Source organism: Tetrao urogallus (assembly GCF_951394365.1).
Source record: "Tetrao urogallus genome assembly, chromosome: 7".
Classification (NCBI taxonomy): domain Eukaryota; kingdom Metazoa; phylum Chordata; class Aves; order Galliformes; family Phasianidae; genus Tetrao; species Tetrao urogallus.
The window spans coordinates 14,202,250-14,274,338 of NC_136820.1; positions in this window are offsets into that span (position 1 = coordinate 14,202,250).

Sequence of the window (72,089 nt, forward strand, 5' to 3'; positions counted from 1 at the left end):
TCTTCCCCTGCCTTTGAATTTTCAAAGGTGACGGCAGCAAAATGACCCTGTTTATATGTTCAGTTTTGGCATCCTCATGTTGCTAAAAGTAAAGAAATGACAACTTTGCAAGCAGGAGGCATAACCCACTCTGTTAGGTAAACTGTGTCAGTAAATTTTTGTTTGATTTGTTGAGAACTTACATTCATCTTAATGTCTTCTTCATGATGTGTGAGGTAATGGTTCAGGACTTCTTGATTGTGAGGAAGAGGAAACAGGACACAACAGGTGCCCCAGGGAGACCACTGTCCCGAAATACTGAAAGAGAGGAAGAGTTTGCATGTTTATGATGAAAGAGAGTGACTGATCCTGACACAGGGAAGTCAGGGATACCTGCAGGCTTGCATCATGAGGATCTGCTGTTGTAAAATGTCCTGAAAATGGGGTCAGAGAAGCATGTCTTATCAGCCTGAGGGGCTAGGAAGGAGTCTGATGGCTGCAGGGGCAACAAGATTCTCTGAGATCTGTTTGTATAAGGTGCTTGCTTACTTCCTAGCAGTTCAGCTCTCTGTGCACAATTCTGCATAGTCACCACTGGCCACATTAGCGAGGGACCACGTGTTGTATACACAAGCACAGGCATGCAGCAGTGCAAGCTAGGCAGTCTTGCCATTTTTCCATACAGCTACTGTTACAGGCTCCCAAAACACATTAGTTATTTGCTCATTATTGGCTGCCCAGTCCCAGGCATGGTGCTTTCCAAATAACAAATCCAAAAACAAATCCCTCCCTGTAGAACATACAATCCAAAACAGGAAAGATCTAGTTGGAACAGTGCTAAAGGATACCAAATATAAGCAAAGGCATCAAGGCAGTTAGCAATGATCACTCCCTTAAAACATTTTTGCTACTCTTGTCATGACACATCAAGTTTCCATTCTCCCATAGCTTTCATATCACATAACCATTTAGTTCATCTATTCTAACCTCCATCTACTGGAAATCCTAACTACAGTTTTCCAAACAGCTCAGACAGTGCTTTTATTTTTTATTCATTTAAACAGAAAAATCCTACTCTGATGACAAGGTTGGTTCTTTTTTCCAGCTCATGTGTAATATCAACTGGATGAGAATTCAGGAATTCTGTACAAGGCAGTCATCTTAATTGTTTATGTGGCAAGGGACTATCTAAAAGAACAGAAAATACTTCATGTTTGGTTGAACCTCTTTTTTATGAATTAGCCTCTTCTTTCTACCCATCAGGAGTTGCTACATAGCTGTAGCATTAGCAGGTGCCATCTCTCACTGGGCAATGAGTGAGCTGACTGGCCATGGTTAACGTGTCCAGCAGAGAATTGCCTCTGTTTGAAAAAAGTTAATTGGCCTCCCTGTCTGAAATACAATCACTTTCTCAGCTCTGGTGGAAAAATGTGCTGAAAAAAAATATCTCAGTAAGCAGAATGACCTATTCTCCTGGGCAAGATGCTGAGAAAGTAGGTTAAACTGTGGCTTGTCAGATGTGTTAATAGATGAGCTGTGCTCTCAGTGCTGATCCTAAGAAGAATATGCAGAGCAGATGTCACTTTTACAGCCACTAATTGAACATGACTATAGCTGATAGCATTTTCTTACCTCCTCTGCCTACCCTCAATGACTCTGTTCTGATTGTTTATTGGAAATAATTGTGCTTCCGCAAAGATTCAGCAGGGACTGCATCTCTCTGTCAACAGAACCTTTTATGTGGAGCTATTACTCTGCATTTGTCTCTCATACTTGCCTGATGCAGCCAAAGAGAGTCATCATCTCCATGCAGAATCTCTCTTAGCAGAGGATGGAGTGCAAATCATGCCATCCTCTGCATTTGGTTATGCAACTCCCCAGGGTCATCAAAGCAGCAAGATGGAGGTCTACATTTATCTCAGAATATCTGACCCTATGTAACTTTTACTGTGTATATAGGTCACTCCAAAAGTAATGCCTCCTATTTATTTCCATGGAAATTATGACATACACAGAGAGCACAATAACACTATTTGATAGAGAAAATTATCACCTACAAAACATTATTTTTCAACACAGTCACCACCATTGGCTATACATTTTTGCAAGCAATGAACAAAAGCCTGCATGGTGTGCTCATCAAAATTTACACCAGTGCAGGCGACCCCCTGTTTCATAGAGTTTCACCACTGTCAACAGTTTACAGGCTGGTTTGGCCCAGTTCCATGTGTAGCGGGGTGGAGGGATTTCACAAAATCCACACCTCCGGAAAAGGGAACAGGGGACCCCAGAATAATTAATAACAGCGGCAACGATCTGAGGAGAAATGAACTAATTTACTAAGTATGGTATCGGAATGCAAGATAACACACCATAATACAATCTAATTAGAATTGAAGCTAATAAATTAAATATAATGAGAGAGAGAGAATCTCAGAAAGGCAGGTATCTCACCATAACACTGAGGTGAGATGCGCAGTCCAGTTGAGCAGCAGGGAGATGGGAAGAGAGGAGAAGAGCCGATGAAGAAGAGCTGATGAAAAAGAGCGCATCAGGTGACTTTGCCAGGAGTTCTGTCTCCTCTCTGTGACAGCAAAGTCCCCTGGGGAATGTAGTTCTTCTCTTCCGGGCAGGTACCCAGAACTTGAGCATTAATCAGCTAAACTCTCAGTGCCCCACATGATGTTATAATGTGGAATACCGATAACCAAAAATCACAAAACCATGACAACCACCTGCCTTTTCACTGTGCTTACATCCACTCTTTGATGTCCATAAACATACCCCAGCATCCACCTCTGATGTCACAGGCCTACACAATAAAATAGGAGGCATTACTTTCAGTGCAACCCTTACATATGCTTTCAGAGTAACAAACAAATTGCTGAGCAATTAGTGTTCATAAGAAGATGGACAGTGAGAAAAAGACATCAAGAAAAGTAGCATGGGTTGAAGTGAGACATGCTGGGAAAACATCCCTTCACAAGGCATCATGCCCTGCCCTGAGATGATGACCTGTGACAACCACATGGGTTACAACCACTGGGTCTAGGCAGGTGCATATTTTTATACATGGACCTGGCTAGATCCAGTTCATGTTCCAAAACACCACTTGGCTCTCACCCATTAGCGATAGCCACCAGCATAACAGAAGTTCATCCCAACAGAAGTCTTGATGAAATTTAACAATCCAGTTTGTCTGTAACTCCAGAAGCAAAAGATAAAGTTTGCTTCTAACTGCAGACTGCACTTTTCTACCCTGCTGGAAAATGACTGACAATTCTTCCCATGAGATTTCCATTCTGTGGGTAGTCCCAGAAATACCACATTTCAGCAAGATGGCTGCCACCAGCAATATATCTATAATGCCAACAGCAATTAAAACCTTGAAAAATAGCATGCAGTATCTTGCCTTTTATGAATAATGATGAGTACCTTGTTTCTCATAGACTCCTGAGTTGAACACGAACCTCAGGTAATTTTTCATCACCTTCCTATCCTCTGCATCCTCAAATCAATCACATTTCTGTTATGGACTTCTAAAAAGGCAAAGCAAGATATCTCAGGACATTGAAAGGCTCTCATGCTCTGCATACACAACAAGGAAAGAACAGCTCACATTGGAGCTGAAGCACTAGCATAAAGCAACATAACCTATTTCAGCCCAGCTAAAATGCACCCATTGTGGAATGATTTATTACAAAGTATTCTCAGCGGTACTGTTGAAAGACATTAATTCTGGAAAGTAAGACAAATTAAAGAAGCAGTTTTCCTGTTAAAAAAATAACTGAAAACTATACTTCTTTCCTCTTTCTTTAAAAAATAAAAGAAGAGGAAGTCAGCTGGGAAGGACTGGTTTCCTTGCAATCAAACTTTCCTTTACACACAATCAAAGTCAGCCATGGCCTTGCACGAATTCAGGAGCTATGAAGCGGCCAGGGAAAAATGGACATTGCACACTATCATGGTTTTGGCTGGGATAAAGTTCATTTTCATCAAAGAGGCTAACTTGATGCCATGTTTTGGATTTTTGATGAAAACAGTCATGGTAACAGAGGGATGTTTAGTTGGGAGGGGACACAGCCAGGACTAAAGAAACAGGAAGAAGGGATGTTCAGAATGGTGGTGTCTGTCTTCCCAAGTAACCATTACATGTGAGGAGCCCTGCTTTCCTAGAAGCAGCTGAAGTCCTGTCTGCCAATGGTCTGTAGCAAATTTATTTCGTTGTTTTGTTTTGCTTGTGTGTATGGCCTTTTCTTTACCTAGTAAACAGCCACGACCTCTTGTACTTTCCAATTCTCTCCTACTTAGCACCTGGGGAGAGTGAGCAAATGGTTGCACGGTGCTAAGCTGCTGCTGGGGCTAAACCACAACATACATGTCCAGATCCTTTTCCCAGCTGGTAGCTGAGACACCTGTGGCTTCTATACGGAACAATACAAGGCTTCAAGTCCAGTGCTCCTGGCATCTGACTTGGATCCATACAAATGAACAATCAATCACTTCTCAAGAACAAACAAATGTGAACTATAAATACGTTTTAGCTCTATTTCTTGTTAAAAAAAAAAAAAAAAAAGGAGTAGGAGGGAGAAAGGAAGTTTTAATACTTGCATCCATATCACAAACATCTGCCTCCAACTTTGTGGACCAACATAATATAGGAGATATTTCTTTTGGAGCAGCCCTCGCATACATCAGGTAGAACAAGCGGGTCTCCAAGTCTCCTCTTTCTGAGACCACCACTGGGACCAGTAACAGTTACAGAGAGTAGAACTGAAATGCAGAATATATTTGTGTACTAAAAAGCCATTAGATTAGTGGCTTTTGAGGTACAGTTTAACAGAAATCTCAATTTAAGGGACAGTTTTGAGGTTTATAAATAGAACAAAGGTCTGGGATCAGTTCTTTAAAGAAATAACATCCCTCAGGGCATCTCCTGCTTCAGAAACCCATCGGAGACCACAGGATGAACAACAGGTATAACTTCTGCTTTGGGTCTCTGGCTAGAAGAAGGAGATGTACCTGCATATTCTTCGGGAAAGGCCAAAGAAAAATGGAAGAGCAGACAGGAGTCATAGTTTTTTCTGCAGCTGAATCACCAGGGTTTTGAGATTTTGTCAAATAATGAGGGCTGCCTTTAAGGATGAAGAGGGTGACTGTGCCCTCAACATCACTCTAGTCTATTACAGGCTGAACTGAAGCCACTAATTCATTTCACATGGCCAATACAACACAGACATCAGTTTGGTTATACCAATAACATGATGGCCAACAGGAACTTAGAGATAAAATGTTTAGTGACATTTTATTTTCTCTTGGAGTTCCTGGAAAAATAAAATGGAACTAGAAAGCAAACATCTGAATGAAAGAAATCCAAGTGGCATTTATGGATTATATATCTTTTTGCTAGACAAGTGCCACTAGTACAAGATACTCTCAAATACGTGATACACTTTACTCCCCCAAGAATACTGATGTATTCCTCTGTGTGTTTACCTTGTTAAAACCACCCAGTGGTGTGTCATATTATGGAAAATTTATGCCTATGTGAAGAATTCAGCTCTGACTCATTATCTGCACCTAAGTGCAGGATCATGAGCTTAGAAGCAAAGAACAACTCTCACATCAGCTCAAGTAGCATATGGCATTCTTTCCCTTACTTATTTTATCATGGAGCATATTATTTTATTTAATTTTTCATCACAAACATGGTTACTGTAAACACTCTGAAGTAACAGTTCTACTACACACTTCTGTACAGAATTCATGAATGACTGAGAGTGCATGGATGACAGACGAAGGCTTTCTGGCAACAGCCCAGTTAAACAGCTGCCAAGTTGCTTTGCTTAGGGTGAGGAACAGCAGCACAAAACCATCTAATGCTGTCTCCACCACGATGCATCAGGAGGCATCTGCAGCACTGTTGCTAGGAGCCCTGCTTGCAAAGTGCAAAATGGATGAATAAAGTAGGTCAAGAAAATTACCATTACAAGCCTTCTTGCTTTTTCCTAGCTTACCCCTCACCTGGCCCTGTGTTGCCATGGGATCTTCCTCACAGCTTGGTCTTGCTGTGACTCCCAGGCACGTTGTGTACCTTCCTGCACATTGACCCACCTGCACAGAATAAGGGAAAAAGGAAAAATCTTTGTTTCAACACAACTAGGGCTGTTTGGTCTTTTTTTTATTAAAAAAAAAAAAAAAAGGAGCTGCTGGGTAGAAGCCTATAGGACAAGGAGCAGCCAAACTTCCCAAGTGACTCCTGCAGTCACTGCTGCCTCTTCCCCTTCTATCAGATGTGCTCTCTGGTAAAGATTCAAAAGTAAAAGGATGGATTTATTTCACGTGAAACCCTGATGTAGAAGCCCGTTCAGACATACATTTGTTGCACTGTTTTTCTTTGGCTGACCAAAAATCTTCATTTCTTGGGAGCATTCAGTATTCTCTGTGAAAGAGTCAGATCTCGTTACACGAGAAAGGCAGACCCATATTTCTGTGAGAAAATATACTTCTAATGAGTTAACATCCAGTATTTAATCTAGGAGGCCCCAGGTGTCCCCTTCTGCCCTAAACATCCCTTTGCTGCAAAATTTATAACATCAGTCAATTCACTTAGGGATAGCCTCATGAACCAGGCAGGGTTCAGGACCATGACAGCATATCCAAACAACACTAACATAGAAAAGCTTCTGAAAGGCCCTGTTAAGTAGGAATATGGCAGTTTCTTTTCCACTCATTCCTATCCTACATAAATCATCACTGTGCTGTGCTTCATTAATCCAGAGCAAAACAGGTACTTGAAGAACAAAGGATAGAAAGTGGCACTAAGGTTTAACTCATTTCTGCTCTTCCCACTTTGAGAACAAAGATATGGGTTTTTTTCTCCTCCAGTATCACTATTTAAGAAGACTGAGATGGAGTTGTTCTGCCCATTTCATAACCTAGCCTTTGACCAGCCAAACCTGAACTTTGCTGAGCATCTGGCCTAGTCCATGACAGTAAGATAGAAACTGTTCCCATCTCCATGCAGTCACTAAAATGAAAACACTAATTGTTATTTATTTAATTATTATGATTTCGATTATATTTGTACAGCACCTACTTAATAAGAAGAGCTAAAGGTTTGAAAAATGTTAAATTGGAAAATAGTATGTAAATTATCTCCTATGAAAACAATAAGCCTTTTATGATTATACAAGGATGTTTTATTCTTTAGCAGTGTTGCTGTTGTTGAGCTTTTCCATTCCTGTCATAAATGCCAAGAATCTGACGAGAAGGCTATTTAATATGGGTGTTTTGGTACACAGCCTTTATCTTCATCTCTGAAAGGTCTTGGCAGGAGGGAAAAATAGTCATATGCTCTCTGTAATAGCAAAGCACGAAGTGAAGAATATAATTACACATGTATTTTGCCATCATTTGCCCTATGAAGGCATAGACAGTATTTTGGATCTAGCTCTCCTGTTCTTATAACAAAGAGGAACAGACAAGTCAAGTACTTTCTTTGGTGCCCTCCTAGCTGTTTACAAAGTCTGCACAGGCAGTCTTATTGCCACAAAAGCAGCAGAAGCAAAGTAGCATCAGTCTCTGGCTCAGAGATCCCTAAAAGTCTGCCTTCCCAAAGGGGTTTGTGCTAAATATTGCTACTTCCATTTCCTGTGGCAGATTCTTGCTGTTTTGTTTTCTACATCTTTTCTGTCTTTCTCCTCATACAACCATTCTGGAGAACAATTCCCAAACAGCTACCTTCACTACCAGTCTCAGGGAACTCCCCTCAGATCTGCAGCTCTGTAGCTGTCAAGAGGGCAGAGGAGCAGTCATTTCATGACACCTCCTAACATGGTATAGAAGTCTACTTAACTGCTCCATCTGATTAACTCAAAACCCCATGTGTACAGCTGTTCCCTATAAGCAGGTATGCAAGTGTAACCAAAGGCTTGGGGACCGCATTATGAGATTTCAGTGTAAAACTGAGAACTCCAGGAAATAAGAAAAAGGCTGAGAGTTTCAAAGTACAAAGTTTATACCTATAACAAGACTCAGCCTATGTCTGTTGTGCCCTGTGACTTTGTCATCTTGTTTTATCTCACTGTGGTAGTTATGGTGCTTTGATTCTGACAGGCTATTGCACTTTTTTTCCTCAGGAATTCTATTTGAATTCACTGGACCAGATTTATTTATGTAAAAGTGTTCCTTTGGTCCTGCTGTTATGTGTTTCTTGCCTAGATTTTTAAGTACCTGGCAAGAGAACTCCAGGTGCTGCTAACAGCCCTTTAGATTTCTCTTTGACAGAAATGCCAGTTTCAATCAGACCAAATAACCCAACAGAAATCAATCTCATACACAGTCCCCATTTCAACCTGTCCTGTGCTTCACTCCTTGTGAAGTATGCCTTGTGGCCATCTCCCGAGGATGATTCTAATTTCTTTAAGACCTGCAGGAAAGCAGCACTGGACTCGCACTTTTCTGTTTCAAAACACTCCACCACAGGCAGTGCTGCTGCTGTGATGGTAGGACAGCAGGAGAATATAAAGGGTGCAGTTGTAATGTATAATTTATTTTGGCACCCCATGCTTTCCTGCTATTCTTTTCAAAGCCAGGGCATTTAACAGAACTCATCGACTTTGTGCAATGCTGGTAAGAAATGTCTGTTTTCAGCAGTCATTTCTAGTCATCATTTCTGATCCACCTGCTGGCAGAAGCTTTTGGGTGCAGAGGAGTGAGGTCCTGTTTTAATAAGGGATTTTAGGAAAGAAATCAAACTACAAAAACTGCATACTGTACTAACGATAGGAAGTAGCACTCCATCACAACTGCCACTGCAAATAATCTTTAGAAATGTTAGAAGATGTGGGGATTTAAGGAGACACAATACCTAAAGCCCCATGGCTGACAAATCCAGACACAGACAGGACATGGGGTAGCCCTTTGCTGATGTATTTCCAGAGAAACAAGATGAAAATAATGAATGAAGTTCAAACCAGCCTTGAATGGCGTTTACATAAAAACCTTCCTAGTGTTAGCTAGGGCATGAATAAGACCAATATCCATAAAAGAGTAGAAGCTCTGCTGGGTCCAAACCCTACTGATTGCTTCTGGTGTTTCTTCTGAGAAACACATCTAACCTACCAACTCTAAACTCACAACATATAAGGGTTGCCATAAGGATATGCTGAGATTGCACCATTCTAGTGTTTTTCTTCCAGATTCCTCAGTATAGTGACAATGTAGGCTTCTAGGCAATAAATACGCATGTAAAAGTATTAACTTACAATCCAACCCATCAAGCAACTTCAAAGCTGTGATATACTCCACCCTGGCAAACTTGAATATTGGGTGTTATTTGCACAGTCGTTGTGGGAGCATTCACTGTCCCCAAAATCCTCTCTGCTATAAATGCAAAAAGAAAAAAAATATATTTTGGTGAGTAGCTTAGAAACTTAGGTCCCTTTCACAATGGGTTAGGACAGGGAGGGAGGGAGCTGTGAAATGTTTAGGAAAAGGTTCTGATCATCTGTAAATCTCAACCTATTCTTTACTTGTAATTTTGTCTGTAATGAGATGACAGAACTGATACAAAGAACAATAACCTAAGCACTCTGCTGGGCAGGTGGGAAGAAAGGAAGGCAAAATTACCTAGAACTGCTGCAGTTTCTCAGCATTCAGCCTTTTTCTCACCAAGACTTAACTGGTAGTGAACCTACTGGGAAACAACAACAAACCAACAGGAGAGCAATGTGTGGAAAGAGAAAGGGAAGGGGAGAAAGGTGGCAAGGAGGCAGAGAAAAGGGAGAAGCATGCTGCAGCTATCAGTAGCTGATGCAGCCTGGGATCCATGTCCTGTGACAGAGATGTGAGTGTGGCAGCCTTCCCCAGGCACCATTCTGCTGCTAAATCTGACTGCCGGAACTTAAGCTGTAAAGAATAGAGGAATCTCTTGGGAAAAGCTAATAGCATTGCTGAGTTAGTGACATTTCTCTAGGGATTTTCTAAGGGAAAATTGTGCCTAACAAGGATGTTACAGCTTGGCGAAAAAGGGCCTGTGTTGATCCTCGAACCCAGAAATTGAGGGTATGTCTGCACAGCATGACATAGAGTTACTATAAGCTCAAATCCTCACTGTTGCTTTCAGTGTCCTGCAAGTGCCCTTCAGCACAAAATCTTGTATTCTCTGTGCTATCTTTGCCATGAAGTATGGATGGCAGCACCTTGAGAACATCTCTGAATTGAAACCTCCTCCCACTGTGGTCCAGTGCCCTCTGACCTGCAGAGAATCTGGAGATGCACACTGGGGCACTTCTACTGGTAGTAGAAGTGGTGGTTGGATGGTATTAGAATACAAAGTGTTCTTGTTAAATTGAAGGTTTCTGGGAAAAATATGATGGTTGTCCACAGAGATGTATTCCCTGTGTTCAGATATTCCAGTATTCAGATAGACCCAGTCAGTTAGGAAAAAAATTATACACCAAGATGGACAGCAAGCTCTGAGTCGGTGCTATTGGGAAGGGAAAACATCACCCTGTGCTACCAAAAAAGAAAAAGGGAGTAAATACTGAAAGACATTCTACTGGTAAAACCTCCCAGCTGGAGTAGTATGTCCACTTTAGGACAGAACAGTTCAAGAATGATCTAGAACAGCTGGAGAGTATGGAAATGCACACCAGAATATCAGAAACTAGGGAAGATCACCAGTGAACAGTGACTGAGCTAATCTGTAGTTAGTCCAAAGGAAGCCTTAAAATATACATAAGGAAACTGCAAAGGGGAAAGGAGCAACTTGTTATTGTCTGTGTAGATAAGACATAGAAGTACTAAATTGTGACAGAGATTCAGAGGCAAAATTAGGAAATATTTTTGTCACTAAGAATAACAAGGCATAGCAATAGATATGACAGATCTCCATCACTGGAGCCTTTCACTGGGAATAATGTAGTCTTTCAGAAGGTGAGAAGGGAGAATGCGTAAACAGATCTGATATGCTTCTTAAGCCTAGATAACACTCACCAGTGTATTTTATTGAGCCACAACTCTCTCTGTAAGGTTGTTCATTTTGTTTTTATGTAGGAACATGACAAATAAAAATGAAGAAATCAGGAAATCAAGAAGTTTTCAGATCAAGTGTAGGTCTGTGCCTATAGGTGTTGTATATGAGTATATGATGACAAGTATACGATGACAAAAAAAGAGCAATTACTGCAAGCTGAGACTTGGCACTCTCTAGGGAAACAATGTAAGAGTGCAATTACAGCAAGAAGTGAAATACCAGCATGATCTGAACAGGCTCACTATCAATGAAATCTCAAAATGGCAACGTTCATTAATAAAATGCACTGTGCATTCTGAAATTCTAGCATGAATTTGTGCTAGGTAGGGGGTGAAAGAGTAAGTGACTAGACTTCTTTGTTTCAATTTATCCAAGAAGCCGTATAATCTTTTGACATATGAGAAAGGCAGAGCACTATTTTTTTACGTCTTCCATGTGTGGTGTGTTTCTTAAGAGACTGGGTGGTTCAGGTAATAAGTGATTAAACAGGTGAAGTTATTTGAAAGCAAATCTCATATCAATCTGAATTAAACACCTATGTATGACATCCGTGATTAAGTTGGATGAGAAGGTAGCCTGGTAAGACTCTGAGAATATACAATGGCATTGGCTGGATCTGAAACTACCATAACCCACCCTTGAAAGCCAGCTCTGAGATAAACCAAGCTGCTGTAAATCAATTCTTATTCCTTCTTTTTGACACAATATGCAATTTAATACTCAGAGGAAGAGATTTATTTAAAAAAAATAAATCCAAAATCAACTCCGGTCACTGAAAACAAAATTTCAATTTGCAGTTCTAAGCCACCTATTAATGAGTAGTGCTCAGAGAAGGAAAAGCATGTAGCTTTCTGCAATGACTCCAGAATTCAAACTTCAGGTAAGCTAGCCAAATGTATCCTAATTGGGTGATCAGATCAAAGCCAGTAATTTGGGAACAGCATCCTACAAATATTATTTGTGCAATCAGATGAACACTGTAGGCAGAGAACAAGAGATTTGCTTTTCAGTTTGTGCAATATAGAAACACAAATAAATAAATAAATTTTGTGATACATTTGTAAAACATTGTGGCTTTTTTAAAAATAGAAAATATATATTTTTTTCTATCAGAAAGACGATTTCACTGAAATTGCCATGCAGAAGCTTTGTAATCCACAGCAGCAATGTTACTTCATATGAGTCCTTTAGGAAAAAATTCTTGTGTGTCCTAGATGTATACAATATATTTTTTGAAGCCATTTATACCCTTGGGAATTGGCTGCCTAAAAGCCTGTAAGGATTTGGGATTTAAAACCAGATTTTCAAAGCTGCAGAGCTTAAGTCACATTTTTAAAGGAAAAACTCCAACACTGTTCATTGAAATAATGTTTAAATTCTGCACTTGATTTTCTAAATCATTCCTTCCCCCTTCTGCACAGTACTGATACTCATGTTATGAGTAGGGACATTACTTCCAGGTAATCATTAAAGGAGTAGTTTTGTCCTGCAGACAGTGTGCCCTCACCACAGGAGCTGGCACCATGGACAGTTGGCCATTGCCTCTTGTCCCAGTACCTAGCAGGGAGAACAGAGGGGCCCCAGAGCCATATCAGAGCCCTGGGAAGCTGTGTTGTGGCTCTCCTGAATTGTAATTCAGTTCCATCCACTGACCATGAGTGCATTTTTTCAAGTGGCATATACAGACTTTCAATCAGATACTTAAATCAAAAACTTGATCGTGTCTCTCCATCAATCTTTGATAAGTCCTGTCTAACCAGAGAGAAATACCCTTTGCTTCACAATCATGTCTTCACCACATCATCACTTTCTGGCAGTACATACATTTGTGAACAAATGTTTTCAAGGATGAAGCAAAGGAAGAGTAACATTTTTTCAAAAATCTCTTACAAACTCCTTGAGAGCTCACTGAGAATTGCAGCCACTGCCATCGAATCAGACTGATGTATTAGTTTCACAGAAATAAGGTCAAATATTCCGATAGTTTTATGCTTTTGTTCTCTCTTTTTTATGTTTTAATTAAAAAAATGTATCAGACAACAAAATAGGTTTTGTTGCTTATACACATGAAGTATATTATATATTTTACGTGTGGCCCAAGACAATTCTTTTCATTCAGTGGAGACCAGGTATACAAAAAGTGGACACCTATGGACTAGAAGGAAGTGTTAGATGACAGAACCAAGAGCCCATCCTTACAGCAAGTCCCTTTGGCACAAAGACCAATCTTGAGATGTGTTATTTTGTGTTTAGTGGAAAAAAAAAAAACAACAAACAAATCAAGTCTACAGTCACTGTTGAAAATGAAATTACATCTGAAAAAGTAATAAAATGTGGACTGCCCTGTTGGACACGGGGTATTTGCTTTATCTGGATTGTCCATTTTTGCAAGGAAGGACTGTTTTGTCATTTAGTTTCACAGAATTTGTCCTTTTCAATTTTGTTATGAATATTAAGAGAACCAGCACCCAAAGTCCTGAGGCTGAGGCAGACAGAGATTCATTTGTTCATCAGCTTTTGATGGACGCTGAGCAGCCCTGTTTTCACACTGCAGTGACAGCACTACAGCCAGCATTCTCACCAGGAGAGCAGATTGGCAGGCATTTGAAATGAAGGATTATCTTGTGGTTGAGCAGAGGAGTAGGGCTCCAGAGACCTTGATTTCTGTTCTTTGATCAGTCACACAAACCCTGCAGGACACCAGGCAAGCCAATTAATAGCGGTGTCACAGTTCTTCAGCAAAAATTGTAGGGAGGGCTGTTTCCTTCCTTTTACTTCTGCTTTCTTTTCTTCTCACAGATAGCCAGCTCTGCAAATTGTTTCTTATTGATTGGAACTGTAAGGACCTGGTTTGCACTATGCCTCACAACGTTGTCACACTCTTAGGATCTGTTTTTACATGAATACTGAACAGTGACCAAGTACCATTTTTATAAATTTCACTTAGGGATTTCATCATTATTTTTTCACTATTATAATTTGCTTATGCATACCTAACAATGACTGTAAGCCCTGGGGGAAAAAAAAGGGAGGGAAAAATAATTTTACAAACATGATCTATACAAACTACACCTATGGATGAGAGACAGATTAAAAAATAGCATTATCTTTACTGCACCCAGAGGAGTCCAAGACTATACACAAAGCAAGTGTTCTAGAGAGGCATATCATTCCTAGACCATCCATGTGAACTAGACAGCACAGGGAGGCTACCAAATAAACAAACCCTCATTCAAGTAACTTCAGGCACACACAGTTCTCAGGATGGGAATCTAGAAGTATCTATTGAAAATTGAGAAGTCAAGCCATCTGCCCTCCTGCTCTCATCTCCTACTACAAAAAGCACCAGTACCTGTGCTGAAGTACCAGCAAGCGGGTAGATACCAACCTCCTTCAAACACTGCATCTGTGCACATGACATTAATATATGAGTAGCTATTACAGCAGTAGGGGGGAAGAGTTCATTCTCATTTTCTCATCCCCACACCAGAGCTGACAGCTCCTCACTTGAGCTGCAGTGATGGACGGTGATTGTGCCATGCTTTCCTTTCACCTTTGCTTACACAAGATGCTGATTATTTGGACAGTTCAGCATCAGAGAGGAATAATGTACTGCTCTGCTCCTCAATCCTACTGTATCAACCCTCATTTCACTGCAGCTTACCCTACTGAAAAGAAAACATATTCTAATTTTCTACATGTTTACAGGAGAGAATCATTGTTGCAGTTATGATTTAATAAACACTGCCTTGGGCTTGGGCCAGGATAATAGATGGGTGCCAGGCTTAGCCACAGGAGAAGCATAAGAACTTCTATTTTTCAGGTTTAGAAAAAGCTTAATGCAGCAGGACATCAAACAACGTGTTCCCTTGTTCCTCATTTGCTTCTAATGAGACAACCTCAGAACAGATTTTCATCTGGAATCATACAGGTGCTCAGCTTATCCTACCTGCCATTGTGCTCCTGGCCCCTGCCAGAAGGAGACATCACAGCCTATTTGCTGTTCTTTCCAACAGTATTTCAGAGGACAAAGCCATCTGCAGAGAGTTGTACTAATGGAAAAGAAACCAAGGTATTTCTAATTGGTGGGGAGACATAGCCACTGTTCATGTCTAGATTTGAGGCTAACTTGACAATGACCTTTTGTTTAATGTTGTTAATTTTGCTTCTGGCAGTTTTTCATTAAAGGAGGATAATGAAGATACAAGCCCGTAGATGTAAATCATTAAGGGCTCTAACTAGCAGTGCAATCGCAAAAGGTAGATCCTTCCCTGCCTATTTTTTTCTTGTTCATATTTAAATATGTGCACAGTTTTGATAGTGGAAGACTCTGTGTCTTAAGAAAATAAACACATCACAAGACACCACACAATAGTTCGTAAGAAGCCACTGTTCTATTGTGTTCTATTGCCAGTGGTGAAATTCAGATTAGTCTGCAGCTGAAATACTTTTGAATGAAAACCTCGTGCACAAGCAGAACGGCACTGTCCAGAAAGCCAATGCTGTCATTCAGGACTGAACCACATCAGCAGTGTTGGACACATACAAGAGTTTTTACCACTAGAAGGCTCTAAGATGATTGTTACTATCAACTTCCTGACATACTACTCTGAAGCAGAGCACATACAAGGTATTGCTTGCTAAGGAATCATTTTTGTGCACCCTTTAATGCACTGCAGCCCAACCTGCTGTCAAGAAAATGCATTTCACAGGTGCCTTATAAGCAATCTGTATACACATTAGATGAGAAAATTGCAATGATTTTGAATCAGGAGGAGCTTCATGCTGCATTATCACCATCAGATATACTTTGAAGACCACATATTCCTTCACCAATGTTAGAAAATGTTTTCTCACTCAGTCTTCACTGAGAGGCCCAAAACTGAACACAGTATCAGAGGGATGATCACTTCCTTGCTCCTTGCTGGCAACACTATTTCTGATACAAGCCAGGATGCTGTTGGCTGTCTTAGCCACTTGTGCACACTGCTGGCTCATGTTCAGCTGAGCACTGACCAACACCCCCAGGTTTGTTTCTTCCACAGTCTTCCAGCTGCTCTGTCCCAAGCCTGTAGCATTACCTGGAGTTGTTGTAGCCAAAGTGCAGGACCCAACACTTGGACTTGTTGAACTTCATCCCATCTATCCAGCCTGTCCAGATTGCTCTGTAGGGCCTTCCTACTCCCAGGCAGATCAGCACTTCCTGCCAACTTGGTGTATTCTGCAGACTTACTGAGGGTGAACTCAAGCCCTCATCCAGATGACCCAAAGAGACACTGAACAGGACAGGCCCCAGTAATGACCCCTGAGGAGCACCACTTGTTACCAGCTCACCACCAAGCTCTGAGCCTGGCCACCCAGCCAGTTTTTCATTCAGTAAAGAGTGCAACTGTCCACACCATGGGCTGTCCAAGCTTTTCCAGGAAAACATCAAACTTTGTTTCACTATTTTGTTATTTCAGGATTCTCGTTGCCTGTAGCAATGGAGCTGCTACCTCAGATATTCTTCTGTGGGTGAAGTAGGCTAACCTAAGTGTACCTGTGAGAAACAAATAAATAGAACAGGAACTGTAACCTTAAGCTGTCCTTTTGTGACATAGTAACGTTTCCATCGGGAAGGAATTTGTCAATCTCTAATATCTGTAAGCCAATTCTAATAAATAATTACAAAATAACAAAATGTTTTCAGGAAAAAAACAAATCTACAGACAACTGATACTTCCAGTTTTTTCAATAATCTGGATATTGCCCTGAAATTTATTAAAAATACAGCAGGTTAGAAGTGGCTGAAGATGTGCAAATTGGGCCCAAAGGACAGCTGTGTCCTTCAAGAATCATTTTAAATGACAAAGGTGAGTTAGCATTCAAACACGCAGCACAAAACCATTCAGGGTGCAGAGTGCAGAAGCATTTTGCATGATCTAACTATTCCTATTGCAACTAGCAATAAAACTGGCAAACTTAGAGCAGAGTTTCAGCAGTTGCTAATCTTGATCTTGCCTACGATCTTCCTATGGCCTACTATTGATTTTGTGTTTTGTTGGTTGCTATTTTTTCCCTGTATGAAGGCCTTAAGATTTTGGTATGATGTTGTGGAGTGGTTTGTAGCTTCTGTGGTCTTCAATGTCACCCTAAGGTATGTCTGTTCCAGTGAAGTAAGAGAGAAGACCCTATGACACAGCACATATTTCCAGCTCAGTGCTCCTAGACACACAGGGAAATGCCAATAAAATTCTCTCCCCAGATGTTATGAACAGAAAGCAATAAGCAACACTGTTGGATGTCTGTGAATTCTTAAATATCATATATGGGCAAAAGGCTGGACTAACTTTCCTGATGTTCACACCCTACTTAGGCAATGCTTTTGCTGAAACCCATGGCAGCTTTGACTGAATAAGAGCAGCAAGATTTGGTCCCATGACAATCAAAATCTAAATTTAAAATGAGGTGTGTGCTAACAAAGCTCACAAAAATCACTTGTAGGAGAAGTTTGTCATCTTTTTTTATAAAGAAAGAACAACATGGCAGAGAAACAGACTGTCAGACACTTTCAGAGCCAGTATTTCTAGTACAACAAATACTTGTTTTATACAGTCGAGTACAAAGCTATGAATCATCTTGCATATGAAGTGCAAAATCAAGAAAAAGTCATGAATATAGATAGTTACTTGCTTCAATCTCAAGTCATTCCAGTCTTACTGGTAATAACTCCTGGGTTAGTTTCATATTCAATGGGATAACAATTTTTAAAGGGATTTTTAGATGAATAATATTGTTGGTTTTTTAGCTCAGATTTCATTATTTCTATCTGACTTCAAGTGTTACAGAAGTTACTAGCCACACAAAGCAAGAATGAAGACATTGCTATAACAGATCAACTTGCAGTGCTTTATCTGCACCTTATTACCAGCAAATAGCAGTTTCTGTAATGGCGGAAGGCACAGGAAGGCTTAATTATGGAACAACTATAGAAAGATCATTTCAGTTTTTACTTGGACAAAGCAACAAAGCTATTCTGTAGGCTGCACTGGCTATAAGGTGGGAGAAAGTGGCAGAGGCCACAATCAAGACAGTTCAAGATAAGGAACTAAAAAGTAACAAAGACATCAGTCCAAAGAGTGAAATTGTTAGGAACTTGAACTATAACAATATTGAACTGCCCAGAGGCAGCTACTTGGGTGTTACTCTGCAACACCAGCAATGATGGATAGTAACCAATAAAAAGCACAGAGCTTCCAGCTCTTCTGCAAACTGCCAGAAAGACTTTGCATACACTGCCAGTTACTGGTATCTAACTTCAAGGTCCAGACCTGTGCAGAGTTAACACCCAAGTAGCTGCCTCTGGGCAGTTCAATTTCTTCATGTCTTAGAGTTTTCCCTGGTATTTCCTACAGCACCATGCTGAGAGTCCCTAAGTCCCTAAGTCCCTAAGGCAGCCACATCAGAAACAGTAATGCTCGTAAGGGCAGCATGTGCACATCCAGAGATGTAAGAAAACAGACTCTGAAGGCTCCTAGACAGCTAGTACACATCAAGATCTCTAGCCTGTAACTGAGGCAGTGTTTTTTTAAATTAAGATTATAATCCAAATGTAATTTTTAGGATGAACTTGTTTTTCTGTCGATTGCAGTGTTTAACAATCAGCTGAGCATTTGATGTGCCCAGTATGTGTTCCTGAGACTGGTAAAATCTTTGGGCTGGATAGACAGGTGCCAAATCGGGATCCGAATTTTAATCTTTAATTAGGAGGGAAATACAAATAAAATAACAATTTTCTCTTCTCTCAGAACGGGTGTGCACACATATGCGTTCCCCTTCTGGTGAGTAAATATCACACCCTGACTTTGGGCCATCATCTGCCATATGATGTGTGAGAACATTTTGTTGCTCTCTTTTAGGATTTATTCCTATTTGGAAGAAAATGGAGGTGCAGCACTGCTGACAAATCTGCTAAGCCAAGTGTTTTGTTCCTCATGAGCAAGTAAGATGAAGTAAAATGTGCAGAGTGGGAGCAGCAGGCTGAGGCTCTGAATAGACGGCTATTAGGAAAACTACTTGAATTTTTGGAGGCATTTTGAATGGGCACTGCCCTGTGATTCATTACTTCTCTTTTAGTCTCTCTCACCTGTAAGTCACCAATCTGTCTGGCTGACAGCAAACTGAACTGTAAATCTCATAGTAGCACAGCTCTTGCATTCCCTGTTTTGCCTTGAAGTTGCTTTAAAACATACATTTAGAGTTTTTTGGAAAGCGTTAAAGACAACATACTAAATCATAAGTGGAAAAATTAAAAAAAAAAAAAAAAAGTGGGAGGGGGGTAGACCACTCAATTTTGATAAATTTGACAATTATGTGCAGGTTTTCTTACTTTCTGTTATATCATACTGGTGGTGCTCAAAGCCCAGTGAAGAAACCACTGTGGTAATGGATTTCAAGGATTTCTCTAGGCTCTGTGAGGACTCTGCATTGCCCTGGAAGCCTGAGCGGAAGCAATGTTTTTTGCTTTAGGAAAGCTTCGTAGTTCTCTTGTGCTTCTGCTGAGGGTGAGCACTACATACTTCCTACTGATACTCATCTCATTCCACTCAGATTCCTCCAGGGGAAAATACCTCATTGGGTAGTTGATGTTTGAGCATTTCCACAGCATATCTGCATTTCCCGCAGCCAGGTCAAACAGTGTACTCTGCCTTATCTGCTATTCAGGTAAATCTATCATATTTAATAGGGAGCCTATTGCTGGTCATTCAGAAACAAAAGTTAATAAAGCATCTTTTTTATTCCTGCAGCCAGAATATGCTACTTCACTACAGATCAGAGTCAGCAACAGAAGAGAACAAACATTTCTGGTGAATAATAGCATCATTTCAGTTTGTGAAATGTTATGCAACAAAGTAATAATCACGGCCTTCCTTGAAGGACAGTTAGGTAACACATTCATTAGAGCTTAGTTGAAGAAGCCTCTCAAAGATCAAAGACTTCATCTGCAGCATTCAGTAATTCCTGCAAAAGTGACATTCAGAACTTCTAGATATTTTTATATATTGTACTTAGTAATTTTCCTTGCAGAAAAAGGAGACATACACAGCAAAACCCAATCATGTTTCCCTACATTTCATCTTCAAATGATCTCAAATTAAGCATGCAAATATTCATACAAAAACACATAAAGCTACATACACAAACTGAACAAGTAAAAAACAAATGATAAACAATATTGAAGCATACGTCTGACACCTCTCACCATGGCAAGTATTTCCTGTACAGTTCAAAGACCTGTGAGTCTGCACACCTAAGCTCTTTTCAAAGGAACCTAATGTCATTACATGCCAGAATTCACTGATCCTCTTTTTAAGGCTTTCATCTATTCCTACCTGAATAAGAAGCAAAAAAAAAAAAAAAAAGAAAAATCTTTTTTTTTTTTTCTTCCAGAACAGCCATTTTCTGTTGTAACTTAAAAGACAGAAAATGGTATGGGGTTGATTCATTCAGTAGTGAATATGTCTTCCAATCTTCCTCCTGACAATGGTATGGGAATACTTCAGATATAGGACAAATGTGATTTATCACTAAGTGCATCCACTTGTCATAGGACAAGGGTATGAGTACACACATGATGGAGACCACTGTTATCTCTTCCACTGTCTCACTATTCTCTTTGTTTCACACAGACAGGGCAGCAGGAAGGAATGTGCAAAGAAAGGCTCCTACCCCACTGCTCCTCACACCATCACCAGGCAGCTGGTGAGAACACACAGCTCTCATTAACATACAACCATTAAGGTTGGAAGAGATGACTAAGATTGTCTAGTCCAACTATCAACCCATCATCACCACGTCCACAAACCTATGTCACTCAGTGCCATATCTACATGTTTCTTGTAAACAACATCTTTCCATATTCTCATATCCAGGGTGACAAAGGGGATCAAAAGTTGTAAGGATGGCCTCTTTCCAGCTTGCCAAAGATTATGGATGCATGAACTACCCCAGATTATCATTCATCTGCTTTTTCTGCCTGCTAAGAGTAGAATTTATGAATGAAACCCCTGGAGGAGGAACTCCTAAGAACTTTGCCTGTTATTCAACTATATTTTTCTGAGGAAAAAAAAAAAATATTTAAGCTAAACCAATCAGTATATGCCACAGCACCAAACACAGATGGCACAAGGGGACTTTTGACAGATAGTCACTAATGAGCTCCCTGATGGATATCATGCTAGTTAGGTTATCAGGGACTAGAGTGTCTTGGTAGTTCTGTCAGCATCACTCACACAGGGAAAGGAAGAAAAAGGGGAGAAAAGCTGAATGGGAGTAAGAGAATGAGAACGTAACCAGGTGGTTGGAATTGAACATTTAATAATATGGTCATTGCATTAGATATTGCTCCAGGAAGCACTTCAACAAAAGGGAAAGGGAAAAGGGAAAAGGAAAAAGGAAAAAGGAAAAGGAGGGGAGAGAAGAAGAGAAGTAATGCAAAAGAACGACAGAGCCTTGTGAACAACAAAAATCTTTCTTTTTCCGTTACTTGAATGAGCAAAATAAAGTCTATCTGGCAGCTTTACTGCTATCTGGCAACACATCCTTTTCTTGCAACACACAATACAGTACTACGGTAGTTCAGTTTTTCCCAGAAATTATAAGACAGATCAGTATTTCATTATTCTAGTGCAGTAAAAACACAAAGAAATACTGTTGCAACACAGTGTTAATGGTATGAGGAAGATAAAGGGTGAAAGAAAAGAATTACCACTTAGAAAGAAATGAGGGAGCGGTATACTGTAAAATCATGATTGCAAGTGGTAAGTGTATGTACTGTTCTGTCTGCTACTTGGGGAGAAAAAGAGCACTAACCCCATACCTTTGATCAGCCAAACCTAATGGAGAGACAAAAATGCTGAAAGAAAATAAAATCTTCCTGAAATCACTGACACAATTCTAAAATTTATCTTTCAAAGAAATACTAAAGGTAAAATGAAATGCCTCTGAGAACACTGCATCAGTATGTCAAAAAGAAACAAAAAAATCACACACAGATAAAATCTGAGAGTTAATCTAGAAATGACTTTTCAGCACAGAATTGTTTTCCAGTGGAAGGCACATCAGCAGTTTCTAAAAATCTGCTTTACCTGCACATTCAAAAGACCAGAAGAGAAGTATTTAATCTCCTGACCTGGGGGCACTTACCTCAAAAACCAACACTTGCAACCAGCTTATCTTCACAGCTTGAAAACATAACATGCCTCAGCACTTCAGTACCTGCTGGGCATTCCAGGGATGAATGCTATATGCCGAAATAATGCCCTGAGGATGGTCGCGGCACTGTTAGTTAATTTTCTCCAAGGTAATGCTAGCACTTCCTCTCTGGTACAATCATTCACAGAATAGCTTGAGAAACCTACACTGCAGGAAACGTATCTATTACCTTCTGACAATAAGAGAAAGCTATAACCACTTTGTTTCTCTTGTCATATTTCAAAATGTTACACAGTAGTAATCAGGCTGAAGTGTCATAGGAACTGCCATCCTGGTATTGTAATACTGAGGAGTTGTCTCTCCAAAGCCATCCCTTCAGGACATTTCAGTACCAGCGCTGTTTTAAAGCAGCTGAATGAAAAACATCTGGCATATGCTCTTCAGTGCCTTCAGGTTTTTTGATTTTTTTATAGCATAAAACAAACTGTTAGAAGGATCCCTGCCATAGAATAGAATCATAGAATTGTTTGAGTTTTAAGGAACCCTTAAAGGTCATCTAGTCCAACTCCCCTGTAATGAACAGGGTCACCTACAGCTACATCACATTGCTCAGAGCCCCATTCAGCCTGACCTTGAATGTCTCCAGGAATGAGGCATCCATCACCTTTGTGGGCAACTTCTTCCACTGCCTCACCATCCTCACTGTAAAAAACTTTTTTTTTAATATCCAGTCTAAATCTCCCCTGTTTTAGTTTGAAATCATTTCCCTTTATCCTAACACCACAGACCCTGCTAAAGAGTCTGTCTCCTTTCTTGTAGCTCTTCTTTCAATACTGAAAGATCATTTTCAGGTCTCACTGGAGCCTTCTCTTCTCCAGGCTGAACAGCTCCAGCTTTCTCAGCCTGCCCTTGTAGAGGAGGTGTTCCACCCCTGGGATCATTTTTGTGGCCTTCCTCTGGATGTGCTCCAACAGGTCCATGTCTCTCCCGTACTGAGGACTCCACATCTGGACGCAGTACTACAGGTGAGGCCTCACCAGCACAGAGTAGAGGGGTAGGATCACCTCCCTCAACCTGCTGGACATGATTCTTTTGATGCAGCCCAGGATACAGTTGGCTTTCTGGGCTGAGGACACACTGCTGGCTCATGTCCAGCTTGCCATCCACTAGCATCCCCAAGTCCGTTTCATCAGGGCTGCACTCAATCCTTTCATCCTCCAGCTTGCATTGATAGTGGGGTTTGCTGCATCTCAGTTGGAAAACCTTGCACTTGTCTTTGTTGAACCTCATGAGGTTCTCCTTGGCTTACTGTATGCAAATACTCTTATTAGGATAAACCAGTATTTCCCAGTGCAGCACACACAGAACATGCATATATGCCTGTATATCTGGTGAAAAAATGTAGGAAGAGTCTAAAATTAGATAATAGTACAGAGCAATAAAAACTGTTGATGAAGGTGGGAAAGGAAATCCTCACTGAGAAGATACAGAATATATCAATAAACTAAAGAAACATAGTTCTGATTGTTGTCACTTATACAGTAAAAACAGGACCAAGAAATATCCCAGCATATCTGAGATGTTTCTGAGTGCATCTTTCTTCTGATAAGCACTCATTCGATGTTAGTGGAACTCAGTCACAGGCTGCACATTAGGAATTAAGCTCTAGGAGAGGTATGAGGTGTGAATCATTCTCCACGCACATATTCTCTTTCATAAGACAGAGCTTTTCAATAGTTGTTTTTTTTCCCCCACCTAACATGACACGTTTGCTTGAACAGTCTACTTCAGTATTATATAGTTCATACTCCTTTAATAGTCCAGAGAAAGGCGTAGGTTTCCCAAACATGTAACTAAATTCTGCAGACACCTAGGAGGATTTACAACAAAACCTATGGCAAATATGGTTGCATCTCAAAGGCAAACACTGAGCATGGCACGACATGCCTGGTCATCCTGACTACCTAGATGAAAAGAACTGTTTGGTAGCTTAGATTGGTTTCCCACTTAGGTATTGCTGTACCATAACATAAGAGAAGAGGGTGGTGCATGTGCAGGTGTTACCTGAGTAAAAAGGGATGCATCCTGACTTCTTCAGACTTGCTGTGCAGAGGCATACTATGCACCTTACCTAGTGTAAAAACCAAAATTTAGCCAGCCAAAAATGAGCCTTTGAGTATAATCTGTATCTAGAGCAGCTCTAGCACTGCACTGCTCCCACCAACATCCATTTTGCCTGCCTTACGTAAAGATGTCTACCTACATATGCATACAGAGACAGAAACTGAAATGATTAAATGCATACACAGTGGAAAAGCAAAAGCAAAATACATAAATAAAGTACAGTGCCTTTCAAAACCTGTTTTAAAATCCTTCTGGGTTTCCTCTGATCTTCTCTCTGCCTCACCTTTTTCCCCTGTTAGTACAGTTGAATGAAGAATGAAAAACAACACCAAATTTCAAATGTGTCATTTTAACTGCCTGAAGCACTTTTGTGTGTAGATGGTACAGCTAAAACAGAATCTGATAATGCCAAGCAGTCTATCATCATAGGTTGCACCAAAGGATTAACTGAAGATTTATGCTGTAGATTGCTATGCTATTCTTATAAACAAAACTTGTTACCTCAGTTACTGAGGCTGTAAGTTTTGAGTTCAGGGATTTGCATTTTTCATACAGTCTTAATGAGTAAGGAGGGTAGACTGAGCTTCAGGGCACTGCTGTGCTGGAAACACTTTACATTTCATTACAGATTGTTTTTCCTTCTTAAAAAAAAATACATGTAAGACTGAAGGAAAAAACCCAAATCAGTATCAGTGCCGTGTTCATTTTGTTCTCTGTTTCCTCTTCCCACAGACCTCTTGGCAACCAGTCTTATCTTAATTCACAAAATATATTCCCTCTAATCCCTTCTAAATTTTTCTACAAGTCTTGTTTCACTTTTCTTCACGCAGATTTTTCTCCTTCTGTCAAGAAGCCTCAAGATCTCAAGGACAGGATTCTCTTAGTTTCAGGCTACTATGCTCCCAAAATATCGTCATCAGTGAACACAGACTGATTATGCAGGTTAATAGTGAGTATAATGCAGAAAATTGCTGAAATCATGTTGAAATGTAATTCTATGTTTACATTTACCTGGCAACAACTTCGGAGAAGTCTGAACCATTTTGTTGTTTTTGCTGTGGTTGCTTGCTTCCTTTTTTGATTGCAGACATGACTCAAAGAAGGGAAAACATGGCTTGAAGAGAAAAGCGCTACAGAATATTTGTTCTTTTGTCTAATCAGACCCAGACTACACAAAGGCAAATAAAAATGACTTTGTATGAGGAGCTACAAATTACTTCTGTTGCATGCACTTGAAAGTATACAGTTCTGTATCAAAACTTCTGCTCTAGGAAAAGTTTGTTAATGTTTGAGTGCGCGATCATAGAATGGTTTGAGTTGGAAGGGACATCTAAAGGTCAGTCTCGTCCAACTCTCCTGAAACAAACAGGGACTTAATGTACACATGATGCACACTTCAGGAGAGGGAGGGAAAAATACACAAAGCTGTCTGCATTTTGTGGTGTTTTAGCTTCAGCCCTTGCGCCATTCTGTACTTGTGTCTGGTGTGGGACTGTGACAGTGAAATTTACATCTTGGGCTTCACTGCATGACATTGAGATTGCTTGAAATAAGGACTCAGACAATATTTATCTTCATAAAACTAAATGGGAGAGAGCAAGCTCTTCACTTTGTGGTTTGGCAAAGTGCTAGTGAGTATTAGGGTGCTGAACATCATCACATCTCTGACCTCTCTTCACACCACTGTGGCAGCCTAATCAAAACTTGTCTCTTCTTTGTCAAATGTCTCAGTGGGTACAAATCCTGTAACAAGACTGACATAATCTTTTTTAAACACATTAGATCATAGGATAGGAGAGCACAGTCTGCTGCGAGTCATGCTGTATATGAGCCAGCTCAGGCTAAGCTCAACCAAAAGCAAGCTTCTTCCTTCCTTCAGGGCCAAGTTTTCTTGCAAAGGGGCTCAGTTAACTCTAAAGAGTTCAGCAGCAGATCACCAGATTAACTATGGAGGACTCAGCAAGGGAGATATCAAGCCACTGCAGCAATGCTTGGCTCAGGGGAAGATGCAGTTGTGAAGTATTTGTTTATGCCTTAACATCTAAACAATTTCATGCTTTGCCTCTACTCCTGCCATGCAGCAGAAGAAAGTGGTGTGACCAATCTTTGATGACAAAAATTAGCATCCTCCCACATCACAGTAGTACTAAGCCACAGAATACAGCCCTGTTCCTGCCAGTCTGTCACTAGCAATCATTGTGCTAAGGAAAACATAATTTTGTATTGTTCAGAGCGTTCCAAACAAAACATATGCCATTCTTATGCAATAAACCCCGAACTGCTTAGTTTCAATTATGTCACTGTTGTACAGAAGAATGGGGTACAAGTACCTGACGGTAGATTATTGTATAACTGAGGTACAGTGGGGATTTCCCAACCATTTAGCATTCCACCAGTGCACCTTCCTTGCTGTGTTACAGTAGGTCAAACAAAAGGCCTGTCTTGAACACTGCCAACTTGCAGATATATAATTGAGGATTTTCTTATAAAACCTATGTGCAGGACTGTCATTCACACAGTAAATTATGTAAGTGATGATACATCTGCCAACAGGGATAACCATTCTGTGTGGAGGTTCTCCTACAGAACCAGTACTCAATGGTAGCTGAAGAAGAACAAAAGGTTTGGGGGCTTTGAGAAGCACTTCCAAATCAATCACCACAAAATTTATGAAAGCCACTTCCTTTAACATCCATGGCTCTGCCATTGGCTCGTTTCATTTCAAGGGAGATCATCAAACCTAACATAGTTGTTGCCTTGTAGGACAAAAACTAGTTACAAATTCCCCCTCTGGAGATTTTTTTTTTTTTTTTTTGGAATCAGTGAAGGGTTGTGAGCACACCTTGATTATATAGTAATTAATTTATTTTAGCCACTGTCCATTTTTCTAGTTCCTTATATTATAAAAAGAAACTGTTTTGTTAAAGGAAAGGAAAATTGAGGGATTTAAAATTATCAGTTACTTAAAGAACAGTCATACTAAGGAGAACAGCAATGGATGCATGAGATCCATGGCAAATGCATGCAGTGCTGTTCTTGTACTTCCAAAAATCTTCTTAAAGTAATATGATCAACAATGCTAACACAAGATATTCCTGACACTGTGTATTCAAGGGAAAAGATGACATTAAACACATGGGTTCTGGGGAGGAGAAGGAAAAGAGAAGAGGGAAAGTTGAAAGGAGATAAGACAGTTATGCCGGAGCCAAAATCCTTTTGATATCTATATAGCTAAAAAAAAAAGTTGGGACTGTCATTACATAGAGAACAGGTTGTAGAAAACCATTACATAGAGAACAGGTTGTAACACACTGCATGAGGACAAAATTGGATGGGTTAACTCAAATTGAAAAGGGGGAGCAACCCGTTTTAACACCATTCCTAGGAGAAGAGAAAGTGCAAACCTAAGCCAATGTTATCATAATGCCTTCTGCCAGCTATTTCACTCTAAAATATGATGAAAAAGCTTTTCAATGTTTTCTTTTATTGTGTTATTCAGACTGATGGCAACGTAAAGAAGTATGAGTTGATATGAAATTCGGTTGCTGTTGTTAATTTACCATGTGATGCATTTTTTCTCAGTTTCTGATAATAACACAAGCAAAGGAGATAATACATAATTGAAATACCAAATATCCATGAAAGTAATATTTTCAACTTTATGATCACCTAGTACAAAAATATTCTTTAATGTATTCTGCAATTGTATTTTAAAAGGTTGAAGACTAATGAGGTGAACTGAGCAATTCTTTGATGTTTAAAGTTCAAGACTCCTTCTAGAATCCCATTATTATTGTCAGGGCAAAATGAAATGTCAATCAATGTATTCAAAAGAAGACTGAAGACATCTGGCAAGCTAACTAATTCAAGTATAATGCAATAGTTTACATTCAGAGCATTATTACAGAATATACAATAGCTACTGTAAAGTTATCTGAGCTTTACTGAGCTAATTCACAAAATCCTTGCTGAATCACAGGATCATAGAATGGCTTGGGTTGGAAGGGACATCAGACATCATCTAGTTCCAAACCCCATGCATGAATGCATATAGAAACCTTTTTTTCATAAATGTCTTGTAAGATTAAATCATAGTGACATTTTCCAAGTACAAATTCAAAAACAAACAACTAAAATCATCATTTTAGGATGTAAGAGAGAAAATAAAGCTATAAACATGAAAACCAGTCAGTCTCCCAAATTTTGAAAGTGTTGGCTCATGATACAGAGTCAGATCGAGAATTGGTAGGATGGAAGAAACCAAATATCACTGTGTCTGGGAAGACCTATGAGTTGATATATCAGCTACCCAGATCTGTTTATTTGATGGACTTGTATGGTGTCAGATGAAAAAACATCTCTATCCTTGAATGTCACATCTTTGCAAAAGCAAGCTCCATTCAGGCACCTTGTAGTTCTCACAGTGCTTTAAATGTCCAGGGTGTTATTTGCAAAAGTTTAGAAGCAGGTCAATAGTTATCTTTAACTTCCATTCAAACCTAATATGAATTGTATGTATGTATGCATGTAACACCAGTTCTATGCTCTATTTACAACATACTAAATGTTACTCTGAGAGAGATATTTCCCTTATTGTGTTGTTTCTTACTCTTACAAAACCTCAAAAAGGCACCAATTTTTTCATATTTAGAACTCTAAATACCTTTATAAACCTAATTTTATCAACTTATTTTATAAAAAAGACTATCTTGTCACCTTTTGTGATTTGAAAGGCTATGAAAAATTATTATTCAAAAAATATTGCAGGTGTAAGACCTGCCATAAGATAGCTCATTACCATACATGATCTGTGTTTAAATCCCTGTCTGCTGTTCTCAAAATGACATGTAATTCTCAACAGTAGAGTCACTTTCTTCTAAGGAGATCTGCAGTTAGCCAAGCACGATCCTTTTTTCTGCAGGTGAGTCCTTGTCTCAAAGGAGTTTGCAGGTCAAGGCAAATAGAAGTGGAAAACATATTCCTTATATGCAGAATGAATAATCCAGTAGTGCCAAATCCCATTTTCTTCCACACTGTTTTTTTTGTTTTTTTTTTTTTTTTTTTGCCTGTGTTCATTTGTACAATAATACAGAGGTGAGCTTGTTCAGCAAGAGAGCAGGAGCTCAGGCATGAAGGTTTGCGAAAAGTTGGGGCAAAAAGTGCATGAGAACTCAAAGGAGATGAGATTTCCTTCTTAGTGACACTGCAGAAGTAATTTCTCTCTTTGTAGCATAGCATGGGAGCCCTAACTCACCCCCAAAATGTTTACTGTGCCATGATAGCCTGATGCAATACTAAGAATTTTGTGGAGAATATAAGTAAATTCTGTCATAATTTTTTGTGTTGGCATATTTTGGAAGAGCCACTGGTAATCACAACTAAGGCAGTATAGAATAAACTCTTCTTGCAAAATAAAAAGGAACGCATAAAAAAATCAGGTTTTCACCTTCTGAGAATACTTTTTTCCTTCTTGTAATAGACTACATGTGCACTACTGGATATTAGTAGGGCCTTGTCTGACTGAAAAACAGAAATTTCATTCATATGCTTTAGGTCGAACAGTATTCATGTGTCTACTGCTATTTTTCCTTCTATGTTTGTCAGATTGAGCATACACATTAATAGAATATTACAGCAGGTAGAAACAGTGCAAAGCAGTTTTGTATAGACCTGTTAATATTTGCAAAGTTGGTCCTTTTCTCCTATTAAATGAGTCCTGATGATTGTGCTTCACAAGATTATTTTTCTTTTACATTTTAAACTCATTAAATTTAATGAATGTTTTAAAGGTCAGATGCACAAAGTAAGCACTACAGAACAATGTGACAAACCTGAAAAATACCAGCAGTAATGAATGCAGGCAAGAGACTTCTAATGACATTATGTTATTTAAGGCCATTTTTTCTCGATTTGAACTATGTATTTTGCTGAAAATAATACTAAGTCTAAAATGAGGCAACACAGCATAGACTGCAAATAAACCATAATTAGGGGAAATCTAGAAGGAATAATTCAAAAGTCTAAAATAAAATGTACCATCAGCCAACACTAAGAGAAACAAGTGATTATCAGTATATATTACTACACAATTATTTTTCCTTTCTTTAAAATTATTGCTTCCTTGCTTCCTATTCAGGACATATCTCAGTATGCAAAGATAAAAGAAAGTTCAGAGCACAATAATGATGTTATTTTGCAAAGAAAATTTGTGACACCTTGGAGATTTTCTTGAGCTTCTGAACCTGATCTAACATGGTCTTTCACATATGGATGTTATAAAATTGCGCTCTGCACTTTGAATGTGGGGCTGGTTATATTCGCCACTATGTTTTGCCTTCCTATAGAACTTGAGCCCATTGAAGAGCATGAAAAATATTTTTGCTTAGCACAAAGCTACTTAGAACATAGAACACTTGTAATCACCTCTTGGTTGTACAGAAATGTTGCCTGATGGCAAATCATCCACTCAATAGGAACATCAAGTTCAGCAATTACTAGATGAGAAATGAATAAGAAAGAGAGACTCAAAAGATATGTGGGGAAGAAAGAGAAATTAGGATATCATTTTTAAAGCTCTGGTGTAGAAGTTGTGTGCAGGAAGAGAACATGGGGTACACCTTGAACTATTGTGTGAATCTTGTATCAACACCTTATTGATAGCACAGCATCCCACCTGACCTGCTGTGTTGTGAACATGCCACAGAATACAATTAGAAAGGATGGAGCATGCCAGGACACACCAAGAGCATCGATGGCAGAAAACTTTTTTTAGTTCATAAAGACAAAATAGACCTTGTCTGTCTTCAGTCAGGTAGAAGTCAGTTGGCTAATCTAAGCCATAAATCACACAGCAGTCCTTAGTATATTACATAGAATGAAATGCAAAAATATGTAGTAAAAAATAACACTATTATTTAGTGTTTTGGCTTTTAAAAGGCCATAATCCAAAATGCAAGACTGACTGGAAGATCTTAGCAGATACGTTTTTGTCATTACACAGATTAGGATAACTGTCATTAACAGTCATTAGTAGTATTTGGATTAAACATCTCAACGTTAGAAATGAATAAGAGAAAGGATGTGCTCTGCAATGCAATTTCATTTGCTCGGATATCATGTCTGAACAAATCCTCCAATTTACAAATGCTCCGTGGTTTTCCCTGCAGAGTCAGTCTCTCAGTTAAGGTAACAATTATGAAGAGATTAGTTAAGTGAGATAAGTTGAGCCATAAATTAACAAGGTACATAATTTCTAGTTAATATTCCTTCTGGTAGATTACTAAATTATTGCTGAATTTTGATGCTGAACAGCAAGCTTCCACGAGTCATTTTTGTAAAATCAGACCCATCAGGTAATGGCAAATAAAACAGATCTAATCCTCAGAGTGCAATCTCTCAGGCCAAATACATTTTAATCTTCTTGATTCCAATTAGAACCAAACTTTTCCTCCTCTCTAAATAGCCAAAGGTTTGCTTATCAACAAAAATACTTCTTCCCATTCATAAAGCAAGTTCTGATATTCGTAAAGCCTAACTTCAAGAACATAAACAATTGCAAAAAGCATAATATGGCAGGAAGCGATGAATGTAAGCCCATCATTTCTGAAGCTCTCAGTACTTAGAAATGGAACCCTTTCTTTGTTCTGCAATAATATTTTCTGTTTTTTATCACTGAGATAAAAAACAGTAAAAATGTCCACCTGAGATTCTTCAAAATTTTATCTACTCCCAAAGAAGCATATACCTATTGACATCATTTCTTCAACCATGCTTGGTTCCAAATTGAAAATCTCTTAATTGATATTAAACCAGCAAATTAGAAGATACAAAAGAAAAGGACTATTGCACAGAGCACCCTGGACTCTGAAAGTGACTTCATACAGTCTAAGGCATTCCAGAAGCCCTCCTCACCCACTCTTCTTCTGAACTATTTTTAATTGCTAGACATAAATTGATCCGTAAAATGAAGCATCTCTGCCTGACAATGGAGGCAAGGAAATCCCTAACTTATTTCTTTCCTTCTAGCTCAGACTCAAGACTCTGAGGTCCTAGAAATTCAGCTGACTCAAAATAAAGTTTCTAATACTGGTGAGAAACCACTCTGCTGAATATTTGTTTCTTAAAAAGACTTGTTCTCCTATATCTCACGAGTCATCTATGCCACAGTTAAGTGAAGCTAAAAACCAGTGTAGAAAGAGTACACACCTATAGCTAAACCAAAGCACTTCTGACAAAACTGAAAACCAGGAAGGTGTATTGGAGATTATATTCGCATCTACAGAATTCCGGTAGATATCCAAGGTGATAAACTGCCCCTTACACTCCCTTCATTGTGGTTTTGAGCAATCAATTACATATGAAGTTAAAGCTATTCTCAAAATTTCATTATGAAAGATCTAAATGATTGCTTATTATTAATGGATTTAATATTCAACAGATTATTATGGACAGTAGTACGGAGAAAACAAGAAATAAGTCAACTTCTTTCCTGAAGACTTCAAAAACCTTCAGTGACAAGCTTATCTGTAAGAATGATGTAACCTTTTAAACTGATAAAAACTCAGAATGCCAAGAATTTAAATAAATTTGAATGTTCTAATTAAAATTCTGTCACAGCTCTGTCCTTTATAACTTCTCAAAAGCTGTAAAAACTCTTGTATATTAGAGCATATGCAGAACGTCAGCTCTGTGTGACAGTAAGGGCAGCATGGCTTCTTCACACATTGATGATGATGAACCTGCTACAAAATATTACTTTATGTGCAGAAAGTTTTCTAAGCCAGCAGGATGCTCTGCATCAGAAACTACCATTTTTGTGTTCCATCTCAGATGGAAATCATTGCCATCAGTAGAAGCTGGGAGATGTAAGAAGTGAGTGCAGCCCTGTTGAGAAGAACTTGGGGATACTGGTCAAGAGCCAGCAATCCTCAGCCCAGAAAGCCAACTACATCCTGGGTTGCACCAAAAGAAGCGTGGACAGTAGGGCAAGAGAGGTGATCCTACCCCTCTACTTTGTGTTCGTGAGGTCTCACCTAGAGTCCTCAGTACATAAGAGACACGGACCTGATGGAGCACATCCAGAGGAGGACTACAGAAATGATCCCAGGGATGGAGTACCTCCCCTACAGGGACAGGCTGAGAGACCTGGAGCTGTTCAGAGTGGAGAAGAGAAGGCTTCAGAGAGACCTGAAAGTGACTTTGCATTATATAAGGGGAGCTATAAAAAAAAAAGGGGTCAGATTCTTTAGCAGAGTCTTATATGATAGGACAAGGGGAAATGGTTTCAGACCTAAAGAAGGTAAATTTAGGTTGGATATAAGGAAAAAGCCTACAGACATTCAAGTTCAGGCTGAATGGGGTTCTGAGCAACGTGATGTAGCTGTAGATGACCCTGTTCATTGCAGGGGAGTTGGACTAGATGACCTTTAAGCATCGCTTCCAATTCTTTGATTGTATTACATGGAATATCTATGGAAAAACATGACACCTGTTCAGCCTTCAGTGTTTTAAATGAAAAGAGCTAAATCTTTCCTGGAAGCATATCTAGGGATACAAACTTTAATTTTTCCTGAGGATGATCTCTTTTTATTTATAGTGACTTGGTGAATATCTGCAAAGTATCCAGCTTTTGAAAATGCTACCATCTTCTCATGCATCTGCTGATAGGGCTGTGGTTGCTGGACCTGACTCTATTTGTCTTAAAGATTGAATCTTCCTACACTTCCTTCTTATCCATACTTCAAGGGTTTTCAGTGCTGAGCTAGTCCTCTATGACTAATACATGAACTGATTCACTTTCCTTATCCACTCAGACACTCACCTCTTTTTTGGCAAGATTTGATATTAAAGAAGGTCCTTAGGCTATCCCAGTGGCAAACATTTGGATTTTCAAAGTACAGAAGATGATGCTAAATGTCCAAAGCATGAAACTGTGTCACTGTTGATCAAAAGGTATTATCTGAGGAAGGAAAAAAATGAGAAAGCAGATGGATTTTTTTTCTCTTTTGTCCCTTCAGTGCATGACTGCAGTGCAGCTGCAGAACTGCACTTCACAGACAGTGTAGTATGGAACTCTGACTCTCTTATGTGACTCACTTATGTGTCATAAGTTTGACAGACTCTCACTTAAGATTTGACCATGTAGTGCTTCAAGTATGTTCTGAAGTATGGTGAAATCCTGACTGGAAAAGAAATCTTACAAGGAAGAGATAGCTTCTATTTTAGAGTGTCCTCTTCCTCTACTCTTCAAATTCTCTTAAGATCTATTTTTTCCACTTGTGTTTCTTTCCCCCTTTGGAAATCCTTTTTTTTTTTTTTTTTTTTTTTTGAAGCTCTAGACATGTATTGAAATGTCCCTTTCACAGTCAGTCTGAAAATTCATATTTAACAAGGAGTAACAGGAATTTTTAGCATGTCTTATATCAAGCGCTAACAAGCTCCTAATAAGGTGTAAAGAATGATCTGAGGGCATGGGTTTAGATGGGAAGACATCAACATAGTGAAAGTGTTTTTACAGCTACATATGTGTCTCTTTTGGGACTCCACCGGGAATTCCATGTCTACTCCAACCACGCAAGATGTAACCTTTTCTCTTTACTAAGTTAAAGGCAAACACTGTGTGGCAATGACCAACATTATTCTGAGGACATGTATGTCTGCAATCAGGACGTGCTTCTGGTCATCACACTTCTGATCAGGTGTTAAGTTGTAACATACGACAGATGCTGGTCATCTATCACTAGTCAGTCTGAAAAAATACTCTTTCCAGCATCCTTACATTTCCCATATCATCAGTCTCGTAGAGCAGAATTCTTATTGATAATAAAACTTTTACACACTTCTACGCACTTAAGAAAGAACATGCCATCTTCCCCTCTATACCTCTACAGCACACCAAGAGGAGTGACTGTGTACCCAGGGGACAAATCCAGGTCTTACTTCTGTGCATCAGTATTTGATGCACAGAAACACAAGGGGCCAGGCAGGATCCAATCTTCTAATTAGAAAAAAAACACAAAACACAATGAATTGTTCTTTCAATACAGAGGAGGAAGACAAATGAAAACCACAAACTCAAAAAAACATCAGCTCACAGTCTCTTTGCTAGGAAATCTCTTCCCTAAACCCCCTCTTGTTTCATCCTTGCTTTCCTGCAGGTGTGCATTACACAGGAAAACAAGTTCATCAGTGAATTAGGAAGTTGGTACATGACCTAACCGCTCATTCAATCCACCTTAATGCCACTGAACCCTTTCTCCATGGACTACAAGTGCAAAATACTATAGAAACTCAAATATATATTTTATTCTACAGCACAGTAGGTTGGAGGCAGAGATTTCCTCTGCCATACTTTTGCACACTGTTTCCATGAACAGGAAGAAAAAATTAGTACCAGATAGTTTTTCTGAATAAAAACCATCTGAGGTGATGTAGAAAAACAAAAGAGCTCAATAAAGCCTGTTAATTCATTCTAATCTATATAAACAAAGAAAAGAACAAAAGTTCTAAGAATGAGTTAAAGCCTCAGTATTTCTAATGCTCAATGCAATGTTCAGGAGCAGAGATTTATCTCAGGAAATTTAAAACATTATTTCCAAGCCCATTCTTCACTGGTTGTGGATCCATTTGTTTCTACCAGGGATGACAAACAGCTGCTATTCAAGGTCTGGAAAGTTTTCAAGTGAGATGAGCCAAAAGATGTGTGCAATCTCAGTTACTCCTATTAACAGCTTTCGTATCCAATACACAGTATTGGATTGTGGTTAGGTACTTGGTTTCTTAATGTAACATATTTTAGATATTTTTTTCAGTACTAGAGAAGAAAACTTAGACCCCTGAGAAGTTAGAGTAACTAAACATAGTCTTTAACCACAAAACAATAGGCTATGATTTTCCTCATTAAAAATGTCATCTTCAAAATAGCATTACCTTGCATTTAATGATTATTTTTTTTTTTTAATATGAGGGAGGGAAAAACGCTTACATTAAAAAAGCCTAAAAACATGACCTTCAGAGGCAAGTAACACATGAAAGAGTACAAACATAAATGCATTCGTAGGAAAAAAAGTATATAAAAAATGAGAGAAAAGATTACAAGAAGCATAGATCTTAAATAAGGATGGATGCACAGACGTGCTGAAATATTTATAAGATTTTATGGCCTCAGACTTTTACTCACTAAGCCTTGAAAAGTATGAAGCTATGAAAAGTGGAGTCTTATGATATATGCTTGAAGAGGATGAAAGCATTCATTTTCACAGCAAGAAAAATACTGGTGACATCATTCCATAGGGCTCTGAAGTCATTTTACATTTTTGTCACTATTCCTGAAATGCTTTTGTCCTCTGTTTCCATGAGAACATTTACCTTGCAGTAATTTCAGTTTAGTAACAGATAATGGGAAATCTGAACAAATAATTCCTGTGAAATCCTAAATCAACAGTCTCTGTACCCTTTATTTGCAGGGTGGGTTACACTGCTGTTTTGTTGTTGTTGTTGTTTTGGATTGGTTTTTATTTGTTTTTGTTGTTCCTCCCCACTTTCAAAAAACAGTTGAATCACAGTCTAATGTTCTCAAGAAATCACATAAAAATTTTCCAGTCTGAAAGTTAATGTATGGAGAAGAATAGAGGTGATGCTTTCATGTAACTTGTCAAAAGGCAGAAATCTTGCAGCTTGTCTGGCCAGTCCCAGCCAGCATGTGCTTCCTCAGACAAGAAAATTAGAGAATGATGTTTCAAGCAGATATTTAGAAAGACATTCCCAGGAAGAAATCTCTAGGACTACAGAGGGTATACGAACAGCCTAGACACATATTTTACCAAAAAGAACATTGCTTCATGCTGTGGAAACAGTGTATGTAGAAAGACAGGGAACTTTAATTAAGGCTGAAATGCTGTCAATGCAAGGATAAGAAAGTAAAGTGGCAGCAGGAATGAGGAAATTAAACTGTACCTCTCCTTTTCATCTACAGCTATCGGTGCCTAACAAATCCAATCCACTTTACATAATGGGGCATTGTTAACTAACTCAACAGGCTTTCTCACATGGATTCAAGACCAGGAGACTTTCTTTTCCTTGTTTACTGACAGAAGTCTAAGGCACAGCAGGATGTTGGAGTACAGCCTTCTCATCATGTGCTGCCTGTAATCAAGCATTCCTCCTCCCCAAGATCCTAAAATTACATCACTACATGCACTGCCACTATGCTGTTGCATATGTACATGTTCTCTGTGAAGTCAGCAGCATGTTCATGAAAGATATCAGAACTCCATATAAGTTCCAGTGAATTTCAGAACTCTCAGTTTTCCTGTTTGGGGTACTTAAAATAAGAAAGCAGTGTGGAATAATAAGAAATAAGTTAGTGCAAACTTGATACCCTAGAAAGTAATTCACTGTCCAAACTTTGTAAAGAAAAAGTGAACTGTGGATTGAAAAAAACATTAATGTGCATATTTCTCTTTTAGACATTGAAAATCTTAGGAGTAAAATATCATGACTAGAAAAAGCTCTGGACATTATTGATAGGACTCAGGTGTCTAGTACCATCATAGACACACGTAGGAATATCAGTAGCCATCCAGATGCCTCTACAGCACCGTGCAGTTGCCCAAAAGTATCAGTGCCAGATACCTGTCATCAGACAGCTGAATTCCTTGTTTAGGAATGGAAGTTTCAAATACCAGGATACAGTGTGGTCTGATTGATTTTAAACTCTTCTTCAAAAGAGGAAAGATAGTGATTGCTATAGGACAAATGACTTAGAAAAGGCACTCTCAGGAACTTTAGTGTCACATCAAATCTGTTCAAGCAACCTTTCAGGCACTGCACGCAGGTATCATCAGCAGGTCCTCATTTCTATCTTCATGTTGCAAGCATTGTGTTTGAAGGAACTGGGACACGAATAAGCTGGAAAATTTGATACTAAGATTGAGCCATGTAACGAGAAATCTACAAATGAGGAAAGTATTGAGGCAAGGAAGGTTGGGAATTTTGCCTCTAAAATATGGAATAAATCAACTAGCAGACAACAAAACATTGGTACCTGTGACTTAAGAAGGTATTTCCACTAAAGTCAACAAAGGCTGCAGCCCAGTGTGACTCACTACAGACTAGAGCAGAATTGAAATCAATCAATTATGCATCAATTTATGCTCTAAGGTAATAATGAAAATAAACTTTTCTTCCAGTGGCATTACCAGTACTTAAGCTCAAGCAAAAATTGTTGCGGTAATCAAACATCTACATTTTTAATACCAGAAATATACAGAAGGAATGTTTTCATTAATATAATTTCACTCTCTTCAGAAGAATTTCACATAGTATTTGGGAAGGATATTCTCCTTCTTCCAACAAGAACTCGGTACTATTTATAGTACCTCAGTTTTACATTTCAGTTTGATCACGAACACTTTTTCCAGCCACTGCTGGAGGCTAAGAAATGACTCAAAGGAAATTTTTGATGCTGATCCTTCACAAGCTGTCAGTACATACTGCTGTGTTTTGAAAAACGCATGTGTAAGCACAAATGGACATGTGGTTGTGGGTGTGAATATCACTCCCTGCAGTGCCTCTCTTCCAAAACTATCTGACAAAGGACAGGCACTCTTAATAATAACTCTCATTGCCAACATCATTTTACACCTCTTCTATTTCAAGGTACGTACAACATGTTACTATTACACTGCCTGATGCATTTCAGAGTACTTGTACTTTGGAAAAGAGGTAAAAGAAACAAAATCATTTTACTACCTTTCATTTGGCTGCCAGAGGATATTTTGAGACATTTTGTAACTGGATATCTGAGGGGTTTCAATGAAGGAAAAAAAGAAAATAGATTTTCAATGAAAACTAAGGACTGAAATACCATTCAGGGTACTTTTGTGCATTGACTGAACTCATATGTATCGGTCACTGAAAAAAATCCATTAAGGGATTGGCTTGAACTGCTTTGTAAAATCTTTTTTTATACATATCTGAAGATAGTAACAGGATTTTCACTGTGGCTTCAATTCTCTTCAGCTGGGTAATTTGTATAACACTCTTTCAAAGCACCCACCAGCTAAATGGCTGTAACTTCTGGTTTTAATGTGTCTCAAAACACAATTGCACTCATCACAGGTCACGTGCTAGAAAGCAAGAAAAAAATGTTTTAATTTGACAAAGTAGGCATTGCCTCCTCAAAACAATCTAATATTTATAGACATTCTGACAGGCTAATGAATAGATAGGTACATTAGAAAGAAGGGCAAGTACTAGTTTCTAAATGAAAGAACGGAGCAATATGATAAAACACCAAAAGAAAGAAAAATATGTATGCAAGTTCTGATTATACGACCTGAGTATATGGAGAAAAGGAAGTAAGTAATTCATTAGCCACGTCTTAAGGAGACAATTCAACGATAAAAATGCTGTGAAAGTGTCACCACATCTTGAACAATTTTTGGACTCTGCTGGGGCTAGTTATATTTTTTTGTTGCCAGTGGAAAGGTAACTTTAAATTGAAAAAAAATGGTATGTCTTCAAAAATCCAGCATCCCCCTGGGTGAGGTGCTTTAATTTTAAATAGCAGCTAAAGATATCCAATATTTAATTTGTGATTATATTCTTACGTAGGAAAAATCTGACCTTATTGTTATGCAGTCCCCAGCAGAATCATTTTTCTACCCTCCTTTCATGCAAACTTATACTGTCATCATCAATGGGAAAATTGCTATAATGGAGACTGTAAGGAGAGACCATTTAATTAAAAAAAAAAATCTGTCATCTAATCAGAAGTAAATAAATAATGGAATGTTCAAAATCTGGCAGGGTAATTAAAGCATTGGTATGCTTATGTGAGAAGTGAGCTGGAACAACTTCTTTATTGGTAGGTCTTTTATGAGCTTTAACAAAATACAACAAAGTGAAAAGTACTTCATAAAGAATATGTTTATAAGATGCCTTGGAGACTCTGGCTGTGAATAAACAGACTTGCTAGGAAAGCCATAGAGATAGTAGCCTAGGTATTTGGTCTGCAGGGATCCTGATGGGTTTTGATTAGCACCATAAATAGGAGTTTCTGTCAGAGAAGTTATTAAAGTGTGTAAAGACTTTTAAAGAACTTTGTTTATCAAAGACAGAAATTACAACTTTATAAGGATGACTAGCCATTATCAGGACAGAAATAAAAATATAACAGGAAAGGGTCTTCAAGGAGTGTTCTGCAACCCTTACTTGCTCTAAGTTGCAATCATTCTTTCAAGGAGGTCACACTTAATATGAAGGAGGGACAAACTTAATATGAAAACCGTTACAGAAGTGTCCTTAATAGCACAATAAATTCAATAGGTGTCTCCCTCTTGGTTTAGGGCAACCAGCTTCAGTTTCCTTCAAAATCGAGAGAATGAACTAGGAGAGTTACTCCCCAGATGAGGCAGAACTATTTACTTCTTGCTCTTGATTTTCACACAGGGACTGAATAACATACTAAAACCCACGCTTAGTTTTCAGCATGTAAGGAGTCACAAAGGAGAAAACAGGACACAGAAGCACAGCACTTATTAAATACTTTGCTGCATGTGGGGACTATGGAGATACAGCTAATGAGGGTGACAGTGTTGACTGGACATGCTAATGTGATTTGGTTTCACTCGTGGAGTAGTAGGGAGACGTATGTGATGCAGGAATGCCTCAGAGTAGAGCAGACTTTACCACAGTCCTGATAGAAGCCTTCTGCTTGGAGGATAGTAAGTATTTTATCTCAACAGCAAGACAGGAGATTGCTCGCATACCACACACAAGCATAAGAAAATAATACAGCAACTTTTTAATATCAATTAGCAAGACTAGTACTGCAAGAAGCAGTGTTTTCCCCATGAGTATCTTGGACCAGAAGACCATGAGGTGACATAGGAGAAATAGGAGCTAATGATAAACCACCCCTTCCTCAAACTCATTCTTATCATGGGTTCACTATATGAATAGCCCCATCACAACTTCTGAGTCACCAAAGTCCTAAGCTCCTTTGTTTCTACTCTTTTTACTCTTTGTTTTCATCGTAGTTTCCTGAAAATCATACAAACATTTCTTATAGGATTATTATATTAGTATGCCATCTGATATTGCCCATTTAGTCATTTTCCCATAATTTATTCTCTGTTCCTGGTTAATCTAACTTATCTTCCACGAGACATTCTCTTTCATAAGCACAGGCTCTACCACTAGAGCTCCTTAAATTAGACCTTATCGGTTAACTGAGACATACCTGAGTGACCCAAACATCTCTATAGATGACAGAGATGCATTACTGACTTACACTTCCATTAGCTCTACAACAGAGTTATCTTATGAAATTAAATTTCTAGGGTAAATGGAGCTTGGAATGAGAAAAGGCATTTCTAAAAAAGGAGCGACCTTTCCTAGGAACAGCACCCCCACCTGGCGTACAAGTTTCCAGGAACACAAGCTGATATCAGCATCTTCCTCTATCACTTGATCTTTGTGTATGATATCCAAGAACAAGAATAAACTCCACCTATTTATACTGTTCTCGATATAGCTCTGTAGCACAACAGACTTCATGCTTACGTAAATATTACAGCCAATAAGTCATGGATATTACTGAGAGTTTCAAGATTAGCAAACGCTGGAGACATAAGGAAGAGATAGGGATTGTTCTGGACATAGCTGGATTCCGCTGCTATAGTTAGTCATTACAAAAACACCACAGACATATAAAAGCAAAACATGGCACCAGGTTAAGGGTGATGGAAGTGTGGGCTTCCTTCCAGATGCTAAAGCTGAAAACTTCCTCCAAAGTTAGCCTTACAGTTTGTATATAATTACTTTTCTATATTTTGAAAATCCAAATCTGAACTCTTATTATCCAAATAATTCAATTTTTTTTTTCAGCTTGATAAATAATTTTACTACATCCTTTCAAAGTCTGTGAAATTGTTCAGAAGCCCAACTCAGAAAAAGGAAATGGTGACAGTGAGTCTTCTTGTTCTGTGGACAAAGGAGTTGGCCTTACTCCAGAGGAAGGAAGAAAAACCGAAAAGGATTTAGTTCACCTAGGCTACATAAGTGAAAAACGAGGGTAGTGTCTATGATATTATGTACTGCTGGTAGGGAAAGAAGGGGGCAAGTCAGTCATCTTTCCACCCAAAACCTCATTAGTTCCCAGAACATCAAGTTGCAGAACTGCTTCCATCAGTCCAAAATATTGCCTGTCTGAAACTATTCTTCCAACCTCATCAGCTACTCTCAATCATCATTTCACATGAAAGTGGATGAATAGAGCTAGAAATTAACTGTGAGTCTTTTCCTTCCCTGTATATTTGAGGATTTTCCTGTTCTGTTTTCACCCTTTCTCTTGAAACCCAGAAAATAATTAGTAGAATAACAAACATAGTGCAAATTCAAATCATTTCGCTTGAAATTTGACACATAGTAACACCCTCATAGAAGACTTACACAACAGTAGATGAGTTTATCCTCAGGATAAACATCAGTTAAAAGAACTGTCACTTTCCCTTAGGCCTAAAGGTACTGTCACCTGGACCACAATCCCTGCCATCGCGGGACTGTTCTGGAAGAAAAGCATACTTTCCATACCTGTGCCTTTACACCCTGAAGTTATTCCATTTCACTGAAATTTCTAAATTCAAGACAATTTGGGCAACCAGTGGCACCATGTGAATTTGCATCTCTGGTACAAAGCAAAAGTATGTTTGTTGCTCTCTTTAGATGAACATTTCACATCCCATCTGAAACACAACGGGTTTGAGACTATAGGACTAAGATCAAATGTCATGTTCTGATTACAAAAATACAGGCAATGACTAATTAGTTTTTTTCACTTTTAATGAATCATCTAGTATGAAAGGTTAAGCTTGTGAACATTACGTTTTCATTCAGTACTTGGGTACAGATTTCTAAGAGGAGCCTCAAGTGCCAAAGTTAAGCTTTATGTCATCAGCTGCTTTTCCAGTTCTGCTGCTGACCTTCAGTAATTCATCTCCTTTAATAATACCAAAATATATACAAGCAATGAGCACCAAAAAAGAATCTGTATGCTTATTTCTATAAAAATTTTCAGCAAATGGATTTTTAAAAATACTTCGAAAGTTCAAATATACATCTTGGCAAAATACACTAGCAAAAAAAAAGAAGACAGTATCTTCCTCAACTTTTATCTTAAAACTTATACGTTTCTGAAACTAGCCTTTTCTGTTTCTGCATATATCTCATCTACAGATATAAGAAAGACAGGTTAACTCATTCAGAAACCAGCTTAATGACCATAATTATACACATAAAGTGCTCCAAAGTTAACTGAACTATAATTCTGGATCAAACACTCCTATTGCTTACATGCACGTGGTATCCTGTTTTATAATCAAAGGGAGCTGCCAGTCACCAGCAGTATTATATATATCATTTTATTAAGTTTGGAAGGAAATGAGTTTGCCAAGTTTGCCTTTCCCTGCATGAAACAACAATTTCAAGCAAAGATGAGAAAGACATCCTAACCTTCTTTTGTTGTTTTAAGCTAATTTTACTATATTTATACAAATTTATTGTTGGTTAAGAATTGTTATCACTGCCTTCCATGCAGCAGCTTCAGCTGCTGGCAGGTTTATTCCTAGATCTAGACATATTTGGAGAATTGACCTGGTTACTGTAAACTTCACCTTGACCTTGCATATTTTGCATGAATTCTTATCATTTAGGGTTTCTGTTAATCTCTGCATCTGAAACAAGACACAGTGGAAACTCATGAGGCTATGTATGTTCCTCTTCAATTTCAAGCAAGCAAGCAAGAACAAAAAGATTCCATTATGAGCAGCATACTATACAGTTTCATATACATTACTCCATCTGAATAAAAATAGCACACACACATTTGTAGAGAGATGCTGGTGACGGTTATTAGTGATACAGCCAATTGACACCTAATCTGACTGTCTCCCCTGGTTTCATCAGCATCCAGAAGCAATAAGACAAACAAACAAGCTCTTTGGATACTGTAAGTATTTAATATCATTGTTTAAACAAAGAATTAAGAATTGTTGACTGGATAGATAGAACACATGGAAAGCCTTGGTTCATTTTCCAGGTTGTACCTTACTGACAACCCCTGCAGAAGTCAAATACTACAGATGGAAATGGTGATGAAAAAAAGTAAAGATTCACAGGAATGTATCAGAAATTAGGCAATTAAATAGAATGTCAGCCTGTTGAGGAAGAAAGCAGGTGAAAAACAAATTAAGAAATAAGGAGATGAGGTTCATAACAAAGCTGTAAGCAGAAAATATAGTGGAGAAAAAGGAAATTATAATGGTTCCTACAATAGGAGCATAAGAGAGTAACTTGAACATTTATCTTTGGAGTCTATTGTTAAATATACTGGAGGCTAGCTGTACAGATAATTAGCAAGAATCCAACTCAGAATGCCATCAGATCAGCCAAGCTGCCTGCATACAGACTGTTGATTTCTGTAGAGCTGTTTGTGGAAAATGAATCAAAGCTATATAGAGTTCTATCTTTGCATTAAGTTTACTAAAATAGAAAATATAAAACCTCTGCAACTTCATAGATATCTGTTGCTTTAAACCAATAAACAAACAAAAAACAAAAACAACCATTACAGTCCTAATGATGAAAATAATAAAGTGACTTTCATATGTATGAAAGCCCTAGCGAAGACAGCAGAAAAATGATGCCCATTGCTAACACCAACTGATGCATGCCACACATCAGAAAGAGGATGGCAAACATTTGATGACAATAACTTCTAATTCTTACATATTTTTCATTCCTCAAAATGATACACTGTTTGCTCGTATTCCACAGTGGCCTCATACCAACACACTACTCGTTTTCCAACTGCTTTCAAATCCCATGGAATTCTAGCCAGCAGCACTGATACCCCAATGGACTTATTCAACAATACTGCATTTCCAAACTGTACTTTTCATTTTGTTCCTTTGCACTATCCTTTTTCCCTCTCAGAAATCAGACACAAGAGCCTGCACCTTATAGTCTGAATGAAGGACTCTATTACCATGAAAACCCTTTTTCAGGCTGAAGTTCTTAATCACTTCAGTAGCTGCATGAAGTATGAAACAGAAGATCAAAGAGAGAGGGCCAGCTAAGCAAGCTAGAGTAGCACATCTGAGTTCAGTTCAAAGGGATGGTACTACAAGCTTTCAACCAACCCACTCAGAAAAACAGCGTTCCTGCCCTGTGACCATAATGCTACAGTGAAATATTTTAACAAGCACCTGAGGCAATTTCAGAAGGTGCTCAGCTACATCAGAATGGACTGGTGAGAGCCAGAACACACGCTAGAAGGCTCCTACATTGAACGGGATTCATAGGGATTTGCTTTGCAAAGGTACAAGACTGTGCTTCTCTCAATAAAGGAATAAAAGAAGGAAAAAAGGAAGAAACAATAGAAAATAAATGTGGAACAATGCTATTTTGTGCTTTCTCTTGCTCCAAGACAAAATCAACTGCATCAGTGTCAGCCTGACTGGTTGGGTGCAGACAGTGATGCTAGTCAACTTTTATGAATAAGTCTATAAGCCTTTTACTCCAACAAGTGAAAAATCACCTTACTTGTAATTGAATTAATTCAGTTATAGCTTTTAAAACTTATGCTTTCTCTTGATGAATAACGCAACAATCTGTATTTTGTTATCAACTACTTCTATATTTATTTAGATAAACCAAAAAGTTGGAGACTAATTTCCTGCTACGTAACTTGTCAGGAGGACAAGCATTCTTGTAGCTCTTCGTATGCTTTCTCCTTCTCCAAAATCCTTTGTGAAGCAAGGCTGTATCTTTCCAATATTGCTCTACAGTCCCACAAACCAAGGGCAGTTACCCACTCTCATTCAAGCCAGCGACCTCCTTGCCACTCTTGGCATATCTGAAGAGAGCAAAAAATATATAAGTTCTAGCTACAACTTAGTAACAGAAATAGATGTTTTGTTATTACCTTTTCATACAACATCACCTGTAAATCAAAGTCTTTCTATATGTGCTACGGCTACAGCAGAATTAAGTAATGAACTTGATGCACAAATTAATTGAGAGGTGTATTAGTTGGTATTTTTCAGGTCAGCCTGACCTTTTGCAAAGAGACATGATGCTCAACTTGATGTCAGCCCTTGAGAAAGCAGTGTAGTAGTTTCACCTGTAGCATACTGGTTCAGAGAAATATTCCTTTTGAAAGTCCATGATTCAGACACTTAACCTTGCTTCTTCTCAAGAGAAAACCACACATTACTGCCACTTGTACAGCTTAAATCTGACACACAGAGCAGCACAGTTCCCCTGTATCTGCGGTGAGCGGTGCTCCAAGTGACTCAGTGACACAGAGGCACAGCAAACTGCTGTGAGCAGAATGAGCAGAACTCACCTGGGAAAGCATGAAAGAAAGGCTCAGAGGCTAAAACTGTGTCACTCCCTGGGACACCACTTAGCGAAACAGTGAAGCCTCTAGTCCCTCAACCTAAGCAATACTCTTGGGACAAGCGACATCACTCCCTTTCAAGTTTTGTGCCCATCACAGTTGCTATCAGATGAAATGCCTCTCTGGGTCATCCTTTGCCTCCCTTAGTCAAGTGTTAGAGTGGTTCCCTGATGGCATCTGAAGCCACAATGAATGACTCCTGCCATTAAAGGGAGGGGAAGCAGAAAATGAAGTCTGCTCTTTCTCTCTCCAATTTCTTTTATCCTCCTGTACTTTCTTGAGCTCACTGTGGCTTCCAAGTTGGAAATTCCCTTCCCCATTGCCTGACATGAATTGAGTCCGCTCGCCTCTGAAATAGAAACAAAATTAACTTCTCAAAATTTTAGGGATTATTTGGAGCTCTTGAGGCCATAGAAAATAACCTTTTCAGAAACAGGGCTTATGAGTCCATGAGCTCTCCGCTGGGAACAGTAAATGTCTTAAAGTCTGGATACCATTGCCAGAGCTAACTAAATCTGACTGTCAGCTAAATGCTCTCCACTGATCTGGAGATGCATGAGTATAACATAAAAATGAAGTATTTTTTGTGCTTCCCTTATTTGCCTCCTCTGGGAAGAAGCAGAATGAGCTTGGCCAGTTCAGTTCAGTTTCACAGGACACATATGAATACGTCATCAACTTTTGCTGAAAGGCACATATCACAGGGGGCTTTCAGGTCTCTGTAATGCTGAAGTTACTGTTAAATTGTTTTATGTGAGATGAATCCCAAAATAAAAGTGGAATGACTTGTGACTTCTCATGGAAGGCACTATCCAGCCCTTTCCAGTCAGCCTGCCACTGAACATTTTCCTCAGACTGACCCTACATCACAACCTGTGATTTCTTCAAGGCACTTTTGTCAGAAGATTTTTCCCAAGGGCTTTGTAAGTACAATTTAACTGTAAATCTACATATGAACAACACCTGCTTGTCAGACTCCAGCTGCAAACACAGCTTGTTGGTGCAAAAGGTGGGCAAAATATTAAACAGAGGGCACTACACCCACACACAAATTACAAAAATCTTCAGCACTGAACTCAAATTAACCCATAGCATCAGCTGGCTACTCTCCATTGTGCTGCTGTTGCTACATCAGTAGCAGCTGAGTGAAGAAGAGGTCTGAATAAATCATTTTCTTGCTTCAGAAAAGCTAATTAAGATCATACTGCAGAATACCTTTATTTGTTAGGAATTATTTCTTGTGGGAGGAGCCAAGTATACTATATGTTTGCTGTCCTTCATAGCTGCAACACTAATGTACAAAAAGTAGCAATGTAAATTTTGAACTACAACATGAACTACAACTCAGATTTCCTTTCTCACGCAGCGTAGTTTCAAAATGTAAAGTTTCAATTTCCTGGAGAAACTTGAAGAATGAAAATGATACCTACATTATTAAAATAAAGTACTAATTAAAAAAAAAAATCCATTTCAACGATGTTTGAATCAAATAGGGACAGTAAATAAACATTTGAATATATAACTGAAATTTTGGCATCCTCGTTTTTTCAGTCCATGTGTCTCTACAGATATAACTGTGCTGACTGCATCTTGTTTCAGCAGCATAAGCAGTACTCAGTGAAAACTACCTCCTTTTAGTCATGCAAAGTATGCATCACATGCTCAAACTGTGTTTTATTTTAAAACAGATTTTTGGGGGATGAATGTCCCCTGGATAATGCTTATCTCTAGGCAGATTCCAGCAGAAGTCATAAACAGAAGTTTAATGATGTTTTAATATTTAGTTAGCCCAGTAATATGTTCATGTGGCAACCAGCTTTATTACTATTCACAGTAACTAATGAATCAACACACTCTGGAATAGAGTTGTATAGTGAATTGTCATCCTAGCAATTCAGACCATGCCTTTAGCTGTACTAGTCACCCGAGAACGTATGTAACATTGTGTGATCTGTGGCTCACCTCTCCTTGCCCAACCTACAAAATAACTACAGCGAGCAACGGAGCATGATGCCGAGATCCCTATGCATGCACTAGCAGGGCTCCTTCAAGCTGGAAGGAGATAGCTGCAGAATAGGTAATGTGAATACATGGCTTCAGGGACCTGCACTAGCTTTGTTTCATGACGTTGTACTTTGCCATATTGACACAGCCGACTGCTTGAAGGCAGCTTGGGAATTTCTTACACGATGCTTCACTGTGCCATGGAATCATGATTGTACTCTGTACTATGACTCAAAAAGAGATAGGAGAGAATATTTGTGCTGACATTTTACTTTCAATGGTTATTTTAGTTTATAAACGCGCACATACACACATACAAAATACCTTAAACCTGGCCATTTAAATGTCAAAATCTAAAGCAAGCAATTAAGATACATCAATATCACCAATTCCTGACATGAAAACATATATATACATTTCTTATTTAGAGGGATATAAACCTGTAAATTGTTACTTATTTCACCTCTGAGAAAATTCACAGGTTATCATCTGCTTGAAGATCTCTGTTTTCCAGAGATATTTTCCATTCATGGCTGAACAGCAGCTCTGATTTCTGTAGGTACAGTGGAACAGACTCATTGGTTTTGTCAGACATCACTTAGTTATGAATTATAGAGCTCCATATTGACTATTTAGAGTTGCAGATTGAAGACAGTGACCTTTCCTGCTCCCAAGAAATGCACTGCTCCTCTGAGAAGATAATGAAGAGTGGCTGGATTTTTAAAGGGAAGCAGCAGGTATACAGGAGAGAATCATTACTAGAAGACAATTTATTGCCTTATGCAATTTCCTCAACTCAGAAGCCTTCCGTGACTCAGTAAAGACATGCAACAAATAAGTAATTCTTTCAAATATTAGATGTACTTAATCTGTGCTTTCAATTAAAACTAGATGAAGTTCAAAGCTGAAAGTTCACTTCTTACTGCGTGTTTGCTATGACGTCCTGTTTTGGATCTATAAGAGAAAAACAATGTTCATAACACACCAATGTTTATAGTTGCTGCTTAGCAGTGTTGTACAGAGCCAAAGCCCTTCTCAGTGAAGGGCCCAAGGAGCTGGGAGGGAACAGAATTAGGACAGCTGACTTAAACTAGTCAAAGGGATATTCCATACCACGTGGTAGCATGCAGAAGGAGTTTTGAACGAGTTGGGAGTTCATCTGGCTCTCTTCCATTGGTCATGGGGCTAGCTGGGCATCAGTAGGGAGGTGGTAAGCAATTTTACATCACTTATTATGTACATTCATATACATGTATATACACACATAGTCATAACTATCATCCTTTTCCTTTATTCTCAATCCATGAGTTCTACTTTGTTTTTTGTATTCTCTCCCCCATCCCACTAGAAAGGGGGGTTGGGGAGGGGAGTCAGTGAATGACTGTGTGGTGCTCAGTGACCTGTTGAGTTAAACCACAACATTCTAGTCCTGGAATACAGCCTTACAGTAATCTCAAACACTGCATGAAATCCAAGTTACTCACTTCCAAAGTACCCTCCTGCTCAGCAATACTCATTTCAAGCCACATGGGAGTGGTAGATAGGATGCAATTACATTAATTAACCAGAAAGCGTGCTCTATTGCTTATTATAATATTAAGGGCACACTTCGCTGTTCAAAGAGTAAAAAAGTTACATTTTATTTCTTACATTGCCAACTTTGAAGATGTTTTCATGAGTATTGGTGCATCACCTTTGCACAGTTGATTTTTGTATTAAATGTGTAGCATGGCTGTTGCAGGTCGTGTGTTCGTCTGGTTGAAGTGCCATTGTTGAGGACTTTGTAGGAAGGAGGAACAGTTCTTTCTAGTTCTGAAATTCCTATTTAATGTAGATAGGAAACATGGCTTTGAGGATCAGGACTTTGGAGAACTTCTTTGTTTTCCTTTCTTCTTTTTAAGCATAACAGTAAGATTTTACATTGCATTTGTCTGGCTTTTTTTTTTTTTTTCCAGCCTAATTTACTGTTGTTTTATATAGCATAGTTCATCTAAGCGCATCCATTAAATAAAACAATTCATATTTAAAAACAACAAACCTGCCAGTTGAAACCATAACAGGGGTACAATTCCTGTCTCATAACCTGACATGCCTAAATGAAGATTGCTGATCTAAGCCTTGTATAACCAAGTTACTTTGCTCCCTCTGTAGTAAATGCCAGTGATAGAGCCTTACAGAAGGAAAATCATTCACCTATCTGAGGTGCCCACCTCGGGAAAGAATGACTTGCTTTCCAGAGGAAAAAAAATGATTGGTTAAAATCCATTGCTTAAAACTGGGAAAGATAAATCCTACCCCAACTGTTCACAGACAGCCAGAATCATTTATGTTTTAAGCTATAATCAACATCAACAGTCAACCACGACCAACAGTCTGTGACTGCAAGATAGAATGAAGCAAGACAAAATGTGACCATGAGGTAAGAATGAACTGACATATGAGCAAATCATAAATAAAGATTTCTGCATCTAATTTTTTAAAGGAAATATTGATTTCTGATGACTAATGTAAGTAGTGGGGTAGGGGAAGGGAAAACATTAGCTGGGCTTTTCTGGACTAATCTCTGCTGCAGATTTAGGTTGTCTAGGGTTCATCTTTTTGGCACACAAAAGTTAAATTACTTAAGAAAGAAGAATCATGGGTAAAACGAAAATGTACTGAAGTAACATCTTTGAAGGCAATAATAGCAATCAGACACCAGCATGAGACCCTCTTTGCTTCCTGTTCTGATGGAGAACATGCTTATCCTGCTGACAGAAAAAATCCAAATTATGACACTGTGACAAGGCCTTTGACCACATCGATAGCTTGGGCTGCAATTGCTGTTCATTTTCCTTTCAAGATAGCTTCTCACCAGCTTCTTGGCAGACAATCAAAACACTGTGTAAATGATGCTTCAAGGGACAAATGTGAGGCACCCAGGAGCTTATGGGAGGGGAAAAAAATAAAACCAACCAACTCATTTGTTCATCAGTGGGGAAGGGAGAAACACTCCTCTGCTGATCCATATAGATATCACACTTCTTTATATAGAGAAATTCTATTCCTATCTTTCATAATTCTTGTCCTTCATAAGACAAATGCTTATGGGATAAGATTTCTACCAATTAGTTTCAGCCCTCAAGCTACTTGTTGTTGGGTTGTTGTTTTCGAGTTTGAGCCAAACAGTGCAAAATATTTTGTTGCCTAGATATTTTTCCCCCCTCTGAAAAGGAGCCAGATACAGCAGTTGGGGCCCTGCTCTGAAGGTCACTCAACATGAACTCTCCTCACAGTAGTAAAATCTGATGGCTAATAGTAACAGTTTGGATTTTACCAACCAACAGTTACACAGCACTTCCTCTGAGCTGCAAGCAATTTAGAATCCAGAAATACATGTAAATTGTTTCATTTATCTTTCCAGAAAAATTATTTTTAAAGACTTACTTTTACTTGTTGCAATCTGTCTTTTCACATAGCTGTTGAGATTTGGTTTGCAAAACAGGAAAAAACAAGCAAACAGAAACAAAAATGAGCAAGGAAAAGGAAATATTCTTGAGAAGGAAGTTTATCATTTTTATAGTTTTCAACAAAACTTGGACAAAATTTAAAACACAGAAAAGAACTAGCTATTTCCATGTTCAAATGCATCACTTCTCTATAGTTCTTCCTGGCTAAGTGTCATGGTTTAACCTGGCTTGTGGCTCAGCACCCTACAGTTGTTTATTCACTTCCCCCTCCTTACCAGTGGGGATGGGGGAGAGAATACAAAAAATAAAAAACAAGTAGGACTTGTGGATTGAGATAAAACTATTTACTTGATAGAGAAAAGGAAAAGGATAATAAATGACTACGCACGCACACATACACACAAATGTATACTACAAGTCAAGAGCAAGCAATTGCTCTTACCCCTGACTAATGCCCAGCTAGCCTCCTGAGCTGTGGAAAAGCGCCAGATGAACTCCCACCCCCTTCAAAACTCCTTCTGCATGCTGCCATTTGGTATGGAATATCCCTTTGGCCGGTTTAAGTCAGCTGTCCTAATTCTGTCCCCTCCCATCTCCTTGCTGAGAATGGCCTTGGCTCTGTACAACACCGCTTAGCAGCAACTATAAACAGTATGTTATCAACACTGTTCTTCTAGATCCAAAACATGGCATCACACCAGACACACTGCAGAAAACAATTCCATCCCAGCTGAAACTAAGACACTATGCCTTAGCTTATGCTATGTTTTAGCCTCCCTTTTAGGCCAATTTTCCAGATCATTAATGACACTTCAGAATTAGGCCTCATCCAAATTTTCCTCCCTCTTCTCAGCACTTCAATTTGATCTAAAAGTACTGTTAGTTGAAAGTGCTCTGAAAAAGGCTCAATCACAGAGCAATTAGCATTATATTTTTTAAGTGTAAGACTAAGTTCTTTCAGATTTCATCCCTGAAAGGGAACAGCATCTTCATCTGTTGGAAAATACACCTTTCAACACATCTTGAAGCTGTAATACCTAAAGTCTGGACTGATGCTGTTCCGAATAGGCAAAATCCAACAGATTGTTTTAATGAAATTTAGTTTTATCAAATTATATTTAATTAACATTTTTAATTATTGCTTGCTGACACCCTACAGGTCTAATAATTATTTTGAGGCTTTCAATAGCAGCTATAACGTCCATCCAGGTTGAAAAACAGCCATTTATTCAAATAACTTTGCACATTAGAATTTATCTAGTGCCTCATACAGATTTTGTTCACACTGTATCACTGCTCAATTTCCTTAATAGCCTCCTCCGATGGATTTGCCAATGAAATTAAAGTTAAGAACTTCAGAGCAGATTTTGTTGCTAATTTTGTAAAAGACCCAGGAACATTTGGACGTTCTGCAGTGTACAGGTGGCCCATGATTGAAATCAGTGATAAAAGAAACACAAATCTGATTTCCTCAGTCTGATTTTTATTATTATTTTCTAATCTAGATATCTGATTTAAATCCTAGTCCTTAACACTCTGAATGTTGACAAGGTGGTAGATGTCAAGATCTCTACAACCAAGTTCAGGATCCAAAGAGGCAGTAAACTGTGTTCCCTAAGCATAACACCCACACGTAGAATCATAGAATCTTCAAGGTTGGAAAAGACCTCTAAGATCATCTAGTCCAACTATCCACCTACCACCAACATTGTCCACTAAGCCATGTTTGTAAGCACGACATCTACATATTTCTTCTAACACCTTCCTAGGGATGGTGACTTCACCACATCCTGGGCAGCCTGCTCTTGTGCCCAACCATTCTCTCTTTGAACCAGAATTTCTTTTAAATACTTCTGGGTATATTGACTCAACTTCACTAAAGGTACTTCACTAAAGGTTTGTGAAGCATGGAAACAGGCTGCCCAGAGAAGAAATCTTTCTTAATATCCAATGTAAACTTTTCCTGGTACATCCCGAGGCCATCTTTTTTTTCTCCATTTCTTGTTTTTTTGAGAGAAGAGACTGATCCCCACTTTGCTACAATGTCCTTTGTGGTAGTGGTAGAGCTCATCAAATTAAGAGGAGCTGCTTACATTCTTGCCATCCATTTATGCCATCCCTTCAGCATGTTTTAGCTTCATCCATTTTTCATGCCAGACAGTGGTTGATTCATCTACTGAAGTCAGTATAGACTCTTCACATTTGCTATACGCATACTCCTCAAGCTGTAGGAGCAGCTTGGGAGAGATTGGCTTTACAAACTATGATTCTCTAACATGTCATCGCTATTTTTCCTCCAACAAGCAAAAGAAAAGGACAATAAAGAGTCAGAAGTTCTGCAGAATTCAGAGACAAAAGTTCTCTTTGTTCAAAAAATACTTTCAACTTCTATTTCTTCTACAGAAAACCTTCTACTTGTGTTAAATGCACTCAAATATATTGGTGAATTGTTTTATCAGAGATGAACCTCTTGACCTTTGAAGTTACAAATAACTGAATCCTGCAATTAGCGAAGACAGTGCCAGCTTACCTACAACTGTTTTATAGCACACATCAGATAAAAGTATTTTTAGATCAAACTGAAACTGCAGTGTAAGAATGAAGCTGACCTGAATCATAATGCAGAGGAAAACCTCACATGGACACCTGTTTTGAAATTATTCCTGGCTCAAGTAGCAGATCAAAGTGTGCCAGCTACTTCTGATAAGCTCTGATAAGCCCTTGGATATTTTGCAGATCCCAAACTCCTTAACATAAGAGTCACACTAATCAAAGTTTCTCTAGGGTCTCCTAAAAGTAACTGATGAAATTTCACAGCATGTAAAAGGGCATAGATTGGGAATGAGCTTTGCATTCCTTTCCCCAGGTCTGCAAGCTCCTTCTCACAGGCTCATCTCACAATTACCGAGTGAAATAAATTTAAGAGCATCTTGAATTGTTTCTCTTCATTTGAGTTTCTCTCAGTTTTCTATTACTTTATCCAATAATTAGTTAGAATACATGTAGACGTGGACAGCTACAATGAGTAAAATTTATCTGTCAGGTAATTATTTTCTCTCCCAGTCACATATAAATATATTATTTCCTTCCTGATGACAGGGCTAAACAATGTTGTGATCAGCCACAATGACAATATGGACAATGAAAATTCCCTTTCATAGCTCAGAAGGACCTGAAATTCTCACAAGAAACTGGCAGACTCTCCTTCTTGCCCACCACTCATCATGAAGGCTGAAAGGCTGATTTAAAATTAAACAGGGGCATTCTGAAATGGAAAAATTCTCACTTAATGGGGAATAAGTCAGGACTATTGAGCACATATTCCTCCTCTTCCTTCAGTTTTAATAAGGATTAAAAATCTATGGCAGATATTTCAGGATTACTTTCATTTCCATACATAATATAAGAGTTTAGCTGTTTCATATTGGCCTAAGTAATAATGGAGAATTAACTACTGGAAATAAAATTGTTGAAATGTAAAAAGTCTCAGCAGAAAAAAAAAAAAAGCAATCATAGCCCTAAATTTTCCAATCAGCATAAACAGATGCATATCAAAAGTTTTGAGAGGAACTTAGAAATCAAAAACAAAACAAAAACACTATCGCAGCAAAAACGACAACATTAAAGAACAACCACTTTCCCTCTTCCCATATCCCCAAACTAGCATCCACATTCACAAGCATATTTTCATTTGACTGTGAGAGTCTTGCTCCCGGTGCAAAGGGCAAGTGGAAGAGGTGTCAAGAAGCAGAAGCTCTCATCTTCCCCGGGTTTTTGTTGGTAAGAGCCTGAGAAGGGTTTGTGGACTGCACATTTCTCAGAACTAAGTGCACATTGCCTTTCAATAACATCCGATGCTTTCTAAAGAAGGAAGAAACCATGAAAAAGAACCAAGTTCAATCTCAACCCAAATTCAGTTTTTACTTGCAAAGATATTCAGATAAAGGTGACAGGAAGATAGGAGTTATGTTTTCTGCTCCTGTTGTAACAGATTCTGCTTGGCCTTCGGTGTTTTTCACCGTACAGAGGTCCAGAGAACCATTTAAGCATCCCAAGTCTGGGCCAGAGCCTTGGAGTAGCAAGAAGCAATGCTGAATTCCAGTAGATGCGATATGAACCACTAGCAGCCACAAGCCCATCTCTGCTCAGCTAAAATGAAATGAAAGTGCTGAGCAGTGAAAAAAAGAAAGGGAAAAAGAAAAGCTTGGAAACAACAGTCTGTAGCTGTATAAGGAATTACCATAAACTTGTGGGAGTAATATTTCATTTTAGACAGTAGTTCATGACTGGGTAAAGCTGTCACATGCTGACAGTACCTTAATTAACTCTAGGAGATGGCAATGCTGTCAGTGACATTAATATTTACCTCCATGTGCTTTTAGTCTACCACAGTTACCCAAAAGACCCACAAGTAAGAATTGTTCTCTCACTGGTCTCTCTAACAAGTTTAAAGCCATCCCCTAGATCAACCTTGTGTGATCTCAGAGATTAGGTGCCAGAAAAGGTCCATGTCTCTGAAGCATCCATTCCAAAACACAGGTGATGCCAAATATCCCATGTCAGACATGATACGCTTACATTTTGTGGGTAAGACTCATTCAAAGAGTAGAAGTTACATTAAAACATGGAGATAACTCACAGGAACATGACCGGTGAATTTCAGTGGGATGAATGTCCAAAAGCATCTAGAAGCAGAACTCTGATCCTTTCAAAGACATAGAGGGTTCCAAACATGTTTGGGACACCTTCACACTTGAGGGCAATCAGTAAACTTGTTTGTCATGGTGAGGCCAGGCACAGCAGATTTGTAGTATCCAATGACATGCTTTGATGCAGGATACTGAATCAAATGCAGAAGTGAGTCTACTCCACTATGACAAGTTCCATATTCCTCTACATTTATCATTTTAATAAGTGAGATTAACTTCTCAAAGCATGCTGTCTAGAATTTATCATGATGACTGATGATGCTTCTGTTGATTTCAGAATAAATTTTGCATTTAAAAAGCATTTTATACTCTGATGTATATAACACCAGAGTTTTCATTTACTTATGCAGCCACAGCTACTCTTTAGGCAGCCCAAGAACTGAGGCTAGCTTCTTAAAGAAACTGAATAGAGTTATTTTGAAAAAATGTCCCTGCATTTGTGGACAAACCAGATCTACTCCCCACACCATCTTCATGGAGCAAGTAATTCTTGCGAAGTTCAAGTTGGTTCAAGCCTTCCTTAGAATAAGAGGAAGGATGGAGGGAAGCCTCAGCATTAACCTTTCCAGAAGAAAAAAAAAAAAAGATTTTTATTTGATTAAACTTCCATTACAAGAACACAGAATATATCCTAATACTCTCAAATATTAAAATCCAACTTACTTTTATGCATTAAGGTTTCACTCCTTAATGATCACACTACCTACGTTTTATGTAATTTTTATTTTCAGTAAGGTAGTATTAAAAAAGTTTACAGTCACAGAAATCAATTTTAAGAATATTGCGCTGAAATCAAAGGGTAAAGACTGAGAAACAAAGAGGAGGTTATGAGACTGTGGAGGAAGATATCTGAAGTAGGAGAGAGAAGAATCTAGCCAGTGTAAAAGCATGAGTAATAATTAATATTTACACAGCATAGGTGGATTCCCTTATACATTCTCCTAATTGTAAATTAATCTGTAAAGCAGGAATTTAGATGATACTGCTGATCTCAGTTGGCCTAAGAAATCCCAATACAGCTAGGTAACAACTCTTAGATTGCTCATTATACATGATGCTGGCAAAAGCTTAAGCTCTGAAAAACACAGACATGACACCCTGATCTCCCAGCACAGTTGCACAGGTGTTTATCTATCATGTGCTATCCAGTAAAAATATAATTAACCTAAATGTTAGCAGGAGATGTTTGGAAGCTTCCAGCACATTGTCTGTTCTCCTCAGGATGGACAATTTCCAGTTGAAAAAATGGGTGGCTTGTCCTACTTAAAAATATTAAAATAATTATATAATCAGCATGAGATATCTATTTCTCATGTCAAGATCTGATGCCCCTAGGTCTTTCTACCAACCAATGAAGGCAGTATGAAAAGAAACCTGCTGCAGAAATCAAAAACAGATCTGGAAAAAACAATTTGCTGTCAGACCGATTAATAGAGGAGCTATTGAATGAACAGAGACTCCCAAGAAATAAACTGCCATCAAGGCATGGCTCCCTAGCAGCACCTCTCTGCTACAAGCCATGGCTTCCCAATGGTACCTCTCTACCGCAGCTATTCATATCCCATGGTTCTGTAAGGCCAGATACAAGAAAGCTAAATCAATTTGACTTGAAGCTCTTCTTGAGTCTAGGATCACACTTCTTACTTTAAAATGAAAAAAAAAAAAGAAAAAAAAAAAAAAAAGAAAAAAAAAAAGCTAGTAAATCATCTGCTAGAATAAAATGTTCTTAATTCACTGTTCCTTAGAATGTTTTAACAAAAATGGGAAGCTGAAATAAGCCACATTCTATACACAAAACACACCCTACGTCAGAAAGGTAAAAGAACTACAGGTTTAATAGCTCCAGGGTTTCTAGTGCCTAATGAAAGATGCTCCTGACCTCACCTTCAGAGTTTTGGACAGCTGCTACTGAAGGGCATATTCACGGGACCAGAGCCAACCTTCCTAACCCCAGAGCACCATTCTAGTCACTCAGGCACACTGCCTCCAAAAATTAGGTGTTATTTTTCTCTGCCAGCAGTCCTGACTTCTGCCTTGCCAACACATTATTCATGCCAATTTCCATTGCAAATTCATGACAGTATTGACTTTTTCCTATTATTAGAACAGAAACATTAAGGTAAAGCACAGGCTACACAAAATCCTTAATAGATTATTAAAGTCAGCAGCCGTGCCATAGAATTTCTCAGATTATTTAGCCTTTTTTGTAAAGAAACAGCTAATATATGACCCAAACAATTACTGAATGTGAACTTTCGCAGATAGCCTGAAGGCAGCTGTAGAAGACAGGACAGAGCAACAATTTCCAAAGAGCAGCAGGCAGTCAAGCACTGTCTGCCAGGATAAAGCTTCTCTTAGTTCATTAGCATCAAGAGGGAATCAGTTAATAGGAATGCACTTTCACATACGTTCAGCTTCTTAAAATGCCTTTGAGCTAGGGGATTTTCTTTGGGCATGGTGTTGCACTGCTAAAATAAATCTTTTCTTAGTAAGAGGGAAAGGTAAATTTTCCTTGTTAAACATCAGTCCATCTGCACTGAGAACGGCCCTAAGAATCACCAATGTAAGTGTCAGAGTTTTGGCTTACCTCTGCTCAACACTTCCAAAATAATTAACATAAATAATGAATAAATTGAAAAGAACAGCAACGAGGGAAGGGCAAGTGAGCAAATGGAAACTGGAACATAGGAAAGGGTGGGAAGAATCACTTCAGACTTTAGTGTTTCTGATGTAGTATAATGGCTTGTTTAAAACAAAGTCCTTGAAGGGCTTTATGGAAAACCCACCATTATCATTTCCTCAACAGAGGAACTAAGTAAATAAAAATCAAGCAAACAAACAAAAAGAAAATCAGCTGTCTTTATAATCACATGAAGCCAGACCTAAATAAACAAGTCCAATAATACCGTGAACCCTTCAAAAGAAAATTGAATGTCTTTTCATCCTCCTTGTGCTGCTTATCAGAGATTTAGGAAAAATAGAAAGTTGAACGCTAATCTGTTAGGTTTCAATGAAAATCTGCAGGACAAAGAAGGGATTTCTGACGTTGTACTAGAAGAGCAGGCAGTGCAGGCTGGAGAATACTAGCAAGGGCAAGAGAAATGTTAATCTAGGCAAACCAAATGTAAGAAGCTTCATGAAGAGCTAGTTAATCCATTCCAGAAATCCAGTGCTGGCAAATAGGGCATGCACTGACCTATACCGATCCAGATGAGATAAACTGAGGAAGACAATGTGGAGAAAGTAGAAAAAAAGAAATAAAAAAAGAAAAAAGCATTATTTCCGTTTGCGGCTACTTACTTCCTCTACTACATGCTTGTACTCTTCAGAAGCAGGATTCAAGATGGAGGTGTCCCAATGAAAGCCTATCACAGTTGTACTTGCATCTAGAGATGCAGTCAGTGATCCAGAAGAGAGATAAAACACACTGAATCAGATTGAAATCCGAGACTAAAATCCTTCTTCACTGTAACTGTTTCTACTCAATTAAGCTAAACTTCCGAAAGGCCAAGGAAAATTTTGTTTATATATACACACACTGTAAACACACATGGATATATATACAGAGCAGCTGATTTCATCTCACTATGACCCGTTCCTAACGTGGTATTTTATGATAACCATTGCACACTTCTTCAGAATATATCAGTGGCACACTATGATGTCACTGTCACAACCAGAACACAGAATATTCACTGAAATTTCTTCTCTTCTACTTATGTTCCTCACAAAATAGCACAATATCTATAGGCAATAAATAAATGATTCTCACTTCTTCAATACTGAGGAGGTGAAATATTATTCATTTACCTACATGATCTCTAACAAAAAAGCACTCAGGTCTTAAAGGACAAAAAAAGTCTGAAGATTTTTCAAACAGCTTTAACTAACTAAAATAAGGATGAATACTTCAAACCTTGATAATACAAGCTTTTACCATTCTCTAACAGGTATTTCTGGATAAATAAATCTGTATGTTTTCTGTCCAGAAAAGTCAAGTCAGTACTGGATCATTGCATACAAATGCCTACTTATAGCACATAAAGCTGCAAATCTACATGATTAGCTCAGAATATAATTACAAAAGGGAGCCATGGTATAGATCCTGCTATCAGCTACACTGCTTTTAACCTGCAGTGGATCTGAATGGAGCTCCTCTAGTTTTACACAGGATTAACATAGGCAGGGTATGACTTGTTTTCTTAATTTCTCCATAGCAAAACTATTATAGAGGGAAAGTTTAGGTGAGTGTCATGTATAACAAATTGAGAAGCCCCAAGAAGAAGGACTTCAGGGTGTTGGCAAGAGGAAAAATTCAACTTGAGCTGGCAACGTATGCTTACAACCAGAAAAGCAACTCTAACTTGGACTGCATCAAAAGAAGTGTGGCCAGCAGATTGACAGAGGTGACTCTCCTTCCCCCTCAAGTTCGCGCTCATGAGACCCCACCAGCAACATTGCATTTACCTCCAGGGCTCTAGCATAAGAAACCTGTTGGAGTGGTTCCAGAGAAGGAACATCAGAGACCTGGAGCACCTCACCTATGAAGATACAAAAGTTGGGTTTATTTAGCCTAAGGAAGGGAAGGCTCTGAGAAGACCTTGCAGCAGCTTTCCAGTGCTTGAAAAGAGCACCAGAGAGTCTTTATCGGGGAGCACAGCAGCAGGACAAGGTATAAGGCCTTTAAACTGCTTGTGGCCAAGAAGGTTGATGGTATCCTGGGGTGCATTAAAAAGAACATGATCAGCAGGTCAAGGGAAGTGATACTTACGTTCACCTCTGGAAAAGATGGATGTTCATGAGTCTAACCATCGGGAAATCTATACTGCTTCTTTGTCATGTATAGGTAGCAAGAAGAGAGTTGTGAGGAAGATTTGTGCAAGCCAAACATAAAAAGAGGGCTGTCTGGCACCTAAACTTTTTCAAATCCTTGTCTCTGATTACAATAACCTAAGATCTTTAACTTGCACACACAAATAACATGTATTTTGCAACAGCTGGGGTAAGACCTGTTTTCCATCAAGAGTTACCTTGCTTTTTAGGTTTTATCTTCTCTACGGTTGGTCATAGACTTAGCCAAACCCACCCCATTTATTTACCTCCTTGTTGACTGCTTTTCTTCCACAAGGATGTACATAAGAACTGCCTCAATGTCGTTATATTAGACCCTGGTTAAAATATGACATTTTTTACTACTACAACTAGACTTAGATAATTGAAAGTCTTCCTGTATGGAAGCTATATAAAATAAATACACAAATATATAATATTTAATATAATATTTAATATTTGTGAAGCTAAATATAGCTTCACAACATCACCTAGAAAGCTACTTAGGGATTCTTCCCTTTCAGTTTCAGAAATTCAGCCTCAACACCTAAGAAACCTCTGTTAGGAGGAGGGGGGAAAAAAGTGCATATCTAGTTTTTATTTCTGGAAAAGGCCTATGCTCAAGTACATTTTTACAATACCTAAGACTACAGAGATTACATGCCCAGTTCAGAACTTATTCAAGAGTAACAATGGTAGTTATACATCAACAGCAGTCCTAAGCAATTCAGTCCTAAAATCTGCTACTCTGCTGGAGAATACAACTCACAGACAATTTCTAGCATCTCCTAACAGCTTCAGTGTTCTCAGGGTGGCATATGCAACAGATGCCTGAAACCTGAAAGGATGAGTATCAAGTGGAAGAGTGGATTTGTTTTTTTGCACTATTTGGACACTTCTGATAGGGAATTAATAAAAAAGGCTGTTATGCATGCTTCTTTTGAGATTATTCTACTGTGGAAGCCTGCCTACCAAAAGCTTTTTAAAGAATACTATGAATTTTCTTTACAACACAGGCCATTGTCAATATGAAAGGCTTAAAGGAAGAAAGACATTTTCTTACTTGGTTCATTCACATTTAGATAGTTAAAACCGGGCAGTAACTAATTCTGAATTCTTTTGCACACTTTCAGGGAAGAAAGAAGCAATACATTTATTATTTAAACTCAAGGCAGTAAAGCAGTGCAGATGTATTTAGAAGTTTCATAAACTATTATTTTGTCAAGAGAGATCTAGAAAAGGCATCATGGGAAAAAATCCCACGAACTACAGAACTGAGCAATCTTCCCATGATTTAGATTTTTCAGGCCTCTATACTATGAAAAAGATATTCAACAAGAAAAGTATAAAGTTACTTTTATTTCTGCACCCAACTTTCCTAAAATATCACGATTATTCTTCTCTTGTACTGAACTTCTGCTTCAACACAGTACCTTACAGTGAAATTATTCTCTCATGGGGTCTCTATAACTGCTTTTGTTCTGCAGGGAACACCACAATCATTTGCCTCTGTTCTATTACTCCCAGCAAAATTTAAAATAAAACATTTTTCCTTCTTTAGTAAAAGAAGAAATACTATGAATAAATCTTTGAAATATTAATATGATTATCTGATATTGTATTACATATCATTCATATATTTAAAAGTACTGAAGTTTTCTTAATTAAACATAATTTGTACAAAAAGATACAGAAAGACATTTTTAGTTCCAATGTAAGATAGAATGAGACCTCTTCACATATAAGGAACATAGACAACAGTAAGAAAACTTCCACATTGGCAAGTAGATTTAGCTAATGCTATTACGAGTCCAGATTTGTAATACTGGATTAAAACCAACCACTATAATTTAGAAGAACTATGGCTTTCCTTTTGAAGTATATCAGGCTGGTTTTAGTCATTGTGTTGTTTTCACTGTGTCCTGAACCAGAATGCTTAGGAAGATCTATTTTGCCCAAATATCTATCACAGAACCATAGAATTGCTCAGGCTGGAAAAGACCTTAAAGTTCATCAAGTCCAACCGCAACCTAGCCACAGTACCCTAACTCTAACAACCCTCCGCTCAGTCATGTCCCTGAGCACCAAATCCAAACGGTTTTTAGACACATCCAGGGTTGATGACTCAACCACCTCCCTGGACAGCCTATTCCAGTGCTTAACAACCCTTTCTGTAAAGAAGTTTTTCCTGATATCCAACCTAAACTTACCCTGGCACAACTTGAGGCCATTTCCCCTCATCCTGTCACTGTCACCAGTGAGAAGAGACCAATCCCACTCTCACTGTAAGCACCGTTCAGATACCAGAAGAGAGCAATAACGTCTCCCCTCAGCCTCTTTTCCCCCCAGACTAAACAGCCCCAGTTCCTTCAGTCTCTCCTTGTAGGGCATATTCTCCAAGCCCTTCACAAGCCTTGCTGCCCTTCTTTGGACCTGCTGCTGTACCTCAATGTCCTTTCTGTACTGAGGTGCCCAAAACTGAACACTGTACTCGTGGTAGGACCTCACCAGTGCTGAGTGCAGGGGCAGGATTACTTCCCTCGTCCTGCTCAGCACACCATTCCTGATACAAGCCAGGAAGCTATTGGCTTTCTTGACAACCCGGACACACTGCTGGCTCATATTCAGCTGACTGTCCATCAGTACACCAAGGTCCCTTTCCATCAGGAAACTTTCCAGCCACTCCTCCCCAAGCCTGTAGGGTTGCCTGGGGTTGTTGTAAAGAGAAACGATTTGACCCTAGTGAAACTCATATAGTTTGCCTTGGCCCATCGATCCATTCTATCCAGGTCCCTCTGTAGTGACTTTCTCCCCTCAGGCAGATCAACATTCCCTCCCAACTTGGTGTCATCTGCAAACTTACTGAGGATGCACTTAATCTCCTCATCAAGATCATTAATAAAGATGTTAAATAGAAGCGGCTCCAGTACTGAGCACTGGGGGACACCGCTTGTGACTGGCCACCAACTGGATTTAACTCTGCACTTGCCATTCTGAGGATGGCCCCTCACCAAAGAGCTTGGATCTGCTTGAAAAATGACACAAACATTTCCTAGAACAACCCTAAACTGCAGGAGGTGACCAGATCTGGTGCAGAGCAGCCTCTCACAGGTGCTTCACTTGCATTCTAAGGTTGATAGAATAGAGTGAAAACCAATATAGGTGAGTTTTAGTATTGAAGTATAACCACATTTTGCTTTAAAAAAAAAAAATAAAATAAAATTAGTAGAGTTTGCATGTTTTGTAAGCAGTCTCATTTAACCTCTGAAAAGAGCTGTATTCATTACACACATTTATCACTATCTTTACTATTAATGCTCCAGGGCAAACACCATATAAACATGTTTATCATCCATTTGTTAATAAAGGTCATTACAATAAAATCATGCACTTGTGCTCCATTAAGCCATTAGTTAATGTTTCATCAACATTCTCTTACATGCACTTTTAAATCAAGCTATTGAAAGCAGCTGCAATAAATTCCTAAACCACAAGTAGTCATAAAAACGTTTACACACACCAAGCCTATTCCACTATTCCTGGTCTTTTAAATCATTCAGCTTGTATCTCCCAATCCCTAGGAGGAAAACAAACAAACAGACACGACTGCTAGCACTAAAGTATGCCCAATGGATACATGTCATTTAAGCTTTAAAATATTCTAATCCATTATATGGGCAACTTATATTTTATTTCTAATGGGCTCCAAGTGAATCTTAAAGAGATTGAATTCACTAGAGGCATCTGAATTAAAACATCAGAAGCATAGTAAGACTGAAAGTCACTGTGGTTTACATAAATCCTGGATAACAATATGGAAGAAGTTCTTTATTTGGGACATGCATAGATAATGAGAACATTAGGAAAGCTTCCCTTGCCTGTTTTCAAACATCATCAAAAATGTTTCCCAAATAGGATAAAAAGCCAAAAAAATAGTTAAAATTGAAATTCAGTCTAAATGTTCTGTTTACTTTTAATTACAAAAGTTTTGCACTATAAAGACATATAGTCAACCATAACCAAAAGCCAACAGCTTTAAAATTTATAGATGTGAGGTGAGAATAGGCAGATACAGTCCAAACATTGTGTTAGAGATTTATTGCTATATTTAAATGATACAAACAAATGATAGGGTGTTCAAACCACCCAAGGGGTAGTTTGCAATTCAGTGCACTGCGTCTTAAGCAATAAATAATCATGGTCAGAAGGACATAATTCTCATGTGAACAGCCACTGCTGGATTCCAGGGAACAGCTTTCCTTCATGGACACCAAACACCATAAAAAGCAGGAAACATGGAGAGTCACAGTGGGAACGTTTTACCCTGCTGCTTTGAGAGGAGGCTTTAACTGGCAGAAAAAGAAATGTAAAAATCTAGTTTTAATTTTCAGTTTGAAATGGATTTAAACTATTGCAGAAGAAAAATAAAATTAAATCCTCTTTGTTTTCCCTTACTACATCGTGCCACTCTAAGCAGTGTCCCATACACAGGCTATATGCAAACTAGGGAACTGCTCAAGGAATAATTTACTTTTGTTGGGTGGTAAAGTAGTGGTATTTGACCACTGCATGTGTTTTGTGCTGCACCAATCTTTGTCTTCAAACACTTCAATGCCAAGAAGGGGTTAGCCTTGCCTCTGTTAAATAGAAATAAAGCAATCCCAGAAATGGAGAAATCACCTGTGCATCCAGGCACAGCCTTGAATATAACATTCTCTTACATGGGAAAAGAACTCCCAGAGCAAAACTTTCCTCAAGGGATTCTTACAGCAGCCTCCCAGAAAGTTGCTCTGCTTATTTCATTCAACCCCGATCATCTGAAATAGATAGTTCTACCTTCTTAGCAGGGTTGCCATGGCAGCCCTGAGCTCCCTGCAGTCCCAAAACCTACTCAGGAAAATGGGATGTGCTTAAGGAGGTAACAGGGACTATAATACAGGCTACTGCAGCACATTTCCTCTCACTTTGCCAAGGCACCCACCATAACAATACCCAAACTTGCTTTTACTAAGGCACTGTGGAAACCCTGCTCCAAGCCAAAATTGGATTCAGCCATCAACCTCTTCTCTGCAAGTGTTAGAGGCACAGAGACAGCCTGGGAACAGCAGGATCAAACGCAAGCACGACAGCAGGCTGAAGGTACTGCACACCACAGAAGTCCTCACCTCACTGACGCCGGTGGCAAAGCTCCACCAGAGCCGCATTTCATCCAAAGCCCCACTGGCACTCATAGATGAGTGGTGGTAAGACTGAAGAGGGCTGGGGGCAGATGAATAAGTTACCAACAGTTTCTCTCCAGGCCTCCCACGCAAAGAAGCAGCAAAGCTGCTGGAAGGAGACTCCATCTGCTCTTGGTAGGGAGCACAAACATAAACAACGCCGTATGGCCCATGTTATCCAAGGCAGCTGCTAGATCTAAAAGAATCCTGATATTACAGAATGCTGCAATCTGCATTTGAGCAGAAGATGATCCTAAAGAGATTCTAAAATTAGTTTTCAAGCTAATGTAAACCTGAATATTTTATCAGCAAATATAGGGGAGGAAGATACTGCAGTGCTTGGGGGGAAAAGAAAGAAATAAAAGCTGTTTGATATCACCATGTAGTAGTATTTTAGCAGAAAGGATCCACATAAGAATAAGTAGCGGGGGGCATTTCCCTCATGCACTTCAGATTCAGTATCATCACTCAATAATCTGTTTGCACAGGTTGTTTTGAATAGAGTTGCAAGGGCTCTCTGTGATGTTGTGAATATACAATCAGCTTTGTTAAGCTCTGAGCTTCCAAACAAGAGGAAAAATAAACATGCAACACTGTGGTATGCAAATACTGTATCCTCTGAACCACATTTACTTTGCTGATGACGAGCAAGGAGAGAAATGGCCAATTCTTCCTGTGTTTCCTCATGAGGTAGCAAAAATCCTGCACTGCAGTTCTCCCATAACTTGCAGAGTACTGTGCCAAATGCTGGGGTGACTGTTGACTCCAAAGACAAAGAAGGATGCAAGAGCTAAAAAAGCCTTCAGATAAAAGTTTCATATACATACACACAAAAGATTGTTACAACAAAGATTGTTATTTATGCTTTACAAAAGGCAGATAGATACTGCTTTGTGTTCTCCCATCCAGATAAACAGTGTGTCAGTCTACAAACATCACTTTGAAAGACCTCATAACATAAGCTTTGATTTTGATTTAGCAGAGCAGTTAAGCATGCAAGAGCCCTTAGGTACCTACATAAGCAGTGGGCTTGTTATTGAAGATGAAAAGGATATACAAGTGCTTTGCTGAACTACAGCTGTAGTGAATTCTTTTCAGAAACTGCTGCCTAATAAGAACAAGGAGTGATCTTTTTCTCTTCATTTCACCCCCCACCTTAGTCAGGATTTATCACTTAAATTACAGCTTAGTTACTGGTATGTCTCTGACAGATTTAAACTTTTTGCTTTATATGACTAATTTGTACATAGCTTCTACTATTGTCCTTTTCTAAATGACATCAGGGTTTTTTTTTTTGTTTGTTTGTTTTTTTAAATCATCTCTACATATGGGAGGGGAGGAAATAAATGGTCACAATCTTCTGGCTTTACTGACTTCTTCCTTAACTGCAGTTATCAGAAAGGTTTGCAAAAATAATTATTCAGGCCACCGGTGGTTCAGAACTTCTTTGCTCTAGCTGTGGTTTGACATATGCTATGGTGCATAGCATAAAGGTATATTCTTCTTCCAGACTGTATGATTGAAGCCCATGGACAAGCAAAGAACCATCACAGTTTCTGAACAGTAACCATTAAGGAAGCACCATTGTTTCTATTCTCACACCAGAAGATGACAGTAAAATAAGGTGTTCTATACCGTACATCCAAAAGTTCTGGAATGCATGACTTGCTCTTAGATGGTCTAAGCAACGCACAGAATCTGCAAGGGCTGCAGTACAGGTTTGCTTACTTACAGGGAGGGGGGTTGGAGTATATCACTGGGATGATTTTAGACTCACATGCTCAGTGTTCTATGAGAACATTTATACCCATTACGGATAACTCATTCTTTTTTTTTTATTCAATTAAAACACAGATTTAAGGTAAATAGGAGCTTTCACCACCATCCTGTTAGACATTTCTGATGAAATTTTACCCCAGAACTGCTACATCCAAATACAAATCTATTTAGGAGAAGAGCTTCACTTGCACATTAGTAGTCCACTTTGAGGTATTTTTGGTTGGAGATATACTGTATCAGTACTGTTTTCTCACTTTCTTCCTTTCCCAGGTTTGTGATTTTCCTTCTTCACTGTAAAGACTAAAGGATAGCAGTGTTGTTTCTTATGATCTTTTTCATTTTCTCCCTGAAAATTACCAGGTGAATTTCAGTAATTCACCTTGTGGAATCCTCACAAGTTTTTATTTTTGGTGCCGACCACTCTAGTACAAGAACATTTGCTAAGGCACAATCAAGAAAAAGCAGCTGATGATACATCTGCAATGGAAATATCTGCTTATGCACTGACACAATGTGATTTAAAGACTGAGAGTGATGTGTGACTCAAAGTCTCTCACACTACAATAGTGCAGCTGGTGAAATGCAAGGGCTAAAGCTACACTATGAGACCACAAAGGAAGTGTTCCCAATAAAAAAAAAAAAAAAAAAAAAAAAAAAAAAAAAAAAACAGAACAGAAAGACTGGCAGACAAGTCATTGTATTGTCTGATTTGGATTCCTAGGAGCATTATAAGTGGAATCAGCACTAACAGAAGTAGCAGACATTTCATTATCTACAGACACCAGAATCAGAAAAGGAAGGTTTATTTGGAAGGAAACCAACAGTTAATCAGTTCTCCCAATTTAGATAGAGCTTTCGAATAAATACTTAATGAGAAGAAGAATGAACTTTCAAAAGAGACAGCAAAGTTGACATTAATATCAACTGCCAGAACTGCTTTCTAAAGTTCTCTGACCCAATGAAGCAGCTCAGTTATGCCTCAGTGTAAAATAACCCAGTCTTCCCCCAGACCACCTGTCATTCTGTTTCTAAGTTCATTAGCATGAGCAAGGGAAATCTGTGCTTCATTTCGGCAACAAGTCTCTGCATGACTGAGATAGAACCACCAGCAGGTGCAACAGGACAGGCTCATGGCTCCTAAAAGCTGTGCTGATTATTCATCACTGAAATGTTTACACAGCCACAGCACAGAAAGTCTTACTGAATTACTTATAACCACTTGAATATCTTTATAAGTTAAATAATCAGATGTCATCAAAGTGCAAACAAAGGAAATGATGGACGCTCACTAGGGTCTGCATCTTACCTTTTCCTTCCTCTCAAACCTCTTGAAAAATACTTGACGAGTTCTGATGAGATACAAATCATCTTCCTCCCAAAAATGTCATCAAAAAGATTAAAACCCAAAAATAACTGTCCAATTTTATCTCTTTTAAATTATTAAAGCTGAGACCAATTGTGGCTTCAGTTGATTGTGTGAAAAGATACTTTCAGGAAGCCTTGAGTGAGGGATGCTCTATCTGAAATATTCAGTAAGAGACTGATATTTTTGTTTCTCTCAATATCTTTTCTCACCTACAGTGATGACTTAGATGAATCTAAATGAATTCCCCAGGAATCATTCCACATTCTCAATCAGGCTTTATCTGGCGAGGCTACTGCCTACCTTTACCTCTTGGACACAATTATTTTTTTCCATCCTTTTATCCCAGGTCTGCTTTCCCAGTGAAATACGGGTGGGCAAAAGATTGGTAAGCGTAGCCTAGTAGATCTCAAATTCCTGTCTGGGATGGGATATTGAAAAGAAAATTGAAAATAAAGGATCATAGAAGTTTCATTCCCAGCACCCCATTTTGATGCTTTTTCTCATCTTCACCCGGGACTGGAGGAAGGTTGTGGTGGTCAGTTTGGGGAACCAGGCTCCAGCCCTATCAAGCAAAGACCTCTGAAGGACTTCCACAGCACCAAGATGCTGCCTCCCACCTCACCTCTACTGCAGGATGAGGAGTGCACAGCGCCTGAATTTTCCCCTTTCACATTCACCAAAACTGCAAAGAAAAAAAATCACACGTTCCCTTTGACCAGCTTGATGATAGTTGCAGAAATCTACAGGAAAGGCACAGTAAAACATAGACCGTGGGTGACAACTTTTCAAAGCACCACACCATGAACACAGACCTGTGTAGGTCTGAACCTACACAGTTTGCCCATCAGCTGACAGCTTTCTGTAGCAGCTTTCAACCCATTTTGGTAAAGTGCAGCTTTTCATTCAGGAGAACGCATACAGAATAACATGTTGACTTGCATATATCCACCTCCTAAAGTACACACATCAAATATTCAAGAGGATTTCCCAGAACTTTCACGGTTCCTGTGCTTCTGTTCTGTGCCAGAGCGCAAACGGCAAAATGAGAATAGCATAGAGAAAGAAGGTCAAGACTTGCATCGAGTTCAAGAATACACTTTTGCAACTGGTTGAAGTAATTTCTCTTTTCCATTTGAATTTGTTCATCCATGCTAAAGCTTACTAAACAATTATATTGGAAATTAACTTTATGAAATCTTTTATACTTTAAGTATTAGAACATCAATTCAATTAAATAATGACAGTCAATACATAATCATAGAGTATTCCTAGTTGGAAGAGATCCACAAAGGTCTACCTCCTGGCTTTTCTCTACATCTTCTTAAGGGTAGAAGAAAAAAACCTCTGTTTAATGATGTAAACCTAAAATATATTTATATACAATCAGCCAGTTGATTTTTACCTGAAGACAAAGTTTTTGCCCAGTTATCTTCTCAGCAAGTCTTTTTCCCTACTAAAAAATAGATAGGTTATAGAGGAAAAAAGTGAAAAGTGTAATTTTCAGTGACAGAGCCAAAGCCTTAGTGACAGATCTCTGGGAACCCTTAGTCTGAAATTCTGTGAAGTGCTGATAAAGAATAGAAAGGATTGTATTCAGAAAAGATTTCTTAAGACATTAACAGACAGTACAAAAGTGTAATAATAAGAAGGAAAATATCTTGGCTTTTTTCCAACTTTTTTTTTTTTTTACTTTTAGTATATAAAACGCAGATTTCAGAAGATAAAAGTAGAGAATTATTTAAAAGCAAATCAAATTAATATTTCTGATACTTTTACACCATGCATTATGTTGATATTCTTTTTTCTGCCTAAGCAAAATGAAGAAATGAAAAAGAATGTGTTTATTCATAGCAAACATTTTTTCCTTGCCCCTGATACCTATGCACAGTCACTTCACATTAGGCTTGTATAATTAAAGTCCTAGCCTCTCA